This window comes from Lynx rufus, unplaced genomic scaffold (genome assembly GCF_022079265.1).
Source record: "Lynx rufus isolate CCGP_SWC_20201006 ecotype Redwood Valley unplaced genomic scaffold, mLynRuf1.p SCAF_3, whole genome shotgun sequence".
In the NCBI taxonomy this organism is placed as follows: Eukaryota; Metazoa; Chordata; class Mammalia; order Carnivora; family Felidae; genus Lynx; species Lynx rufus.
The window spans coordinates 119790241-119862329 of NW_025814845.1; the positions used below are offsets into that span (position 1 = coordinate 119790241).

At 38.0% G+C, this 72089-nt stretch overlaps 1 pseudogene; it reads right to left on the reverse strand.

The window, feature by feature from the left end:
- Positions 1-6327: 6327 nt before the first annotated feature.
- LOC124521147 (ethanolamine kinase 1-like) lies at positions 6328-31629 on the reverse strand (annotated as a pseudogene).
- Between the last annotated feature and the right edge of the window lie 40460 nt (positions 31630-72089).

Sequence of the window (72089 nt, forward strand, 5' to 3'; positions counted from 1 at the left end):
CCGGGGAATAGAATCTTTTAAAGAAGATATATACCTTCCTTAAATCATTGGTGAAAGGCCTTATTAAACAGAAGTAAAGCAAAACATCACAGGACAAATTTTACTTAAGTTAATAGCAGTACATAGAATAGAAATTAAATTTTGAACACATAAATATACAACAAAAATAGGAAGTATATTGTCAAACAGAGTAACAAATTCTTAGACTTTCTGAGGCATATCAAAATGCCTACATCAAAAGTTGCATTCACTTGAGAGCATTAGTGTATTTTCAGTGCTGAGACTATTCATAGCATCTACGGTATACACAATGCAGCATTATACTACCATAGTTCACATTTGATACACACGGTTTAAGCTTTATGCCACAATTTCCCAGTCCAAGATATAGTTAATACAATGACAATTATTTAGTTTATCTTTTTCTCTTAAACCTACATAAAGAAATTATCATTTAGGCACATGGTATAATGTTATGTCTTCTTCCTTATACTAATGATATATTTTAAATTAAAAGATATTTTTTAAATGTTTATTTATTTACTTTCCAGAGAGAGAGCACAAGCAGGAGAGGGACAGAGGGGGAGAGAGAGAGAGAGGAAGACACAAATCTGAAGAAGTCTCCAGGCTCTGAGCTGTCAGCACAGATCGTAATGCGGGGCTTGGACTCATGAACCATGAGTTCATGACCTAAGCCAAAGTCAGAAGCTTAACTGAGCCACCCAGGGCCCCCAAACTTCAAATACTTCATTTCATGGAAACTGACCTAGATGTACAAAGGCTCCTAAATCCAGCAGAGTAAAAACGTTTCCCCCTTTGCAGATTCCAACCATTTATGGTTATTTCAGTCCAGATGAGTGCAGGGAATGATTTCAGATTATTGAACAACAACAAAAAATTCACTATGTCACTATCTACATGTAAATAGCAGCACACTACAAGCACAACAATGGCAGTAAGCACGGTTGTCTCTTCCCCCTTTTATGGGATCTTTTCCAGGTCGCAAAACGTAGCTTATTTAGATACAATAGGTTTCAACTTGTCTTTGAAAGTTCCTTTTGAAATGTAACTAACAGGACCACCCACAACTCTAATCAGTCACCTTTTTCTTACTCCTCACTAATCAGTTCCTATATAAGATGTCATATTTTTAATTTTAAAAAAGACTTTATTTTTTAGATTAGTTTTATGTTCATAGCAAAATTGAGAGGAAAGGACAGGGATTTCTCTGTATCCCCTGCTCTCCCACCCACATAGCCCCTTCATGATCAACATTCTCTACCAGAGTGGCATATTTATTACAACTGATGAGCCTACACTGACACACCACTACCACCCAAAAACCATAGTTTAGTGGGAGAGAGCCAAAGCATAAGAGACTCTTAAAAAATGAGAACAAACTGAGGGCTGATGGGGGGTGGGAGGGAGGGGAGGGTGGGTGATGGGTATTGAAGAGGGCATCTTTTGGGATGAGCACTGGGTGTTGTATAGAAACCAATTTGACAATAAATTTCATATATTTAAACAAACAAACAAACAAACAAAAACCCATAGTTTATATTAGTTATTAACTTAAAACTTCTTATCAGTGTTTTATTAAAGTGATTGATGATATTCATCACACCAGTAATGGGTAAGATGTAAACAAAACATGCCTACATTTAGGAACTACTATTTTAGATAAATATTTTAGAGAGCAATTTCTTCATAACTAGAAAACCATAGGATTTATACTGAACACAGACATGAATGTCCCTAACACAAAATAATATTTTCCATGTCCATTATCTCCTTTTCCTATCCACATGGTACACAGCTTTTATCCCTTTCATATTATGACCCAGAAAAGAATTTTTTTAGTGTAAAAATACCTGTTCAGAAAAATCTAATTTATTTTATAATATATGCTATCATTTTCAGTTTTCAAGTATTTAAGTAATGCTAATCGAAGTAATTATTTTTTAGTAACACATTTATAGACTGAGCTTCAAAGAAAGGGAAAAAATAATTTAAAATAATGGATATACTTTTCTGTCCAAAGGTTTAAAACCCAAGGCATAACACTGTAATGACAGAGGTGGAATGCAATCGGAAATAAAAAGAGAAAAAAATGGTTCAATATAACTAATGTCTTCTTTAAAAAAAAAAAAAAACTTACAAAACAGACAAAACATATTGACTTAATGTGTCCCCAAAGGACATGCTAAAATCTAATGGGTTAAAGAAGAAAAATCAGAGCAAATCCATTGTGAAATAAAGATAAAGCTGCTTTACTACATACTTGTAAATCTTTTTTCCTCTGTGCATCATAATTACCAGCACTTGCCTTCTTTTCTCTAAAGTAACACAAATTGCTGCCAATAACAAAACTCTCCTCCTAGTGTAAAAAGATTGTTAACTTTCTCTGTCAACTGAATGACTGATTAATATTAAAAACTTAAGCCTCTATCACTTTGAACTGCAGTAAAAATGCTCATTAAAAGAAATTTAAGGCAGGAAATCAAACTATTAGATAATATTTTTATTTGTATTACGAAGTAAGGAATTCTCAAAATCATACTGAAGTCTGTGGCTAGTCTAAAATAAATATCTGTATAATTTTAAAAGTTGAGGTTTCTAACCTTTCAGACAATGTTCTTTTCTTTAAATCTGGAAGGTTTATTAACATATATTTACGAAGTTAAAATGAAGTTAAGATAAATATCTCTCTGAGTAACTAAGAGATCACTCACGTCTTTTCTATCTTTTACAATTCCCTGATGAACAATTTTATTTAGAGAAGCCAATGAGATATGCTTAAGTTGAACTGAGAGTTATTATTATCATATCTTTTATGTACGTGGGCGTTAGATTCACACTGAGATATGTACAATTCAAGACTTTTCCTTTTTTTTTTCTTTTGGTAGAAAAAGGAAATTAGAAAGAGTAATACTTCAGTTTGCAATCATTAGATATTTTAAATTTATTTTAGCTTAGACTCAACTCACTGAATGGAGCTCTATTAATATAACAGTGTGTTAATTGATTGCTTCCAGAATCTAACTTCACAAAAATGAATGGCCAACTCAAGAATAAATATCATATTGGGCACTGAAAGACTATATAAATAAGTACTGACATTAATATAAAAACTGATAAACCTTATTTCCACTTCCTCTGTTATCCCACTATGTAGCCAGAACTGTTGGCTGTTTCTAGTTCACAACCAAAGAGCTGGATCATTTTCTGACAGATAAATTTCTAATAGGAAAGGGAATGCAAAGCAATACACACTCATATATATATATGTATGTATATACATATATATATACACATATATATGAGATAAATTTTACAGTAATTTGTGAATTTTTATTTATACTCCTTTATATACATCCGAGGAAGATCTGGTTGATGAGTTTTGTGTTCATATTTCAGATGATCATTTACAACCATATCTCTTTGATTTCCAGAAAAGTATGGGATTGTAAGGGGAAAAAAATCAAATAGCACAGTCAGATAAAATTGTATAAGGATATAAGGAAAAAAGGGAACAAGATTGAATTTGGCTTGCTAAATATGTATTCGTGTACCACTTCTAACACACTTTTCATATTACAAATTGGGCCTACACCAGTTACTAGGTAAAGCATTCAAGCTCTCTAGCTTAACATAAAAAGACAACAGACATCTCAGGAAGCCACGGTACAAATTAGAGGAATATTTTAACAACACCGTTGAGATTTAGGTTTTTTAAGAAATGCTAAAATGATCAATATAAAGAGAAACAATATGAACATAATGCTGACCTGTACAGAAAGTATGAGCATCTTAGCACTAAAAAGACACAAAATCTCATCAAAGAGTGGGGGCAATATCTTAAACATCTCACTTTGTTCTTAACATCCATGCATATTCCCTGGGCTAACATGAGAGCTATTATTCCCTGTTAGATTCACCTTTACATAAATCCCTCTGAAAAAGCCTACAACAGCACCACAGCTGGCAATTGTGCCCAGGCTACCAGAAATGGCTCAGTGAATCTCTACTCAAAATGATTTGAAATAACATTATGGAGAAAGGTAGAAAAATGATCACCCCCTCCCCCAGTTCTCCAAGGTATACACTGTCATACTTTAAGAGATTGGTAAGCAAAAAATCAAGAGTGTTACAAATTCTTTATGGCTCTATAAAAATGTTCTACCAATAGATGAAGATTCCACCAAAAACACATTTTCAGGTTCATTCTACCACTATAAAAATTGTTTAATTGTTTCTACTCATTTAATTAACTAGATAAATTTCTATTGACTCTGTAGTAATATGGTTTATAAAAATAAAAGGGAATGTTTATAACATTGGGGAGGTGGAAAAAAATCTTGTTCTAATACAGTTATAGATACAGATTTTAAGATTCTATTTACATAATTAGAATTTGCCATTTAAAATGGCACTTAGCTGTTTCTACTTACATTATTAGCTTTAAATGCCTTGAAATAATCCAAGTATTTTGAAACACTTGTCTGAGAATGTCTATCATCTGGAATCACATACCAAACTTCTATATAATTTCTCAGAGAATTTGTAGCTGCATATTTTGAATATCTGGATCCATTAAGCCAACTTTGCGTAGAGGCACTCATATGACTAAAACACAAAGCGTGTCAGACTCATTTTCAAAGTAAAGTAGGACTATGAAACTCTACACAGCAATTTCTGAAACTTGATGTCTACTTATCTATCCTAGAGATTTAATTCCTTCCATATACTAATGGCCTTCCCCTCATCCCCAAACAAAATAAAAAATACAAGACCAAAGAAACAAAACAGAAGCCTTGTACCATAAGTATTTAATTCACACTTTGTTAGATCATATTTACGTGTACAACATCAGTGTCCTAATTGTTCCTTATTAAATATTTTTAGACACTTCAACATATTTCTCTTAACTTAATGTAGCAAGTAGTCATTGAATATGGAACCAAAATAAAACATGAAACCAAAATGTAAGGAATGAAGTGAGGGAGGTAAAAATGAATCATCTAAATGGTATGGATTTGTCCCCAAGTATGGTAAACTTGCTACATTTGTTTAGAAAATTAGCAATAAGTATTACTACTTAATAACAAACAAAACCTAGAATATCTTGGTTATAAAACATTTTTTATTAGAAACAATTTGACAATAAAATTTCAAAAACTGAAACTGACAGGGGCATCTGGGTAGCTCGTCTGTTTTTGACTCTGGATGTGTTTGACTCTGGATTTCAGCTCAGGTTGTGAGCCAGAGCCCCAAGACGGGCTCTGTGGTGGGTGTGGAGCCTGCTTAAGGTTCTCTCTCTCTCTCTCTCTCTCTCTCTCTCTCTCCCCCCCACTCTCCCTCTCCTTCTCCTTCTCTCTCTCTCTTTTCCTCTGCCCCTTGTGTGCTCTCTCTCTCTCAAGTAAATAAATTAATTAATTTAAAAAATAAAAAAAAACCCTGAAACTGACCATATATAGCCTATGGAAACATCAATGTAATTTTGATAACATTAAATAATCATTTCTATTCCAGAATCATATGGCAAATATTAATATTTCTACTGCCAGACTCTGCAGGGAAAGGGAAACTTAATTCTAAAATAGATTTCCCCAAAAGAATTGCTTTTCAATATTCAATTCAAAAAGATGTACCACTAACATAGAAGGTAAATGTATTTCACCCTTCTAAACATACATTTTTAATGTCAGCATTCCAAATTATCTATGCAAGAGACTGACATTTAAAGACTAAATGATTCATGGTGTGCCTGGGTGGTTCAATAGGTAGAACATGTGACTCTTGATCTCAGGGTCATGATTTCAAGCCCCACGTTGGGTGTAGAGCTTACTTAAAATAAATAAATAAATAAATAATCCATTTTACTTACAGTGCATTAAGATTACAATGTTTACACTGAATACCTAGAATGTTTACTAAAATTAATCTAATTAAAGTAAAACTTAACTTTATTCTAGAACATTCTCATTACTTACATTCAACAAACAGATAAAACAGATGAAAGTCACAGAATCCTGTTAAATTTATAACAATTCACATATAACATAGATTACATTATCAAAGAAAGGATTAAACGGACATCTTCATAGCTTTTTGCAAATTCAACATATTTCTAGGCCTCCACATAGTGAAAGCAACAGGCAGATTTCTTGACATCATTCAATCTATTTAAACAAAAAGATTGATTGTATAGGGGCACAATTTGTCAAGCAAGATTAAATAACAGAATTCTAATTAATATTGGCTTTTCAGAATTTCTTAAGAAGAGACATACAAGGATTGCTCAGTGCCTACAAATAATTAAATCTCTTAAGCACTTAATACAGTAACTGCAGGCTTCATTTTGAAGTCTTTGTTAAAACGAACAATTGCATACTCAGGGAAATCAAACTCAACAGTGGAGTATTTGGCTTTAATCAGAGCCCACAATCCCCAAAGATAAGAGAAGCCAGTGCAAACTGACTTGACTATTTTTACCTCCTTTTCCATAACTTCTGTCTCTAAAGTCCTTATATTCTTTGTAGGCTTCAAGGTAAGAATGTAGTCACTGGCCCTGGAGTTTCCCATCTGGATAGAGAATATAGTCTACACCACTCGGACATACACATTCACTGAAATGATTTCTAATATCATGTAGCAGGTAGTTATGCCAAGAATTTTAGAATCAATGAACTGTATGACAGCTTGTTTCTCACCATAAATTCTATTCTTCCACAAGAGGACATTACGGCAAAGCACGACTAACTGGTAATCCCAGGTTGGAAAGAATCTTCTTGAATGCCTCCTGAAGAACCTGAGGGTTTCGTATATTACTTCGGAACATTTTCTTAATGTCTCTATCTGCAAATGCTGTGGGAATGGGAGAGAAATATCTTCCCATCTGTAGCCACTGATTACATTTGGGAATTCAACCATTGTGTGCATGAATAGTATAGATTTTAGCAAGCTGATGAGCTATTAGCCTGAAAAAAAGCTGAGTTGCAGACACCACAGTGTTTTTCTCAGTATAAACTTATAGCATGGTTCATTACTGAAGGTCCAACTGAGCTGTGGTGTGCAACTATGAGCTTACAATACTCAAAAACTCTTTATTTCCATATCTCACCAACTAACCTCTCAGTCTTTTTGGCGTAGCTTGTCACTAGGATTGTATCTTCCATTATATTATTCACATAGCAGCCAGTAAGTTTGTGATTTCATCTATAATGATCTGCAGGTCTCCTCCTGGTTGGGGGAGGTTGTGGGGGGGGTGGCTCCCACAGTGGCCACAGGTGTTGAAAGTGGTTCAGAGACCTTCCTGACAGCTCTGCTCCTCCTGACCCTAAATCATGACGTTCAACTTAAGCACCTCCAGGGAGCCCACTGATATAATTAGCCATGGTCCAGGCCACAGTAGAGACCACTGTAAAGAAAGTGCCAAAGCCGAAAACCATGGTGGGTGCTGACTAGCTGGCCTGTGACTTCCTGAGGGACTCCATGCATCTGATGCCTTCTGTTTAGTTGTTTAGTTTATTACTTTTGACTCCAAACCACGGCTTCAAAGCCGATTCATGTTCACCTTCTTCCCTCTCTATAGGATGAGTAAAGATTTTGCCTTCAAATTTTAGGCTTCGAGGTTATGGCCTTTCCCTGGTTTTACTGATGATAGGATATTTTTTTATTTTCCACTGCTCAGTTTGTTCCTTATTGGTTCTATGAATAAGAGAGAATTTTAAAAATCTTTACTACTCCCTCACCCAGATTAAAACTCAGGTAGTGTTTTCTTACTACAAAGCGGTGGTTCTCAATTCTGGCTGCACATTAGAATTACTTGGAGGAGCTTTTACAATTCCAGTGACTTGACTATATGCCAGGCCTTTAAACCAGAACTTCCAGAGCTACATCCAGGCATCCCCATTTGAAAAAATCTCCCAAGTGATTCTGAAGCTCAACCACCAATGTAGGGTCTAATACTTCTTTCTCTATGTGTTTTTGTTTTGTTTGTTTTGTTTTTCTTTCAGAATATGTGTACATTTGCATAGCTATCCACATAAATTTATCTCTGTGGAACAAATTCAATTATTTTTAGCATCAACAAATTTCAATTAAAATTTATTTTTTCAATGTTTTCAATTGAGCTACTATCAGATTACGACAAATTATTTTCACAGTGATACTGTTTTTAGGAATGAACAGTTATTACCAGAAACTAATTATTAAATTGTACAATATAGAGAATAAGATTTAAAAAGATGCAGAGAGAATTGAGACTCATACCGAATAGTGATTCACTGTGCTAGTTGAGACTGCCATAAAAAATTACCACAGACTGGTGGCTCAAACAATGGAAATTCATTTTCTCATAGTTCTGGAGGCCAGGAGTCCAAACTCAGGATATGGGCAGAGGTGGTTTTTTCTAGGCCTCTCTCTTTGTCTTATAGGTGTCTGCCTTTCTCTGGTTCTGCACAAAGTCTTCCCTCTGTACCTGTCTGTGTCTTTACAATTTCTTTTTAAATGTTTATTTTTGAGAAAGAGAGAGAGAACATGGATTGGGCAGGGGCAGAGAGAGAGAGCGAGACACAGAATCTGAAGCAGGCTTCAGGCTCTGAGCTGTCAGCACAGAGCCTGGCATGGGCCTCGAACTCATGAACGGCGAGATCATGACCTGAGCTGAAGTCGGACACCTAACCAACTGAGCCACCCAGGCACCCCATGTCTGTCTGTATCTTAATCTTCTCTTATGAGGACACCAGTCAAATTGGACCAGGTTCCAATTTGATCTTATGATCTCATTTTATCTTAATTAGCTCTTTAATAATCTATCACCAAATACAATAACATTTGGAGGTACCAGAGGTTAGTACATCAACATATGAATTTTAGAGGAACACAATTCAGACCATAACATACACCAAATAACAAAATTTTGAGTTTATAACTATGCCAGAATTTTGAAATTATAAAACTAAAACAACAGGACATCAAGTATAATTAAGAATAAAACTTTATCAAAAGTTTTCAAGTGTAAGTTATTATCCTTTTCCATGGCAAAGATAGTACGTACTCAGAAATTTTGGAAGACACAAAAAAGTAGAAAGGAGAGTAGGAGAAAAATTGTTTTCTACCACTCGTAAGTACTCTTCACATATCGATGCCTGTCCTCCTATTTTTTTTCCTATTCACGTTAAAAAATAAACATAGCTGGTAAACATGATACCTATGAAATGATGCATTCTGCTTTTCAAATATTTACTCAATATAATTTAAACATTTTCTCTTTTATACTTTTCATTGAAATATTTTTAACAGGTGTATGATGCTACAGCTAGTCAAGAGAAACTGTTTTCTTAACCATTCTGCTTCTGGTTTGAATTCATTTGGATTATTAGTCAGCGTCCTACCAAGAAAACTACACAGTTAAACTGGATAATTGAGAATATTTGTGAAAAATAGACTTTAGTCTTGAGAACAGTTTTGGATTTACATGAAAACTGAGATAACGATACAGACAGTTCTTTTACATACTTTCTTGCCCAGTGTCTCTTATTAACATTTCATCTCAGTATGGTGCATGTTACAATTAATGAACCAATATTGATTATTTGCTATTAACTAAAGCCCATAGTTTATTCAGATTTCCTTAGTTTTACGTAATGTCTTTTTCTGTTTCAGGGTCCCAACCGCGATACAACATTACACTGAGCAGTCAAATCCCTTTAGGCACCTCTTGGCTGTGATAGTTTCTCAGACATTCCTTGTTTTTCATGACCTTGACAGTTTGCAGAATACTCGTCAGGTATGTTGTAGAATGCTACACTAATGGAATTTTTCTTATTTTCTATTTTATGATTAGACTGGAGCTATGAGTTTTGAGAAGACCATGCTATTTTTCATTATGTCATATTAAGGGTACATATGTTAGTTAGCATGATTTATCACTGTTGGTGTTGACCTCAATCAGCTGGTTGAAGTCATATTTGCCAGGTTCTTCTACTGTAAAGTTACTGTCCCCACTTCCTTTTCCTTAATGTATTCAATGGGGAAAAAAATCACTATGTACAGCACACACTTAAAAAGTGAAGATTCATGCTCCCCCTCCTTGAGGGATTTGTCTGTATGTATTATTCAGACTTCTTCTGCAAGGGGTCTTGTCTTTTATCCCTACTTGTTTATTTATTCATTTTTTACTAGTATGGGCTCATGGATATATATTTTATTCTTTGGGTTTTAATACAATGCTACTTTATTTTGTTACTCAAATCGTTCCAGATTTGGTCACTGGGGGCTCTTTCAGTTGCTTCCTATGTTCCTCTGACATATTCCCATCAATGTAGGATTTTTTAGAGTACTTCCTTACTTTCTGACACTATAAAATGCTGTAGGCTTATCTTGTTTATTTCTTGCCCTAGTATTCGGATCAGCCATTTTTTCAAGGAGCCCTAGGTCCTTTTATTGGAGAATAATTATTAGAAAACTAAGATCTGGACATTTGGTGTGGTCATTGTTACTGAGATTTGTTACTTTTTGACTTGCTCAGCTGACAGAGCAGAGAAATATATCTGTGTATACTAACTCATGCATATATTCATATTTATAATTATCTCTACATGTAAACATCTCTATATTAAGCTAAAGATGAGTTCATACTGATGTCTTCAACTCTGATCCATTACCACACGGATTATTTTAGATTTCTCCCTTGCCTGTCTGTAAATTTCCACTCCAACAATGAGAAACCTGGCTCTGACCATCCACTAGCCATTTACTTAATTGTTCAATTATGATATATACATAGGAGTATTAGAATTGTTAACTTTTACTCCGGTAGAAAACAACTTTATCAAATAGGGTATAATGCTCATGTGCAGTTTCTTTTGCCTTTAGTCTTCCAGATTCAACTCATTTCCAAAGTTACTTAGGTCAGTACCTTTCTCTCATATCCTTTTACTCTGAGGTTGTTTCATATATTTGTAATATAGTTAGATTCTCTGCTCAGAGTCTGCATTCCATCCTGGGATCCTCTGACCTCCTAAATAATGTTTTAAAATTTACATGCATTACGGTTTACTCTTTGTGCTGTAAGTTCTACGGGGGTTAACAAATGCATGATGTAATGTACTCACCATTATAGTAACATACAGAACAGTTTCACTGCCCTAAAATCCTCTGTAATTCACCTATGCAATCCTCTTCCACAACAAACCCATGGCTACCACTGATAGTTTTACTCTCTTCACGGTTTTGTCTTTCCCAGAATATTACATAATCATGTAATCGAGATCAGACAGGATGTACCCTTTTCAGACTGGCTTCTCTCACTTAGCAATGTGTATTTAAAGTTTCTCCATGTTTTCTGTGGTGGCTTGATAGTTCCTTTCTTTCTGCTGCAGAGTAACATTCCATTGTGAGAATGAACCACAGTGCATTTATCCATTTGCCTATTAAAGGACATCTTGATTGCTTATAGTTTTTGGTGAATACAAATAAAGCTGCTATAAACATTCATGTGCAGTTTCTGGTCGAGACATAAATTTTCACATCAGTGAGTAAATACCTAGAAATGTGATTGCTGGATTGTATGGTAAGATTAGATTTAGTTTGGCATGAAACTGCCAGACCGTCTTTCAAAGTGGCTGTGCCACGTTGCATTCCACCGGCAACGAATGAGGGTTCCTCTTGCTCTGTATTCTCACTGGAAGATTTTTATAGAGGCATTAATTTATAATGATATGGGCAGAGTTTGGGGAAACAAGCAAGGGATAGTGCTACACACTGGAGCTACCAATAGTGCACGTGGAGGAAAAGGATCCTGGAGCAGCTGAAGGGAATGTGCTGCCTCTCTGGAGTTAAGGCCTTGGGGAAAGGAGCACAGAAAACCAGCCAACACTTGGAGATTTAAAAAGGAGATTCATGGCTGTAAATACCCCAGCTTTACTCTTCTCCCTTCTGATTGCTCTCCTGCTTGTGCCTCTCATTGGCTAAACACAACTAGAAGCCAGGGAAGAAGGCATCTGTTGATGCAATCTAAACAGGTCAGCCTCTCACACCACAGAGCAGGCCGCAGGAAAAGTGGGCAACATCTTGCAGGTCACATGAAAATATCCGGCATATTTATGCCTCTGCAAATTTTTACTGTTTTTTTTTTTTTTTTTTTTGCATTTCAGATTATTTCCCCTTGGAATTAGTATTTCCAATTGTGTATTACTAGACAAAAGAAAATGAAACTTTTGAAGGTTGCTGAAGGACTTCTACATGTCACATAAATAATATCTAAAGTTAGCCTATCATAGTTCTAAGATCTTATGATTTCAGCATCATTGTTGATATACATAGGTATATATATGTTGATATACAATTGATACATATATATAAATTGATATACATACACATATGTATATATTGATATATATATGACATAATTTTATACACTTCCACAGGCATTACTTCTTTTTTCATTTGTGGTTACTATTTTTGGCACATGCAAATTTTAATTTAATTTGGGAACAAGACTGTATATGACGCAAGAGTTGGGTACATATTAGAAACAAGGTTTCATATATTTTTTTCTTTTAAAAATGAATAAACACCACTACCCAAATATTGATATAAATATAGATATTTACCAAAGATAGTGGCTAAAATCTGTCTTCAGAAACATATGGTAAAGAGTCTCACCTTAAAGACATGATAATCATGACTTCAAATATGTGTTCAAATTGTTCACTTGTGTCATTAATGCTAGTTTCTCACTATCGGGGCATTTTCATGAAAACTGAAAGTTTGTAGACTGTTTTGTCTCTGTTCCTTTCAGGTTTTGTTGTTTTTTTTTTCTCGATAACAGTGACTTCTCTAGTGTCACTGTGGGCTTCTTGCTCCTTTTTTCCTTTCTTCATTATCCTTCACTCTGATCAGGGAATGCTGACAATTCCTAAGATTGCTGAAAAGAAGTCACTGAAGAGACAACAATTTTTAAATCTTTCATTGTTTCTCACTTAACAGAGGTGTACACCTTTTTATTCCACTGAAAATGCTCTTACCAAGGTCACCAATGACTCACTTTTTGCTAAATCCGGTGAGCACTTATGAGTTCTTATTCAATTATTTGACCTTTCAGCAGCAGCTGGCACTATCGATGATTACCCTTTTCTGCAAGCACTGTCATTCCTTGTCATAGAGGACACTGCAGTCTCCCTATTTTTCAGGTCTCTGGAGTCAGACTGTCTGGGCTCAACTCTTGGCTCTGATTCTTAGCTGCATGACCTTGGTTAGGTCACTCAGTATATTTAGGATCCAGTTTCCTTACAGTTAAAATGGGGATGATAATAATACCTATCTCTTCGGGTAGGTGTAAGTAGTCATTAAGTGAATGCATGAAAAATGATTCAGACAATGCTGGGTACTTCAGCACCTCTTCAGTCATAGCCAGTGTTATGATGGTAAATTAGCTTTCTTTTTACAAAAAAAAATAAATAAATAGAAATAAATAGTTCTAAAATATTTCTTTTTAGAAATAAATAAATAAATAAATAAATAAATAAATAAATAAAGGCCTTTGTAGTGTTGCCAATTTCTTTGGTGTAAATACTTCCACCAGGGCCTGAAATACTCCTACCCTTCTTGAATAATTAAAAAATTGGCTTTCTCAGGAGCTGGCTTCAGCACACTGCCAGTAGCTACTTTCCCCCTTGGCTTCTTTTTTTTTTTTTTTTTTTTTTTTTTCCAACGTTTGTTTATTTTTGGGACAGAGAAAGACAGAGCATGAACGGGGGAGGGGCAGAGAGAGGGAGACACAGAATCGGAAACAGGCTCCGGGCTCTGAGCCATCAGCCTAGAGCCCGATGCGGGGCTCAAACTCACGGACCGCGAGATCGTGACCTGGCTGAAGTCGGACGCTTAACCGACTGCGCCACCCAGGCGCCCCGCTGCTTGGCTTCTTAATCTATGCTTAACCTCCGTTGTGGGCTCTTCTTCCTTCCATTTGTTAAACATCATTCCTCTTCAGTGGTATGCCCTAAGCTTCTCTATTGTTTTATTTTGTATATTTTCTGTGAACAATCTCATTCATTTAAAAAAAAAAAAAAAAAGGATATACAGACTTCTGGGGAAGATGACAGAGTAAGGGGATTCTAAGCTCACCTTGTCCCATGAATACAACTGGATAATACCCACATCAGTGTAAATACCCCAGAAAACAACACAAAGACTGCCAGGACAGAATCTCTACAGCTAAATGTAGAGAAGAGGCCACATCAGAGAGGGCAGAAAGGGCAGAGACATGTTTGGGAGCCTAAAGGACCCACAGCAGTGTCTGAGGGAAGGAGGGATGACACAAGTACAAAGAGGAGAGAGGACCAAACCCCACACTAGGCACCCCAGGCACAGGGGACCCTCATGGGGAAGACAAAATCCCCGTAACATTTAACTTTGAAAATCAGAGGGGCCTAAAAATCAGTGTGGCTAAACACTTGGAACTTTAAAATCAGCAGGCTCAACTCTGGGAGAAACAGCACAACAAACAGCTCTGTAGAGATACGGCATAAAAGCAGCAGTTTGAAAAATGCCTAGGGTATACAGGAAGGAGATTTATTTATTACTTTCAGAGCATGTGCTGGAGGGAGAGGGATCTTTGGGAGTCTTCTCCAACAACAAAACAGCTGGCGGGTACCATTTCCTTCTTGCACCCCCCAGCTTAGATACAAGGACACCTGCAGTGCAACACTCTCCACCTAGCTTGCTAACAGCATGCCCCCCCTTTGCACCTCTGCACCTCTGCCCCCTCTAACCCAGCAGGACTTAGGCAGGAGTTTTCCTAGATGGCTGTAGTCCCCTCCTGCAGTGGATGGGCATGTACCTTGTTGGCCCAGCGCCCTGCCCCAGTGTCTCCTGTGGACTCTCCCCTTCCAACCTGGCAGGCTTAGGCAGGAGTTCTCCCAGGCCACTGCAGGTTCCATCCTGCTGTGGACTAGCACACCACTCCCTCCCATGTTTTCTTGTCAGCCTGCCGTCTCCAATATGCCCTTGGCCAGATGCCATCCAAAGTGGTGCCACAAGCCTGGCAGGGTCCAAGCAGTCCCAACAGGTGCCAGCACTACTCTAATATGGCTCCTGCCCTGAGAAGAGGGGAAAATAACCACACACACTAGTCCAACTGTGGGCCTAGCAGTGGGCCAGGGGCAGATGTCTGGTCTGACTGCAGGCTCCACCCATCAATGAAAACTTCTCAAGGGACAACAAAGGAAAAGTGCCCTGCAGTTCAGTGCTCTGCATCTCTGGCAAACACCTGGTCTGACTCAACTTAACCTTAAGATAGCACCAGACTGGCCCACTAACAACAAAGGGACCAAACCTTGCCCACAACAGCCAAAGAGAGCCTTGCAGATGACTGTACTGAAGGCAAGTGTGGCTTAGTCACAACAGTAGGGCACACACAACACACATAGGAGACACCCATGAAGTGCCAGATTCTGGTGAACAGGAGCCATTGCACTGCAGGACCCTATAAGACCTCTTCTTCATAAGGCCACTACTTTCAAGGGCAGGAGATGTAGCTGCTTTTCCTAACACATAGAAACAGACACAGAGAGTTCGACAAAATGAGAAGACAAGGAATATATCTCAAATAAAGAACAGGACAAAATAACAGCAAGAGCTAAGTGAAACAACAATAAGTAATATGACTGATAGAGAATTTAGACTAATGGTCATAAAGATACTCACTGGACTTGAGAAAAGAGTGGAGGACTTCACTGAGACCCTCAACAAAGAGATAGAAAACATGAAAAAGAACCAACCAGAGATGAAGAACTCAGTAACAAATTAAAAATACACTAGATGGAATCAAATGTAGACTAGAGAAAGCAGAAGAACGAATCAGCAACCTGGAGGACAGAGTAATGGAAAGCAATCAAGCTGAGCAGGAGAGAGAAAAATAATGATAAAACATGAAAATAGGTTAAGGGAACTCAGAGATGCCATCAAGCACAACAACATTTGCATTATAGGGATTCCAGAAGGAGAAGAGTGAGAAAAGAGGGCAGAAAATTTATTTGAAGAAATAATAGCTGAAAGTATCCTAAATCAGGGAAAGGAAATAAAAACAGGAGGCACAGAGAACCCCCAATAAAATTAACATCAAGACACATAGTAATTAAATGGCAAAAGTAGTGATAAAGAGAGAATTTTAAAACCAGCAAGAGAAAAGGAAACAGTTACATACAAAGGAAACTTCATAAGGCTATGAGCTGATTTTTCAGCAGGCATTTTGCAGGCCACAAGGGAGTGACATGATATATTCAAAATACTGAAAGAAAAAAACAAAACAAAACGAAACAAAAAACCCTGTAATGAAGAATACTCTATCCAGCAAGGCTACATTCAGAATAGAATAGAAGGAGAGATAAAGAGCTTCCCAGAAAAATAAAAGTTAAAGGAATTCATCATCACTAAACCAGCCCTACAAGAAATGTTAAAAGGGACTCTATGAGTGGGAAACAAAGAACATAAGTAGGAATAAGTAGGAAGCACAAAAGCAATAAAATTAAGTATAATTATTAAAATCAGTCAAAAGACTCACAAAATAAAAGGAAATAAAGTATGATACCATGTGCCCAAAATTTGAGAAGGGAGATGAGTGAAGAATGTAGTCAAACTTAAGCTACCATCAACTTAATATAAATTGCTATGTGCATAATATGTTACATTTAAAGAGAGTGGTAATCACAAATCAAAAACTGGTAATAGATATGCAAAATATAAAGAGAAAGGAATCTGAGCAAATCACTAAAGAAATCCAGCAAACTATGAGAGAAGGGAGCAAGAGAAAAAAAGAAACAGAACTATATAAACAGCCATTAAAACAAGTAACAACATGGCAATAAATACAGACCTATCAATATTATAAAAAAACATTATTAAAAAGTATATGCCAACAAATTGGACAACCTAAAAGAAATGGATAAATTCCTAGAAACATATAGCCTACCAAAGCCGAAGCAGGAAGAAATAGAAAATTTGTACAGACCGATTACCAGCAACGAGATGGAATCAGTAATCAAAAGAAAAAACTCAACAAACAAAAGTCCAGGACCAGGTGGCTTCACCGGTGAATTCTACCAAACATTTAAAGAAGAGTTAATACTTATTTTCTCAAACTTTTCCAGAAAATAGAAGAGGAAGGAAATATTCCAAATTCATTCTATGAAGTCAGCATTGCCCTGATACCAAACCACATAAAGACACTACAAAAACAGAGAACTATGGATCAATATCTATCTCTGATGAACATAGATACAAAAATCCTCAACAAATATTAGCAAACAAAATCCAATAATATATTTAAAAAATCATTCACCACGATCAAGTGGGATTTATTCCTGGGATGCAAGTGTGGTTCAGTATTCACAAATTGATCAACATGACACATCACATCAATATGAAAAAGGATAAACACCATTTGATCATTTCATTAGATGCAAAAAAGCATTTGACAAAGTAAAACATCCATTTATGATAAAAATCTTCAACAAAGTAGGTTAAGAGGGAACATGCCTCATCATAATAAAGTCACATATATGAAAAACCCACAGCTAACATCATAATCAATGGTGAAAAACTGAGAGCTTTACCCCTAAGATTAGGAACAAGACAAGGATGTCCATTCTCACCACTTTTATTCAACATAGTATTGGATGTCCTAGCCACAGCAATCGGACAAGAAAAATAATTTTAAAAGTCCAAATTGGTAAAGAAGAAGTACATTTTCACTATTTGCAGATGATATGTTACTATATAGAGAAAACCATAAGGACACCAAAAAACTACTAGAACTGATAAATGAATTCAGGAAGATTGCAGGATACAAAGTCAGTATACAGAAATCCATTGCATTCTATATACTAATAACAGAGTAGTAGAAAGAAAAATTAAGAAAACTATCCCATTTATAATTGCACCAAATGATAATAAAATTCCTAGGAATAAATTTAACCAAGGAGGTGAAAGACCTGTACTCTGAAAGTTATAAAACACTGATGAAAGAAATTAAAGGCTAGTCAAAGAAATGGAAAGACATTCTATGCTCGTGGATTAGAAGAAAAAATATTGTTAGCGTCCATACTACCCAAAGCAACATACAGAATATCAACAGCATTTTTCACAGAATAATCTTAAAATAATCTTAAGATTAATAGAATCACAGAATAATCAAATAATAATAAAATTTGTAAAGAACCACAAAAGGCCCTGAATAACCAAAGCAATCTCGGAAGAGAACAAAACTGGAGGTATCACAATCCCAGATATCAAGGTATACTACAAATCTATAGTCATCAAAACAGTATGTTATTGGCACAAAAATAGGCACATAGGTCAATGGAACAGAATAGACAGCACAGAAATAAATCCACAATTCTATGGTTAATTAATCTATGACAAAGGAGGCAAGAATATGCAATGGAAAAAAGACTGTCAGCAAATGGTGCTGGGAAAACGGAACGGCTACATGCAAAAAATAAAACTGGGCCACTTTCTCACACTATACAAAAAATAAACTCAAAATGAATTAAGGATCTAAATGTGAGAAGAGTAAAACTGGACCACTTTCTTATACCATACATGAAAATAAACTCAAAATGGATTGAAGACCTGAATGTGAGATGTAGAACCATAAAACTCCTAGAAGAGAGCATAAGCAGTAATTTCTCAGACATCGGCTGTAGCAACATTTTTCTAGATGTGTTCCCTGAGGCAAGGGAAGCAGAAGCAAAAATAAAGTATTGGGATTATATCAGAATAAAAAGCATCTGCACAACAAAGGAAGCTATCAACAAAACTAAAAGACAACCTACTAAATGGGAGATTTTTGCAAGTGACATACCCAATAAAGGATTAGTATCCAAAATATATAAAGAACTTATACAACTCAATATGAAAAAAAAATCCAATTAAAATGGACAGAAGACATGAACAGATGCATGAAAGACAGAAGACAACAGATCTGTGGGCTAACAGATGCATGAAAAGATGCTCAACATCACTCATCATCAGGGAAATGCAAATGAAAACTACAATGAGCGATTACCTCACACTTGTCAGAATGACTATAATAAAAAACACAAGAATCAAGAAGTGTTGGTGAGGATGTGGGTAAAAAGGAACCTCATGCAGTGTTGGTGGGAGTGCAAACTGGTGCAAACACTGTGGAAGACAGTATAGCGTTTCCTCAAAAAATTAAAAATTAAATTACCATATAATCTACTAATTCTACTGCTGGGTATTTATCCAAAAAATATGAAAAGAGTAATTCAAAAAGATATATGCATCCATATGTTTATAACAGTATTATTTATAATAGCCAAGATATGGAAGCAGATCAAGTGTCCATCAATAAATGAATGGATAAAGAAGTGGTCTATACAATGGAATATTACTCAGCCATAAAAATGAAATCTTCCTATTTGCAATAACATGAATGGATCTAGAGAATATAATGCTAAGTGAAATAGCTCATTCAGAGAAAGACAAATACTATATGATTTAACTCATCTGTGGGATTTAAGAAACAAACAGACAAAAACAAAGAAAAAAAAAGAGACAAATTTAAAAAACCAGACTCTTAACTATAGAGAACAAACTGATGGCTACCAGGGAGGAGGTGGGTGAGGGGATGGGTGAAATAGGTGAAAGGGCTTAAAAGTACACTTACCATGATAAGCACTGAATAATAATTAGCATTGTTGAATCACTGTATTGTACACCTGAACCTAATATAACACTGTATGTTAACTATACTAGAATTAAATAAAAAATAAAAAAATAAAAAAATTGTTATATAATAAACATATTATACAATGCATCCACTTTAGGTGTACATTTCAGTGGTTTTAGTAAGTATATTCACAGCATGGTGCAACCATCGCCCAATCAATTTCAAAACCTTTTTCATCACACCTAAAAGAAACTCTTACCCACTTGCAGTCACTCATATTACCCACTTCTCATCACCACATGCAGGTATTAACTTACTTTCTGTTCAGAAACAGAAATGTGTTTTTATTGCTAAATAATATTCTGCTGTATTGATGTATCACATTTTATTTATCCATTTATCAGTTGATGGACATTAGGTTGTTTCTACTTTTTGACTATTACGAATCACGCTGCTGTAAAGATTTGTGCACAAGTTTTCATGTGGACATATTTTTGTATTTCTCTTGAGTATGTATGTAGGAGTGGAACTTTAATGTTTAACTTTTTGAGGAACTTCCAAACCATTTTCCAAAAAGTCTACACCATTTGCCAGCAGTGTAAAAGGGTTCCAGTTTATCCACATTCTTGCTAACATTTGTTATTATCTATCTTTTCTTATTATAACCACCTTGGTAAGTGTGAAATGCTATCTTTTTGTTATTTTAATTTGCATTTCCTTAATACCACTGATATTGAATATCTTTTCATGTGCCTATTGGTCATTTGTTTTTCATCTTTGGAGAAATGGCTATTCGTATTCTTTACTCATTCTTAAATTGGGTTATTTGTCTTTCTTGAATTGCAATTTCATCCACTTTTATCACTTCAATTACATTTTTACCCTTAAGATTCTGAAAATATATGTTTAAGTTCAAATTTCTTGTCTGAACTTCATAGATGCCCTGTAGTTACCATGAATGAAGCAAGACCCTTGAAATTTGCTCACCTTTCTGACTTCTTACTTCATTGAAAGGTCTTACTCTCCACACTGAAATCTGGGTGTTATTTGTTTTGTTTCTTTCCCTATAATCTATCCAACCTCTAAATATTGTATTTTCTACCTCCTAAAAAACTTCTAAAATTCCTATTTCTATGCCAACCTTCTATGCCTTTAAGGCCACCGTCAAATTCTTTTCCTGAGCATTGACTGACTTTTTAAAGTTCTATTTCATTCTCTGCACTTCAGAGTACATATCTTAAAATATAAATCTTTTTAATGGTCTCATTTTACTTTTAGCATAAAATTCAAATTCTTAATGTGGATTCTATAAAGGAGGTAACTTAATAATTAAAACTATCAACAATGTGTTAGATCAGCTTAAAATGTAGAGAGTTCCCTGTCACTAGAAACATCCAGATGGAGGATGAAAATTTCATCTCTCCAGAGTGGTGCAAACAGTATTCATGCTTTGGATAGAATGTAGAGACCAATGTCTACTAAGACTCCTTACCACTGTAAGCTGCTATGATTCTTTTTTTTATTTTTAATATTTTTTAATTTATTTATTTTTGAGAGAGACAGAGTGTGAGTGGGGGAGGGTCAGGGAGAGAGGGAGACACAGAATCGGAAGCAGGCTCCCAGCTCTGAGCTGTCAGCAAGAGCCCGACGTGGGGCTCGAACTCATGAACCATGAGATCATGACTTGAGCCAGAGTCAGACACTTAACTGACTGAACCACCCAGGCACCCCTAAGCTGCTATGATTCTAATACATATGTGCTGAACATAGTAATAACCAAAAACACTGATTAGAAAGTTTCATGTAAATACATTTGAGCAAACAATTTTACAGATACAAAAGAGTCATAAGAAGATTGTCATTTTATCTAAAAGACTATCATATATTATAGAAAATTACTGCATATGCTATTTGTCTTTGTATAAGAATAAAATAATACAGCAAAATTATAGAAATGGACAAAATTATAGTTCTGGGAGCCAGAAAAAGTCAGTACAGAATAAATAAAAATGAAGTTAATTCCTTTTGCCAAAAAATTGTCATCACAATTTAAGGTCAGTGATATTTTTAGAACTGATGAAAATTAGAGACTTTTTTTGTTGAAAAATATGCTTACTCCTTCAAATTTTCAGAGTGTTTATGAGCTTCTGAGGTTTACCCATGAATCCACACTACAAGACCCCAGATCTACAGAGTGGGGAGATGATATTTGAGGAGAAATGTTATAAAATATGCGTACAAGAGTTTTTCTAATGGTTAGCCTTACTATCAAGAGGGTTTTTTTTAATTAAAAATTGATCAAAAATACGTTCAAAAAGAACTTTATTAAAATACACTTTAGGCTTGTGTAAATATGTGTTTATTTCAGAAACATGCATTATAAAAAATTAATATGTGGTTCTGTATTAGAAGTTACCATATAGCTCAATATCTAAATGGTTATCATTTGAGTTATGGAGAGAATCTGAAATAAGCTAAAAAACAAAAAAAAATTGTTTTCACTGAGGATTGTCTTATGGCAGACTTTTAAAGATATCAAAAAATTAATCCAGGGAGATATACATCCATGCCTTGAAACTTGATCTCCACTTTATAGAGAAATATCACATAGGGGATTCTTTTAATTTGTTTCTTGAATACTGTTTTTAAAATACAGTTGATCACTACTGCAATGGCAAGATGTAATTTTATGGAACTTCTCATAGATTTTCTAAATTGAACCATAGGCTCATTTACTTTCAAAGGGCAAAATTATTTAGGTAACGGTATGCCCTGGCAGACTAAACATCGTGAATAACAGACGTCATCGAACACCAGTAAGGTATCACTCATTAACCTTGCCAGAGTTGGTCCAAATTATATTCTCAAGGACTGCCAACTACTTTAAGTTCGATGTCACTAAGGACACATCATTAATTTGTTAAACTGCTTTGTCTGAAGGGAAAGAAAGATGGTTATGTTATTTTCCTGAGCTGAAAGGGAAACAGTAGGAATCAGAATAACTAATGTCTCATTTACTCACATTATTCAGGTATCTGAATGAGGATGAATTCTGGAGGAATGTCAGGTAACATACACTGGACTACAGAGGCAAAGCTTATTTAACTTAGGATATATTTGGTGCATTTTGCTATAATCCTTCTCAATTGATTGTATCCTTCAAAATACATAAGGTTAGCCTCATTTTTTTCATGAGGAATTTACGTTTCGGTGGTTGGAAAACATGGGGAGATTTTCTAAAATAACAATTTTCAGTCTATGGGTAGAATTCAATATTGATGTTTGTAACAGTTGTTTTGCCTCAGGAAACTGATAAAACACCTATTTCAGGTAAATATTTCTTTAACATTTTTATCTTAAAACTTATGCTTGAGAAAACAGAACAATTTAAATTCTAAATGTATACCTAGAGATGTTCTTAACTTTTGTGCTTCAGGTAAACATTTGATATTTATAATTTTAAAATATTTTAAATTATAAATGAAACCTCTATTACAAATATTTAGAATATAGGTAAGCAAAAGTTTTAAAAAATCATCAGTAGCCTTACCTGCAGGGAAAACTTAAAAATGGCAATTTTCATTTGACATCAACTAAAATAATAAGAATTATGCATATTTCTTTTCTTTTTATTTCCATTGTACACTGGTTAGAATTTATAGAACAATGTTAAATATTAATGATGATAGTGGATATGGTATCTGGCTTTGGTAGTACTGCTTCTAACATTTTACCATTAAACACAATGTCAGTGGTGGAGGCAATATAGTTCCCTTAACAAGTTAGTGTGTTTTCTTTTCTAATTTACTAAAATTATCTTGAAGAGGAAGATATTGGTACCTATTGAGATTAAGTGTATTTTCCTACTTTATTAAGTCATATTAATATATTTTATTTTTTATTTTTATTTGTCTTTCTTTAAAACTTTTTTTAATGTTTATTATTTTTGACACAGAGAAAGAGAGAGACAGAGCATGAGCGGGGAAGGGGCAGAGAGAGAGGGAGACACAGAATCTGAAGCAGGCTCCAGGCTCTGAGCTGTCAGCACAGAGCCCAATGCAGGGCTTGGACTCACAAACCGTGAGATCATGACCTGAGCCAAAGTCGGTTGCTCAACTGACTGAGCCACCCAGGCGCCCCTATTTATCTTTCTGGAGAGAGAGAGAGAGAGAGAGAGAATGAGTGGGGGAGGGGCAGAAAGAGAGGGAGAAAGTGAATGAAAGAGAATCTCAAACAGGCTCCATGGCCAGGGCAGAGCTTGATGAGGGGGTTGATCTCATGATGTTGAGATCATTACCTGAGCCAAAATCAAGAGTCAAATTCTTACCTAACTGAGCCATTCAGGCACCCCAATAGATTTTGTTTTGGATATTATTTAATTTAACTTTTAACTTTATCAAAATAATATATATAAAGTGACACGTATATTATTTATATATTTTTATACAGACTTAGATAGAAAAACAGCTCTTTCCTACCATAGGCCCTTTTCTTCCTTGCATCCTCCTTAGTGGGATCCACTTTGAACTAGTTTAGTTATTCCAAATTGTACTTGATATTTCTGTGGTTTGCCTTTTAATTTTCTTAGAGGTCTCTTTCTTTTCATTAGTGTTTATTTATTTTTGAGAGAGAGCATGTGCACGAATTAGGGGAGGGCAGAGAGAGAGGGAGAGAGAGAATCCCAAGTAGGCTTTGCTTTGTCAGTGCAGAACCCAGTGTGGGGCTCAAACTCACAAACCATGAGATCATGACCTGAGCTAAAATCAAGAGTAGTAGCTTTACTGACTGAGCCACCAGGTGTCCCCTTAGGGGTCTCTTTTAATGACATTAATCTTTTATATTTTATTAAGATTTATTTTATGGTTCAGTATATGCTCCATTTTGGCAAATGTTCCATACACCTTGTAAAAAATGTCCTGTGCAATTGCTGTCCAATGTTTTCTAAATACCCACAAGGTTAAACTGGTTAATCATTTTATTAAAATATTCTACTTCTTTGCTAGTTTTTGTCTGATTTTTCTATTAGTTGCTGAGAGAAGTATGTTATATTTTCCTTTTATGATTATGCTTTTTAAAAATTGTCCTTTATAGTTTGATGAATTTTTGCTTCCTAAATTATAAAGTAATATTCCTAGGTTTATGTATTTAGGATTGTTATTTCTTTCAGATATTTTCTTTCCTTCTTTATGTTTGGATAATACTTAATTTCCTTCCTATATTAATATAACTACGGGAATGCAAACTGGTGTAGCCACTGTGGAAAACAGTATGGAAGTTCCTCAAAAAATTAAAAGTAGAAATACTATATGATCCAATAATTCAAAGACAACTAAACACTAAGTTGAAAAGATATATGCCTCCCTATATTTATTGCAGCATTATTTACAACAATAAAGATATGGAAGCAACCTAAAAGTGTCCATCAATAGATGACTGGGTAAGGACGATGTGGTACACACATGTACATATATATATAGTGGAGTATTATGCATCCATAAAAAAGATGAGACCATGCCATTTGTGACAACATTGATGGACCTGGAAGATATTATGCTAAGTGAAATAAGTCATAGAAAGAGAAATATCATATGATTTCATTCGTATGTGGAATCTAAGAAAAACAAATGAATGAACAGAAAGCAGAATGAGACCTATAAACACAGAACAAACTGATGATTGCCAGAGAGGAGGAGTATGGGGATTCAGGGAAAACTAGGTGAAGGGTGTGAGAGATACAGGCTTCCAGCTATGGAATGAGTAAGTCACAGGAATAAAAGGTATAGTTAAGGAATACAGTGAATGAAATCATGATGTATTGCATAGTGATAGATGGCAGATTCATTTGTGATCAGCACAGCATAATGTATAATCTTATTGAACCACTATGTTGTACATCTGAAATGAATATAATACTGAGTGTCCTCTATGCTCATTTAATAAAGTTTAAACTCCGTGATGACACTGCCAGGAAATCCACTCTCTGGCTGGTCAAACCTCAGGGCTCCACTAGTCCTTCCCTTCTCCAGGTTCCAGGGCTTGGTCTCCCACTGTCACATGGAAAGCCAAGACCTGCATGCCCCCTCTGCTGGGTTCCTCAACCAAGACCAGCACCAGAAGAAGAAATGATCTGGCCTGACCCTCCGTACCCCTCATTTTTCTGTCTCCTACTCTTATTGACTCCAATATAATTAACCAAAGCCTCTTGTTGTGGCATTTTTTGTCTTGCTGAGTGTTTGGAGGGAAGTGAGACCTATCTAAAATAACCTATGTGGGGCGCCTGGGTGGCTCGGTCGGTTAAGCATCCGACTTTGGCTCAGGTCATGATCTCACGGTCCGTGAGTTCGAGCCCCGCGTCGGGTTCTGTGCTGACAGCTCAGAGCCTGGAGACTGTTTCGGATTCTGTGTCTCCCTCTCTCTCTGCCCCTCCCCTGTTCATGCTCTGTCTCTCTCTGTCTCAAAAATAATAAAATAAAACGTTAAAAAAATTAAAAAAAAAATAAAATAAAATAAAATAAAATAAAATAAAATAAAATAACCTATGTCAGTGTGACACCTCAATCAGGAAACCTCTGGAAGGTCACCTAACAAAATTGATTGGTCATGCTTTTCTCACACACACACACACACACACACACACACAAATATATATATATATAACTATACTAGCTTTCTTGTGATTAGTGTTTACATGATATGTCTTTTATATCTTTTTATTTTCAAGTTATCTGTATCCTTATTTTTAAAGTATATCTTTTTTTAATAGTATGCACTTGGGTCTGTTTTTGTTTGTTCGCGTGTTGTTAAATCAGCCTGACACACTCCAAGCTTTAATATAAATCTTGACATTTAAATAATCCTGACGTTTAAATATAAATATTGACATTTAATATAAATCTTGACATTTAAAATAATCATGGGGGTGCCTGGGTGGCTCAGTCAGTTAAGCCACTAACTCTTGATTTCGGCTCAGGTCATGACCTTGGCTCGGGTCATGATCTCAGCTTAGGTCATCAACTCATGGTTCGTGAGTTTGAGCCCCATGTCAGGCTCTGCACTGACAGCACAGAGCCTGCTTCAGATCCTCTGTCTCCCTCTCTCTCTTCCCCTCCTCTGCTCGTGCTCTCTCTCTCTGAAAAGTAAACATTAAAAAAAAATTAAATAATCATTAATATGGCTGAATTATTTTTGTTATTCTTTCTCTATTTTTAAGAATCTGGCCACATCTGAATTCCTTATTTTGGTTTACCCCTGTTCTTAAGAAGCCACATGAGATAGCCTGTTAGCATATTGATAAATTCCTCCCTTTGTGTAATCATCCAAGAGTTATGACAAATATATTCACTACTCCTAAAACCATTATTAACATGATGGTGGAAAGATATTTATTTTTATGTTGTTTTTCTTTTTTTCCCCTTTTTTTAAATGTTTGCTTAGAGAAAAAGAGAGAGAGCAAGAGAGGAGCAGATAGAGAGGGACAGAGAGAATCCCAAGCACCATTTTTCTAATATGGAAAAAGTTATGCGGGTCAATATAACATTCATTATCCTTAAGGCATTTACATTATAATTGGGAAATAATTATGCATACAATACTTAAAAATGATATCTAAGAGAATATGTTTAAGTTTAAACATGTGATAGCAAAGGAAACCAGAAAATGATACTGAAACCAGAAAACAATGCTAAAAAAGGACTGAATTAGGCTTTCACATGTGTTTTAGAAGCAACATACAAATCTTTAAAATATATCAATATGAGCCAACCATATGACATGGCTGCTACCAAAATGCACGTTGGTACCTTAGACAAAAGTACAGAAACGGGGCTTAGTACAATTTGGACAGCATATATTTTGAGCAAGGTATTTGCGGATAAGTACCCACTCAGATGTGAAGAATCTGGAACCAAGCTATACAAGGAATGATGAAGAAATCTGGTTTTGGAAAGACAGAGACCTAATCTGGAAGAAGAGTAGTGGTAAGGAACCAGCTCCCTTCCATAGTTTCAATTGACAGCTATTCATAGCGGGCCTGGATACTTTGTTAACAACTTTGTAGTATCCTTTGCTTGTTTTACAATCTAAGATCTGTCTTGAAAAAAAATGTCACTTTGTCCTTTCACCCTTGGCATTTAACCTGAGGCTTCACAATAGTTCATGAAATAATGAGTTAACTAGGTAGAGTCATCCTGTTTTTATTTATTGACATCTTTATAGAAGTAAGCTCAGAGAAGATGCAATAAAATGATTTATTATACACTGTATTTTGATATTCATATGCCTGTGTCATTTCTTACCATGAAATGTAATGTGCCTTGGGATGAAGAGTTGGAAACCACATCCCTGGAGTTTGGTGAGACATATAATTAAGTGAATCTGGAAATACTAAGAGCCAGACTATGCACAATTTGATGCTTATGCTGCAGTGACAACCAAGAAAACGGGAAATAATACATTGAATAAGAGAATTTTATGTTCAAATTCATGAAGTTGAATTGAATGATTTTGAGATGTAGCAACAGCTTTGGGGGAAAAACATTTAAAAATGAATAAATGAATACCAATGTGGTCTAAAGATAATTGAACTGAAGAGAGAAGGTTCTATATGTGTAGAACATCTCCTAGGATATTCTCCTTATTTAACAAATTCCTTTGCACTGTGGATAAATGAGTGAAAATGCAGCGGCCCAAATTTTTCTGGACTTTAGGTGGAATCAACTTCTGTGGATGTGACGAGGGGAAAAGACAAGGTAACGTGTGAGATACATGTGAAGGAGGGAAGGTGGAATACAGAATGGCCAGTAGAAATTCTGGGCTCAAGATTTAGATTTTTATATCTGTAAGACATTATTGGATCGTGCCTAGATATGGGTTTATTTACATGTAATTATTTTTATTTATTTTTTTTAACGTTTATTTAATTTTTGAGACAGAGAGAGACAGAGCATGAACGGGGGAGGGTCAGAGAGAGGGAGACACAGAATCTGAAACAGGCTCCATGCTCTGAGCTGTCAGCACAGAGCCTGACGCGGGGCCCGAACCCACGGACCGCGAGATCATGACCTGAGCCCAAGTCGGCCGCTTAACCGACTGAGCCACCCAGGCGCCCCTTAATTTTTAACTATAAGTAGCCAGCATTATTTTCCTTATGTCCTTACTCCTTTCTACATAACTGACAGATTATTATTTTTTCTCAGTCTTGAAGTACATGTAATTGATGGATTCCTTTGGTGTGTTTGTATAGAACTTCATATCCCAGAGTCTAAGCTTTGTACACAATCTGGACAAATTTCTCTTTTGGATAGAGAGGTCAGGAAATTGGCATCCACTACCAAACTTGGAAGCTTGCCAACAGCTGGCTGTATTTCAAATGGACACTCATTTAAAAGAACAGAGAAATCAACAAATACTATATATTATGTAATAGCCCAAACATAGTAACCTAAATCTTATATTCACAAATATCAGAACATTCTGTACTGTGACTCACCAGTACTCTATGAGTTTTCCATAATTTCATTTTTGTCTCCTCATATCTCTCACTCTGGGATGATAAACCATTATGCTATTCTTGGGTGGCCCAGTGTCTTCCAGTCCCTTGCTCTACAAATTGTATCCTGTGGACCAGCAAACTCAGCATCAAAAAAGTGCAGGATCTCAGGCCTCACTATAAACCAACTGAATCAGAATCTTCATTTTAGAAAGAAGCCTATGTGATTCATGCAAGCATTTAGTTTGAGAAGCACTGTTACAGCAAGTGTCAGTGCTTAGGTAATCTCTTTGGCAGTCACAGTAGGTAAACCATGGCCACCCCATTAATTTCCTTTCTGGTCTGGCTCTCTGAGACAAAATGGAAGGAAGGAATCAAGCATTTATAAAAACAACCAATAATTATTAATCATTTATTTGGTCATAAGCACTATGTCAGGGACTGGAAATATAGAGATAGGGATACAGTTCCTCTGCGTCCAGTAGCCCACATCCCAGTGGGTAGACAGTGAATTCGAGGTTGTTCCACAAATCCGACATCTTCCTGGAGTCATTGTTTCCTTTAATATTCCAAGTAAATCATATGGGTTCCACCCTATATTACTATCCATACACCAGTGCCTTCCTTAGTATTTCAGAGGCTTGCTAGGTGTGCCACATTGTTGTCTTTCAAAAGATCCTCAAGACCTCTCCTCAATCATCTTTTATTAGAGCCCTTGCCTGCTTTAGTCCAGTGCCCACTCACTTTCCCCTGCATGGAAGTCATGGACAGAACCTTTACTCATTCTTCCCCAGGGACCACTAACAAATGGTCATTGTGTATGAATTGTTTTTACTAAAGGGATACGAGAGAGAAATTACATTGCAGACTAGAAAATAATATTTTACCTAAAGCCTCTAGGACGGCTTCACTACAGGGGACACTCTTCTGACCATTGCTTGTCTTGGCCCTGGCCTGCTGCTGTACTGCAATGGCTTATTTTTCAGAATTGAGTTACTTTTGCCTTTTTTTCTCAATTCCCCAGGCCCAGGACTCTAAACTTCTGGCTTTTCCCATATTCTTCCCAAGTTGCTGAGAAAAAATAGAAAATTCTTTATCATGACAAAAACCAGAAAACAAAAACAAAATTTCTGCCCCACAAAGGTACACTTTTACTTTATTAAGCAGAGTAATACATCTCCTTATTGACTAACTTTCATAAAAATATTTATTTTTTGCAAATGAAAAGGTCTCCTCTGAGCCTCCGATGAACTTTCCAGCTCCACCAGATAGTTTTTTCCCCCATCTACAGAGAGAGTAACCTGTCGGTATAACAATATGATGGCAGAGGTAAGAAAGCACAAAGTGGAAGGTGTTGAAGGTTGGACTCCTAGACCAGGTTGTGCAGAGTTGGACAAAGACATCCATGGAAGGCTTCCTGGATGATGTAAAATGAGTTTTTGAAGGATCTTCTAAGAGTTAACAAGTGTAAGGAGACGAGAATAAAGGCTAATAAATATGATGTTTAAACTTTAAGAATGCTGGGTTCAAGGGACTGTGGGATATTCAAGTGGAGTGAATATTCAAATACTAATGGTAGTTAAAGCCATGGGAAAGAATTAGTTGATCCAGAGTCAGAGGGAAATAAGGCTGAGGTTCACCCTGGAAAGCTAGACAAAATGTAGGAAGAAGAGGGGCCATGAAGGATACAGAGAAGAAGAGGGGCCATGAAGGATACAGAGAAGGAACGTCGCTGGAGATAGGAAGGATACTAGAGAAGCGTGGTGTCCCTAAAAACCAAGAAGGCCAGAGAAGGAGAATTTCACAAATAGAGAGGTCAATAGTCTGAAATATTCCAAACAGACCAAGTAAGAAAGATCAGGTATTGTCTGTGGGATTTAGCAGCAAAGAAGTCATCTGGGTTCTTATACGATGAAGCTCTTCCAAGATAAGCCAGAGCTCTGACAGTCAGGTGCTCAAACTAAGAATTTTCTTCTCTTGAGACTCCTATTTCCTGCTTACAACATTGTATACTCAGATTCTCATTCTGCAGTTGGGTGAGTGTACCTCTTCATAGAAGACTTATGTATTTGTCTTTGGAGTTTCTTTCTTGAGCTATAGGGCATCTATAGCACAGACTCCATGAAAAGTGCCTCCTACTGTCTTTATAATCCCGTCCAAGAGCATCTCTTCAACTAAGAACTCCCCACTACCGGTCAGGGTGCACCTTGCTGTTTTCCCCATCATTCTCACTTGGCGCTTAATGTGAATAGGCAAGTCATAAATGAAAATAGATGTCTGTGCCAGATCTGTTAAAATATAAGCCAAGCAATAACAGTTCTTCACTTGGAACCGTCTAATAGTTAATCATCTTACTAAGAAAACCATCCAACAAGGGCCTGCAAGTTCAGTCCCTCGCACCTCTTTGACCTGGGGTCCCTTCACTCTGCTCTTCACTCATTCTAGCTTTCCTGTTGCCCCTTCAACAAGCCAGATCTCAGGATCTTTGCACCTTTCTACCTGGAATGCTCTTTCCCTACACAACTTCTTGGCTCATGCCTCTTTTAGGATCTTTCATCAAATGCCACCCTTTCTGTGATGTTTAAATTGTGCCCACCCACAACAATCTTTTTCTCCCTTCTCTGCTTTATTTTTCCTGTTGCACTCATGACCATCTAACATAGTACTTACAATCTATCTCACTAGATGCAAGCTTCATGACAGAAGGATTTTTGACTAACCTTTTCACATCTGAATTTCCAGAATCTAAAATAGTGCCTGCACAGAAAAGACCCTCCACAAATATTTGTTGAATGAATGAATGAATGAATGAGCACTCATCACTCTTTTCCACCTAAGCAGGGGCCTTTGTAGCTCTAGAAGTCTGTTATTAATTTTCTTAAGACCACTTCACCAGCGGGGGGGGGGGGGAGTGGCAGGTGGGGTGTGACAGGCAGGGGTGTAAGGAGTGACAGAGGGGAAAAGTTGGAAATGGAGGAGTGTGGGGAGAAGCCATGCTCTATAAAGCCAAAGTTCACAGGATTGATATGGCAGTTTCTATGGGCTGTGAAATTGTAGCTTAAACCAACTGAACAAATATTTAATCATGCTGTAAGTGTTTGTTTCAGAAGGGGCTGGAATTTTCAGTGGACTGAGGGCTCAGGACCAATACAGTTAATATTGCAACTTTTCCTCCAATTCCTCTGACTTGTTCTTATCTTTCACTTCTCCTGTTTTCCCCCTCCAAACGACAGACTTCCTTTAAAAACGTTCCTTGGGTGCTGTTGCTGCTTTTTTGTTGTCAACCTGATTGTTGAAGTAGGGCGTGCAGAGAAAGCACACGTTTAAGTGCAAGTCAGAATCTAAGAGGAGTGTCTTTATCTCCAGGTTTGCACATGACAGATCAGCAGGATATGGTTCCTTTCTGGGAACGACCACAGTGGTTTGAGCAGTTTGGTGGAGTTGTGTTGCTCCGAAAAAGGGGATCTGGCCATTAAAATGAAAGTGACAATTCTTCAGACCAGGTATTTCGAGGCCGAGTGTTTTCCACAAGGTGGAGTGTTTGATTTAGAACAACAAAACAAGCTGGAAGTTGCAGACAGGACTTGACACATTCTCAATACAAATGATGAAGTGCAGTGCACTGGGGTTCACCTCCCCTTAGGCATCGGAGAAGCAGGGAGGTGGCCAGGTCACGTGAACCGAGTGGCAGCCTGCGCAAGCGCCAGCATTTCCCGTCTTTCCATCAGCAGCCGTCACGGAGGAAGATTAAGGGAGTCCCGCACTACCTCTTAAAATGTTTCTTCATCAATACCAACTGCTCAATACACGAGCTTCTCTTTGCATTAGGCAAAAAAGCAACACCTAACTCCTTCTCAGAGCCAGGAGATTAAATCTGGATTTATGCTCTCACCACAAGTTGGAAGACACGTTTATTTCAGAATTCAAAAGGAGAGAGAGGAAGACTAATGAGAAAAATGCACACACACACGAAAAACTAGTGTCCTACAGCAGAGGGAGCGATTTGTGTCTTTTTGCATCATGCATTAGATTGTTTCATAAACATTTGTGAAAGGTGAGAAACTACTGAGCATATTAAGACACTTTCTGTATTTATAAGACATTATAAAATTATGATTTACAACTCTGGATTCTAATCAGATAAGTGATATTGACAGTAAATGGAAAAATTTCACATTGGATAAGAAGGTCCTATTGTATCTGTAGGAGTGTGTGTGTATGTGCATGTGTGTGTGTGTGTGTGTGTGTGTGTGTGTGTGTGTGTAAACCAGCCAAATAATTATAACATTTACTACACAGATTTTTTTTTCAACTAAAATTAAGCAAAGCACTCTGCTTTCACATACATGACCTAATTAAGTCTCACAAGAAGCCTATGAGGTGGGTATAGTTATTTCTCCTTTGGACACAAGGGAGCTGAGTTCCTGGGAAGCTGAGGGTCACACAACTGGCAGCGAGGACCAGGACACCTGAATGCAGTGACCTCTCGCTGCTCCATTAGCTGCCATGCACTCATCGACCTACTGTTTATACAGTACTTCCTCCGTGTCATAGGTTTTTATATATTGTATTTCATGTGTCTGAAATACATTCAACAACCCTGCAAGGTATGTGTTTTTATCAGCACCCCCACTTTACAGCGGAAGAAATTGAGACCGAAGTCATTGGAGAAACCTGTCTTAGGTTTCTCAGCTAGTAGGTGGTGGTGCCATATTGTCACAAGATTTCTGATGTCAAAACAGCCACCCTTTCTACTGCAGCTTGCTGCCTGAGCACATTTTTTAAAAAGGTTTCTGCCCTTTAAAAACAAGCCCAAGAGGAACAGAAAAAAAGAAAAACAGAGAAACAAAAACTTGAAGTTTCAGACAAACATAATCATAAAGGTATTTTTAATCAGGTTTATAGACCATAAAAATAAAGCTTATGGAAGAATATGCCAGTGTTATGTGATGAGTAGAAGGTGCTTTGCACCTTTCTCATGTGCTATATTTTGTGTTTCATAAGATCCTGCTTTGGTGAGCTTCCTGTTAAGTCTTTACTCTGCCATTTCCACAAACATTTTCCTTGGCTGAGTGGCAGGGCATTGCTTATTCTCTGGAGGACCTACGAGCAGTCACAGGGGTATATATTTATATTCCCAGGAGGCAAAGTGGAGGGAAAGCAGAAGTAAGTCTGTAGAACATACTTTATCTGAGCCTTCAAGGTAAAAATCAAATGCTATTGAATGGCACAAAATCAATTTTCTATTGATTTGAGATGCTAAACAACAAAAGACCAAGTCTAATTACATGCCTAGAACCCCGTATTTTGAAACTTCGTTTACTTTTGTAAAGACAAGTGTTTCCATGGAGCAAATTCCCCTGCAGAAAATGCCAGTTTCCGGAGAGAGGAACACGACTCCTGAAAGCATGAAGAGGAGATGAGAAGACACTAGTCTCAAACTTAAATGATATCTGTTAGAGATGCTTCACATTTCCTCTCCAGCCCCACCACCCTTTCTTAGAGACCCCACTCTCAAAACCACCCCTATAGTTTTTTCTGAGACCCAGAGGGACCCTACCTCCCTGGCTCTAGAGTAGATGCTCAATAAATAGTTGTTGGCTACACTAGTTTTCTGTTATTGCTGCAACCAATTACCACAAACATAGTGGTTTGAAACTGAGAATTTATCATCTTCCATTTCAGGAGGCCAGAAGTCCAAAATGTGTTTCACTATGCTAAAATCAAGGTGTCAGGAGGGCTGGGTTTCTTCTGGAGGGTCTAGAGGAGATTAGTTTCTTGCCTTTTCCAACCTCTAGAGGCTGCTTGCATTAGTTGGTTTGTGGCCAGTCTCACAGCTAGTGATGTCGTCCGAAGTCCTTTCCAGGCTGCCATCTCTCTGGTACTCCTTCCTCCGCCTCTGTCTTCCAGTTTTAAGGACCACTGTGATTATATGGAGCCCACACAGGTAATCCAGATAATCTCCCCATCTCAGAGTCAGCTCATTAGCAACATTAATTCCACCTGCAACCTTATTTCCTCTTTACTATGTCACATAGCATAGTCACACATCTAGGGATTAGAACATGGGCATCTTTGAGGGAAAAGATGAATGGAGGAGCAGTTTATAGACACTGATGGACTGAATGAACCAAACAGAAAAACAATAAACTTTGCCTAGTCATATATATTTTTTAATTCAAAGCACAGTTTTGAATTGATAGTGTATAAAGACCTAAAGTTTAGAAATAACCCAAAGGACCGGAAGCTTGCATTCATCACTTGGAAAAGTCCATTGACTATCTCATGACTTTAAAAAGAATAGTCTCCAATGATCATGGGAGACCAAATAATTGATTTTGATCATGGGAGATCAAATAATTGATATTGTAGAGTATTTAAATCTCTGTGTTGTAAAAATAAAAATCAAGCACTTTCATCAGGAAAAATGAACTATGAAAAGGCTCAAAACCATTGTGTTCATTTTATATCTGGCCTCCTGATCATGCTAAAATAATCAGTGTATGGACTGAGGAAATGCTAAAAATCCCACGCATATCATTTCCTATAATCCTTGGATATAGATCCTCATTAGAGCAAAGTCAGAGGAACTGAACTATTTTATCACTATCAGGCTGGGAGCAGGGCTTATATGTGTTAACACTAGATTCTTAAAAATTTTTGTGACATAAGACAGTGAACTTTGTTCCTTCTACGAATAGCCTCATTGCCTGACACTTTAATAGCAGAAAACTCATGTAAGGACTTCATTGACTGTCCCCACCCCCCACCCCCCACCCACCTGGGATGAGTAACCCAGTTTCATCCTTTTTTCTTTTCCATTAGACAAATAAAACCCTACAGAAATACAACCCTCTCTATCCAACTTGAAGGGCGTGTAAAACTAGATGTTAAGATTCCAAAAGACATTTAAGGTTACTATTAGCATCTAATATTTGGCATCCTTTTATACAAAATAACATTTTGGATGCAATTTTCTCAAACCACATTAACATTCTGATGCATCCCGATGCCTCTTACATCTACATGGCACTAAATTGGCCACATCTGGAGGAGTAATCATCTCATTTGGGATTTAGAATCGCATATGTTCTTTTTAATATATTCTTGGTTTTAAGAGTTCTTTCTTTATCGAGTTTTCTTTTGGAATCTCACTGTTCTAGATGATGATCATCTTAAGGCACAATTGAAAACAGCCTACCAAAAGTGGAAAGCCATTAGTTTTAGCCTGCAATTTTCCATTTCCCATATTACTCTTTTTTCTTACTATAGTCCAAATTACTCTACTAAGAGCATCTCATGGATTACCTTATTTACTTCAATACTAAGAAAACTATCCCCACTTTACAGATATGAAAATGAAGCTAAAAAAAAGTAATATACTTAGTATCTTACGTCTAGAAATTGTGGACTGGGGACCCTAACCCACCTGTGGTCAGTATCATGACTTTGAATGAGGAAGCTTAGCTTGACTATTCCTAGGAACTGGAATAATTTTGGTTTATTCTTTTTTTTTTTTTTTGGTTTATTCTTTTATGAACAAATCTAATTAAAAATAATTACTGAATGTTTAATATGCTCCTTGGAATAGTCAAATCTTTTCAAATGCTATTGAAAAACTATCATGCATCATTAACATCATAGTATTACTTTGTTAGTAATCTAAATATATGGTAGCATAGAATCTGAAATAAGCAATTCAAAGAAATGCAAAAAAAAATTTGAATTTCAAGATCTTGTAAAAGGACAGAATTTCTACTTAGTCCTTACTGCATTTTATGAATTTTAGTCTCTCATTTCAAAAATCACAAAATGAGGGCACCTGGGTGGCTCAGTTGGTTAAGCATCGACTTCAGCTCAGGTCATGATCTCATGGTTCGTGGGTTTGAGCCCTGCGTCAGGCCCTGTGCTGACAGCTCAGGGCCTAGAACCTACTTCAGACCCTGTGTCTTCCTCTCTCTCTGACCCTCCCTGGCTCACACTCTGTTTCTCTCTCTCGAAAAATAAACACTAATTTTTTTTTTTAAATCACAAAATGATACATTATGGTAATAAGTATTGTTTTGATCTTTTAAAAGTCACTTTGAGCAGCTATATTATACAATTGTTTGTATTTTTATATATCATATATAAACACATATATTTAATTTTAATTGTAGTAAAAAACACAATGTAAAATTTACCATCTTAACCATTTTTTTTATTATGAAATTTATTGTCAAATTGGTTTCCATACAACACCCAGGGCTCATCCCAACAGGTGCCCTCAATACCCATCACCCACCCACCCCTCCCTCCCACCCCTCATAAACCCTCAGTTTGTTCTCAGTTTTTAGGAGTCTCTTCTGTTTTGGCTCCCTCCCTCTCTAAACATTGTGTTCTAACTATTGTTTGATAACTCAGGTTGTGAATTCTCATTCACTGGGTAAAAGAAAGCCCAGGACTAATGACAGAAGCTCACCATGGTTCCACAAGCATATTCATGGACTTAGCACACTTGTCTTAATTTCTTTTCTGGTCTTTGGGTTGGAGCCACAAAGTGACCTCATCCCTGGACTCTATTTCTTTGAAAGAGTTAAGGCATATATTGTTTTCCATTTGGGATTGGCATCTTTTTCTTTTAATTTTTTTAATGTTTATTTATTTTTGAGAGACAGACAGACAGAGTGCCAGCAGGGAGGGGAAGAGAGAGAGGGAGACACAGAGAGAATCCGAAGCAGGCTTCGTGCACTGAGCTGTCAACACAGAGGCTGATGCGGAGCTTGAACCCACAAACCATGAGATCATGACCTGAGCCAAAGTTGATGCTTAACTGACTGAGTCACCCAAGCATCCTGGGATTGGTATCTTACTTTATGGAATGTGTTAAGATTGTGGGATTTGGTGCCTAGCTCACAATAAACAAGGTCCAGCTAACTCTCATGTCATTATTTTGTGTAAATTAGAAAAAGGTCACCTGGTTGTATAGACCGGGCCTCATAACGCATGTCTGACCAACTGGAATGTGGGGCTGGGCTCAGCACACCCACACCTATTCACTCAGGTGTCCTTGTGCAGGGGTCCAGGAGAATAATTTTACATATTAATTCCTCTTAGAGGATTTTGACAATACAATATGGTATCTAATAAGATAGCATATTTAACTCTCAAAACAAGACTTTTTTGTGACTCGATTTTCATGGGGTCTTTAATCTCTCATTTCTTCCAAGGCCAGACTCCTTGGAGGAGGTGGTCTGAGCTACTCATGAGTTCATGAGTGCTGTGAGGCCAGGAAGTGGGTTTCCCCAGAGAAGCTGTGCTTCTGCTTCAAACAGCAACGTGAGTAGAATTCCCCCAAAGCCAATTATGCAGTATGATACTCCAGTCAATAGCGACCACCGTCCATTTGCAATGGCAGGACTATGATCATTGACAATCCTCTACCGGTCCAGAAAGCTTTGCTTGTATTCGACTTGTAAGTTCACCTGAAGTCTTCCTATTTTTCTTTTTTATTTGTTTGTTGGTATACATCTTTTCTTGCTGTGTCCTGGGAGGACACAATGTATATCCTTCTCTGCTCAACAAATCAAATATTTGAAAGAGCAAGTTACTGAACACATTCTTACATTGTGCTCAAGATGGTACATGTAATACAGGCCAAATAGATCTTGTGCAGGGACTGACTTAATTTTACAAATGAGAGATGCTGTAGCTCTTGATATGAATGGATGGAATTGAATCTTTTACGCTTTGGTTATTTTTAATCAAGGTTTTACTTTAAAAAGACCATTTTGGGCCATAAATGAGCAGGAAAACTGAAAGGTCAAGACCCTGACTTCTTCAGAATAAAGTGTCAAATGTATTATAGTATACCAAGCATTGAATGTATCTGAAATTACTTTGAGGATTCTAGAGGGTTACTTATCAAAGAAAATTAAAATTGCAATTTAAAATAAAAAATTTTAAAGCAGCAATATTTACCCTATGTTTCTATTTATAATATTTTAATGCTCATAAAGATTTTACTTACCTCTGAAGCCTTCTCTTTCTATAGTAATAATGTCACATTAAGGAGGACATACAGAATAATAAAGCCCATTCTTTAAATAACTATATTGGTTGCTCTCCCACACAATTTCAGTTCTTACAGTGTTTTTTCATGCTATCAAATCAGTTAATGGCTCAAGAGAGTGAGATAAAGAAGTACGGAGGTTTCCCCTAAAGTACTTCAAGGTTGAGTCTATATGAATCAAGCAATTGTATTTTCTTGGAAAATACAAGGAAACAAACCTGTTTGCGACAAGGAACAAATTTGTTTGTTTCCTTGTAGCAGGAGATGTTTCCTTAAAGTTAAGACAGTCTAGGAAACAGACTCCAGTTTGAAATGCAAATATGAATTCTTTTTTTTAAGTATATTTATTTATTTTGAGAGAGAGAGAGAGAGAGAGAGAGACAGAGTGTGCAAGCCAGGAGGGAGCAGAGACAGGAGAGAGAGAATCCCAAGCAGGCTCTGCAGTACCAGTGTGGAGCTGTTACAGGTCTCCAACTCTTATAAACCGTGTCATCACAACCTGAGCTGAGATCAAGAGTCAGACAATGAACCGATTGAGCCACCCAGGGGCCCCGCAAATATGAATTCTCAATCTCATCCAGGAACCATAAGGTCTCACCACTCCAGACAAAAAATAAGCACATTTTGATGCACATTTTCCTTTCTGTATGTTAATTATCTTCTCACACAACCAAGGACTTTATTTCATCTGAGTGTCAGATACAGTTTTCCAGTACTACCGATTACAGACTTGAAGTCAGATTTTATTGTAAGACTTTTGATTTTACACCTTTGATAGAAGATACAATTTAACTCAGGTTTTGCTTGCTGGCAGGTGCTTTAAAACCTATACCTTGAAGAACATTTAGAAGAATGGGCTGGTTGATTATTGACCACATTTAGCAGACCACTGGCTTGGGATACACCTAAATCAATCTTCATACTTTCCTGCTTTAATTGACTACCAATTCCACAACAAACAGACTAATTTGCAAAGGAAATGGGCTGTTTTGCTTTAAGGTTTTAGATTAACCTTGGAATAACTGTGCTTTACGATGTGAGAGCAGAGTTATTTTAAAAGATTATGAAATGACTGTAGTATATGCTCTGAGAAACAAGCCTTCAGACCAGGTATTGTGTGCTCTCATTTGTATAGGAGAAATATGTTTCTAAAAAGACCCAGTGAAATTATACATTCAGCGTAGGCATTACTTTTCCATAATTGATAGAGGCAGAGATGGGAGTAATAAAAGAATAATACCTCCTAGAAATTTTACAGGACTTGAATAATATTTAAATAAAACATTAAAATCATTTTGATTCATAGCTGATCCATAAATTCTTACTTGGGGCATACTATTTTATTTTTTTAAGTTTATTTATTTTTGAGAGAGAGACAGAGAGACAGAGCCCAAGCGGGGAAGGGACATAGAGAGAGGGAGACATAGAATCTGAAACAGGCTCCAGGCTCTGAGTTGTCAGCACAGAGCCCCATGCGGGGCTGAAACTCACTCAGGAGCATTGAGAACGTGACCTGAGCCAAAATCAGAGGCTTAACCCACTGAGCCACCCATATGCCCCAGGGCATGCTATTTTAAAGCTGAAAGAGACCACAAATTCTAGTTTCCTTACTTCACAGACAAGGCAACTAAAGATCAAAAAAATAAAATAAGAAATGGCCCAATCAGGATTGGAACTAGGAACTCTGGCAGCAGAGATATTTTTATTTCAACTATCACATTCCAAAACAGCAATTCAGTACTGATACTGTTATAAGGTCTTTTCTGAAAATTCTCTGCAAAACAGACTGATCCTCATTCTCAAATGTCGCATGCATTAGTCAGTCTACAAGAATTTGGATTATGGCTACTCCAACCTCTGAGTTCTGTTGTGCAGAACTCTGTGAAACTTTAAGAAGGAGTCAGGGAATACTGGTTCTTTGGGGCCTTTTGAAGAAGGTTTGAATGCAAGGGAAATGAGGGCTTTTCCATGGAGGGTGGGCAGTAGATGAGAAAATGGGAGAGGGATTAGGAAAGTAGGAGATGGAGAAATTATATCAAGAAAACCAAAGGAAGCTGGGTTGAATAGTAGATTGCAGTTAACTAGAAGTCCTGAATGAATGATGGGATTCAGTGGTGAGTTACCTTTCTAATTAGACAAGCTTGGGGCCAATCAAGTGACATTGGAGTTAAGAGTGAAATGAGCTTGTCTGAATCTCTTTCTAAAGCCACTACAGTCAGTTGGGGCAGTGTTGACACTGAGCTGAGTCAGTTTTGCCTAGCTTGACTACTGGTATGGCTTTGCTCTAAAATCACAAGTTCAGAAACATACACATAACATATTCCCTATTAAAATTGGATAATTATTGTAAAGTATTATAATTACTGTGTGCGTTGAATTAAAGAATATTTTGTTACATGAATGATGGTAAAAGACTTGACTATAATAATTGCCAATTAATATGTAAATTACTCCGAGCAGCAAAATACTTTGTCATTTTTTTCTAAAATTTATTTATTTTTTATCGAGTGAGGAAAACTCTTTGATTATCTGAAAGTTCATTTTCTCAACAGAAAGGAAATTTTAAGAGAACGTCTAGAAGTTTGAAATTTATGTTAGGAGAAAAAGGAAAGAAAAAATCTGGTATTTAACTTGAACTTTTTATTAGTAATTTGGTAACTGTTTTTTCATAATCATGCTGTCTCAACACTATTCTCTTGAAGCTTCTGAAACGCAGTATTTTGTTGCAATATTTTGTGTGAACCACCTCTGGAGAATTAAAAACAAAATGATAATGTGACAAAGGGCATACTCATTGTCAGGGTCCGAGGAGTCTTTGAAAATGGATTCCATAGTGTGAGAACTGAGGTGTTTGAAGGAAGTAGTCTTCAATTCTTTGAACATTTATTTTATTGAACCATCGAAAACTAATAGGGAGCAAGAGTCAATTTGGCTTTAGCCTTAAAATGTAAAATAGTGTGAGTACCGCACACATGACAGAAAAAAAACACCTTCCCACTCTGAGCCTCATTAATTATAAGAGCTAATATATAAATTGAGTATTTACTATATATTCAGTGCTTTTCAGGCATTATCTCCTTTAATTTTGCAGCTTTATGAAATATGTAATATTACCCCCATTTTATGGAGAAGGAAACTGAACTTAGTGGCGTTAAGCAGTTCTTCCCAGGCTGCATGAGCTTGGTTTCATGTGTAAATATAGTAATAAGCTCTTTGTTACCAGGATGGTGTCTGTGGTTATCACAAACTGCAACAGACAAAGTACGTGGAAAATCTGAAGTAATTGGAGCATCCTTAGTCTCAGGGACCAATTCTGACACACAGCCTTCAAGGGTAAAGAAACGGGTGGGACCCACAGCTGAAATTCAACCATCTTTTGCAGTGCAATTTTTCTGAACTCTTTCTAAAGAAAAAATGACCCCTCGCAGGGATTACAGTCTCTAGAATATGGATTCTTGCAGCTTTCTGCAAAACATAAAGTGTCCTATTTTGTAAGGACACTCAAGGAAGAGCTCAAAGAGGGTTTTCTTCTATTTGTGTTCCATGTTTATGCTCTTTTTAAAAATGTTTATTTATTTATTTATTTAGAGTGATCTTAGTTCTGACCACACATACAATTCTTTTCCAAAGATTTCCTTTCACAAACCTTGTACAACTTTCTTTTTCTTTTCTTTTCTTTTTTTTTTAACATTTATTTATTTTTGAGACAGAAAGAGACAGAGCATGAACAGGGGAGGGGCAGAGAGAGAGGGAGACACAGAATCCGAAACAGGCTCCAGGCTCTGAGCTGTCAGCACAGAGCCCGACGCAGGGCTCGAAACCACGGACCGTGAGATCATGACCTGAGCCGAAGTCGGATGCTCAACCGACCAAGCCACCCAGGCACCCCTACAACTTTCTTTTTCATTCAGATTTTGTCCTAAGCCTTTTCTCTAAATAACCAGTCTCATTTTATGACAAAATTACTTTATTTTTTTAAGTAATCTCTACACCCATTGTGGGGTTTGAACTTTCAACCCCAAGATCAAGAGTCACATCGTCTACCGACTGAGCCAGCAGGCATCCTAGGACAAACTGACTCTTTTCCCCTCGACAAAAATGTATTCCTATTCCTCATGCCTCCCCCCCCTTTTAAAATCGAAACCACATTTTACTTTGCATACAGAGTTGTTTTCCTTATTATTTTCTAGCAATCTTAATACATTTATCAGAATTTTACTTTTAGAAACCTTAGTCTCCAGTGAAAACCAAGTAGTACTCAATTGTGAACTGTTACACTATAATTCTTTAGGTTGAAAACTTATGAATACATTTCATAATTTCTGGAAATCTGCTTTTTTTTTTAAGTACAATTTACAGTAAAGCACAAAACAGTTTACCAACAGACCCAAGTATCCTGTTTCTCCACAATAAGCCAAAAGCAAACCTATGTCCAGTAATCAATACTTGAGTAGTCTATCTGATTTGGAAAAGACTTAGATATCCAATGACTTCAACCCAGTTTATCATTTAACTTAGCAAAACTTCAAAGTTTCAGGTTACCAAAGATTTTGAAAGCTATAAACCTTATTATTTACTCAACCTACCTGTTCTTAACAAATGCCCCTGGAAACTTTAGGAGACAAACAAAATTAGCCATCCTTTTAAGTCATCTTTTCACTGACAAATTGCAACAGAGATAACATGAGCTTATTTGACCTTTAGTAAACCTTGGTAGGTTTACTAGAAGTTACAATACAAAAGCTTTATATTTAATGCTGATAACTCTAAAGACAATTCTATTTTAATTAAAACAACAACCTCGAATTAGCTTTAGTACCAATATGTTGCACCTGTGTCCACTAAAAAGTCAATCCGTTTTTTTTTTTCCCCACTGTCAATTCTACCTGGGGCTCCTATGAGGAAATCTGGGGTTCCTGTGGGGAAATCTGAAGTGGGCGGTTTAAGTTCGGGGCGGGGGGGGGGGGGGCCCTTGGGCCGCATCATGCTGGTTTGGAAGGTGCTTCAGTTTAAATCTCATCAACAGGTGGCGCAACAGCGTAGGGTGCTTTTTGCTCCTTGATAGGTGGGGGAGGGGGGAGCAGAAGCTGCGGTGGCGCTGAGGATGGTACAGGGGGTGGGCAGTGAGGGCAACCCGGGTGTTGGTGCAGGAGCAGTAGGGGGGGCGGTGAGGAGCAAAGTGCCGCCAGCAAGCCTGGAGGCGGATTGAAAGTTTGGATTAGCATTTCTTTCTCTCCAGCTCCTGTCTCTCCCTCCTGCAAAACAAACTCCACCCCCCCCCCCCCCCCCGTTGCTTTTCAGCCCTCTATGCCATTTACTCAGAATGCGTCCTAACAGACTTTCTTTGGAAACAAGCGTGTTCCCCATCTTCCAAGGCAGAAGTTCCGAAAGAACACAGAAGACACAAAAGTATGACCAAGTGAAAGCCCAGGGTACCTCTGTTAGCGTTCATTCTTCCCCGAAAGTCACCGAATGGCTTCCTGGTTTCTGGTTCCTTCCCAGAAGTCAGAGCTCCACCAGCTGAACCAAATGGCTTCCTGGATGAGCTGAGAGAGCCAAACCAAAAGCCACTATTTGGAGGCAACCAAATGGGAGGAGGGAAAGCCATTCAGTGACCACCTTTCCTCTGAGCTTGACTTACACATAGGCCAGCTGGTGTTACACTAAAGTCATTTTCTTCTTAGTCGTAGGTTTATAACTACAAGTAGTCTGGTCGGCCAATATTCTTCCTAGGGGGCTTTGGGAGGGGATAGGGTGGGCATTCTCCATTGTGTACACATACACACACACATGCACACACAGACACACACACACACACACACACAAATTCCAACAGGGATCTCCCCAAATGTGTCCCTGGCTTCCCGGTTGCCTCACAACTGTTTCTCTTTCCCTCGGTACCATCACAAATGACCACAGTCCCTGCTACAACTCAAGCTATGCCAGCCTGAACAAATGGGTTATGAAACCAGACGAATGGTTCAAAAGAACCCAACAGCAGGGAACCATGCAGGGCTGACAGGGGTGTGGTGTGCACTTATGGCGAAAACTCATCAGCAACAAATTTCTAGGGCTTCTTCGAATTCACTAAATTACTTCTAGGTTTATACAAGGAAAATCTGAGATAAATGTGGGTGGGTGGGTACAAGTAGGCAGGTAGTAAAGGTGAGGTTGATCACAGTTTTGGGGTCAATCACGTGGGGTCTTACTGCCTCAGGGCAGCCCTTATTCCTTGAGGACTAGTTTCCGTTCCCAAAGCGTCCCGCTTTGCCTTTAGGGTCTTTTGCCTGGGTTAGGAGATTAGTCGGAAAGAAGGACTTAATCAATTAGAACATTTTGTTGGCTGATAAGTCCAGCTTCTTCTACTATACCTCCACACTATTTTCTTGGAGAGAACAAGGAAGCAATGAAACAATGCCCTGGTGAAATGTGAAATCACAACTCAGTCAATCCATATTTCGGGTTCACATCAGGAAACTCTTAAAAAGTGGATAAAGAGTATAGCTCTGTAACTTGATTTTTTAAAAGATTTTTAAAAAAATGTTTATTTATTATTCCTGAGAAAGAGAGAGAGAGAGCGCGCAAGTGAGGGAAGGGCAGAGAGAGGGAGAGAGAGAGAATCCCAAGCAGGCTCCACGCTGCCAGTGCAGAGCCTGACTTGGGGCTCGAACTCAGGAGTTGTGATGCGAAACCAAGAGCCGGATGCTTAATTGACTGAGCCACCCAGGTGCCCCTGTAACTTGATTTTTAACAAGATTTTATTCCTTCTGTTCACGTTATTTCTTTTTATTTTTTACCAATATTTTCTATTGACAAATAACATATAATGTACATGCAGAAAAGCACAAAAACCCAAGTGTACAGATTGTTGCATGAATACAAAATGAACACACTTGTACACCACTCAGGATAAAAACAGGCAGGTTCCAACTGACACCCTGAGATATTTTATCCGCTTTTTATTGTGCCTGACTTCAATGTTATCCCTTAGCCGCATAAAACTGCTAGAACATTTGCTCAGTTTCTTCATTATTAGGCTGCTGTTTAAGAGTTGGTGTGTGACTTCAGGAAAAGTGGCAGTAGATGCTGGCTCACCTCTCTGCACCGTCCTTCTTTCCAGAACGTTAGCCTCGCTGCTGGCTCTCTGATACCTTCCAACAAATATTTCAAAAGGATTATCCTGTTTTGTAGTTGTTCTCCATGGGAGGATTGGTCTGTACAAAGCTATTCCAGAGAAACGGATAAATGTCAGCTATTTCCTTCACCTGCTTTATTGAACTTCTCACTTAACTCTTCAGGTTGAAAATGGCATCCTTAATTTTTCATAGTATTGTTGCAGGATTTTTTTACCTCAATACCCAGGGTTCATTGTCTTGTCACTTCAAAGAATGAAGAGGTGAACCCAGAATAAAATGAGCAGCAGGCAAAAGTTTATTAGAGTATAAGGTGAGAAGGTAAGAATAGTGTGAAAGTTGTCTTTACAGCGAGGGGGTATTTGAAAGTGAATGCCAATGACTATGGCCAAGGGGCTGTTTAATAGGGTTTGGGTGGGCCTTTCCCTCCCTGCCTGTTTTATCCTACCTTTCCGTATCATAGTATCAAAAACATCTGGGGAAGAAAAGTAGAAATAAAGGAAAGCAGGAATATTTATTGAATCTGTATCATGTGATGAATGGTGTGCTAAAAATATTTTACATTTCAAATAAATAAATATTTATTTCACATTTTTTTATCTGCTTCGTGAAATTATAAATAACTGAATTGTACTTCCGTGTATTCATGAGATTTTTACCTGCAGGAGGGACCCAAGAATCCTTGGCTTATTTCCATGACAAGTAAAAGAGGATGTTTAAATGTTAGGAAACATAAAGATCCTTGGTTCATATCAGAATCCATCACTTTAAGCAAGAAAGTCTAGTTTTGGGCTGATAAATTTTAGCAGATACAATTTTTCCAAAAGTCACAATAACAATTTTGTGAGCCATCAGGGATGGCTGCTTTGCTCTATTTCTCTACAATGATATTAAATCTGAATACCAAAGAAAAGTAATGATTTACTTCACCTCCAGCATATTACACAGAATTCCCTTAACGTTATAAAATAAGTCATGTAGTAGTCACCTAGGCTTTTATATGTATGATACCTTCTCTATACTTTTCTTACCTAAAATTTAAAGTTTCCAGTGTAAAGAATATTTTTTTTCTATATTTCAATTAGGGGCTATTTCTTCATGCTAGAATAATTTTATACAAGTGAAGAGTTTGGTGTTTAAAGTATAGAATTTGCATGTTTGGTTTAACGTCATGAGGTTTCTTGTGGGTTCATTTTACAATCTCTTACTTTCAAAACCAGCAAGCCAAGATTGCCTGCTGCAAAGGGAGACAATTTTCATTTCTTTCACCAGGTTGTTGAAATGTGGCCTGGTTCCAGGTACTGAGGACACATATTCCCAAGACAACCTCATAGACTACGTTCTTCACTGGGTAAAAATCACCCCATCAAGAAAAAATAATTTCCTTGATATTTCCTTGAAAGTATTGACTAAGTCCTTCCAGCTTTTCGGCAAGGTTAATCTCACATCAAACACTTATTGGTAACAAAGTAGACAAAAGAGACATTGAGCTTTCATTCTGGGAGAGTATGCTTTCAGAGGTTTGTTACAAAACCACCAATGGGGGGGGGCGGGGACTGTAGTGCCAGTACTCTGTGCTAAACTTGCAGCCACAGGAAGGCTGTCCCGGTTGGCAGTCAGGCAAAGGAGGTGATGTGGGCCATATGGGAAGTGACTGCCTCAAGTAAACTCACTCCACTGTGCATATCTCATCTGTCTACATCTTGGGTGAGTGACACATGACATTGGGGCCCGGCTCCTCTGCTTCTTGGTTATCCACAGACTAGCTTAGGAAATGGAAGCTAAGGAGAGGCTGGAATTAACTGAATGGTTCTCCAGACTTCTCTAGACGCCCTATCCATCAGGACTAGGCAAAGCTAAACCAAAATCATGGAAGCGCTTATACTATGAGTCTTTGAGGTAAAGGGACAAATGCAGGGGGCTGAAACTGTAGTGATTCATCTGAGAGACGTAGGGAAAAGTTTTTCTAGAGATAGTTACCGTTGGGGAGGAGGAGGAGGAATGTCGGTGTGGTAGAGGGGTGGAAGAAATCGAGGGAGACTCTAGCAAGCTCAGAACAGTCTTCTCTGTGAAAAGTAAGACACAGGAGTTCTGTAATTTTTCTCATCTCCTGCTGGGTCATAAACACAGATGGTTGGAGCCATCAACCCCTTGCCAGGACGTAGAAAGGAATTGCTGAATTGTTTGGTCTCCATTCCTGGGAGTGCTTGAGAATGAACTTTGTAACAGAAAGAGTCTAGAAAAATGTGGAACAGTAATTATAGGGAAATATTGATTAAATTTCATTCTTGTGACCTCAGATTGGCCTAAAGCTTGTCTCAAGATGCTGGCACATCGGGGGGATAGGGCCTACTATCTTCAAGAGGAATTGACTTGTGTATGTTGAACCATCCTTGCATCCCAGGGATAAATCCCGCTTGATCTTGGTGAATGATCCTTTTAATATGCTGCTGAGTTTGATTTGCTTGCATTTTATTGAGAATTTTTGCATCTATGTTCATTGGGGATATTGGCCTGTAGTTTTCTTTTCTCAGGAAGGATTGAGAAATCTCCTGAAAAAAAGAGTTTATTTTAGAGGAAGCTATAGGCACATATTCTTTGCCGTAAAACAAGGCCTCAGTTGGTAGGAGGGTATACAGTGTCCCCTTGCGAATCCTCCAGCAAAAACTCATCTGCCAGCCACAGTATCTGTAAGTTGTTTGCCCCAGACTTTATTTCCACCCTTGTTGCTGACTCTCTGTCTAGAAAACTTCATGATACCTCATCACTGCCACTGCTTCCTATGCTTGCCTGAGAATAATAGTGTCAAAATTATGGGCATTATTATCTGATGTTCCCAGAGTTATCAGCCCTCAAGGTGCATGTGGCTCTTGTTTCATTTTCTCATTGTGGGTTTTGCACTTTATCCCTTAAGAATGTAACAAAGCCTATACCCTGAATGTCATATAGTCATTCCATACAGCCCCAACAGCATCTCCTATTTCCCCTTCTTGCACTGTGTCTTTTTCTACAACCTTCATATTCTGCTTTTATCCAAAAGCAATATCCTTATGCAAAAAGCTTATGCAAATTTTCTTGTTTCAAATAGCTGACCACCTCTCCAGTTTGCTTTATGTAACTAAGGACAATCCTGAAGGTCAATAGTGCTGTATCACTCGCAGGTATCACTGTCCAATTTCAAACCGAGGTACTGGTAACACTAGCCTTTGTTAGCAGAGTAATCTCTAATTTTCTCAACTAGATTCCTATTGAATTCATTATAATAGCACATTATAAATGCATCTATTGCCCCTAAACCTATAGGATTTGCCTTAACATACATGGCTATTACTAATTCTGCTTCCTTTTGAAAAAGTTCAAGGTACCCATTCAGGATAAAGGTTAATATTTTGCCATGGCTAAATTCTGCCCAAATTACATAAAGCTAGAATATTTTTTGATACTTGGTTTAGCTTAGTGGTGACAGAATGAGAATACATTGTTTTTTTTTTATTTTATGATGAAACAGTATTAAATTATCTTACCTAAAATAATGGTTTCTGAGATTATAATGAAGAAGGAGAAGGAGAAGGAGGAGAAGAAGGAGAGGAAGAGGAGGAGGAGGAGGAGGAGGAGGAGGAGGAGGAGGAGGAGGAGAAGAAGAAGAAGAAGAAGAAGAAGAAGAAGAAGGAGGAGGAGGAGGAGGAGGAAGGGGAGGAAGAGGAGCAGGAGCAGGAGAAGGATTTTCATCAGAAATAGATGGGTTAAAGGCTAAAATAGTTGTCTAACGAATAATAGCATAGTACAGTAGCAAACAAACCCCCCCTGAGCCTAGAAAGGAGAGGGTCTGCACATACATCTCAGGTGCTCTAGTAAGTAGCTTAAGGACCTTAATTAACACTCTGAGTCTTAGGTTCCTCAAATGTTAAGTAACGATAAACATCTAAAGGCACTTTGAGAGTATCACATTGAGGTGATATCTCTGACTCTTAGTAGGGCAAATGAGCAATTAACAAGTTTCCCAAATCTTGGAAGTTACGAATTGGAATTGTACAAGTGTTTAAAAAGCATCTGATACTACTATAGTCCTCTTTGCTGATCTTGCAAAGTTTACATTTTAGCAAACTTCTAAAGGCATGCATTTTTATAGAATCATTTTTTAAAAGCTGCTTTATCATTTTGTTTTGTTTTTTGTTTTTTGTTTTTTTTTGTATCATAAGATACAAAAGGCTTGGTCCAAGTGAAAAGCCAATGAGCTTCTATTACTTCAGTCTGGGCAGGTGACAGAAGGAGAGAGAAATGTTTAAGATACTATAAAATAGCAGATAAATGATCATTTTTCTATTATTATTATTTGCATAGAAATATTCTTGAAATATGTTCATCATACAGATAGTCTAGGAGCCACTTTGTCCTTAGGAGAAAAGGTAATGGGTCAATATTAAAGGTAGAGAAAGAGAGGTTGGAGTTCCTGTCTGGTGGTCTCTCTTTACTGTGAGAAGCATGAGACAAGATCATCAGTGGAAAATTAAAAATGGGAATGGAATAGAGAATTTGAGAAGGGTAAGGGTTGGAGCTGTTACCCCAAAGAACACAAACATCAGCTGGATGGAGACAGTTTTGAGTGCAATGAGACCAACAGTCCAATTGAAGTCATCATTTTGTAGCTGAGGCCAATAAAAATAGAGAGAAACTTCTTTTCTCTTCTCTTCTCTTCTCTTTTCTTCTCTTCTCTTCTCCTCTCCTCTCCTCTCCTCTCCTCTCCTCTCCTCTCCTCTCCTCTCCTCTCCTCTCCTCTTCTCTTCTCTTCTCTCTCCTCTTGTCCTATCTTGTGTATTTTACTTTATCTTATCACATTTAATTGATAGAGACAAAGCTGGAGGTCTTGTGGGCACAAAATAAGAAGTGTGGGATTATATTCATCCAGGACCGACTTCACTGGTTGGGAGCAGGGAGAGAAGAGGGTGAGGAAGCAGTGTGGTTGGAGCTACTCGGTAGCCAGGCAGGAGGGAAGAAGTTGAAACTATGATGGGCCAAAAAGGAAAACAAATATCTCCATGGTGGAAGAACAGATACAGTGGCAGGAAGGGGTTGAGAGAAATGGAAGGGCAGGATGTGTTGTTAAGAAAGTGGGATTTTGGGGCATGCCTGGGTGACTCAGTCAGTTAAGCATCTGACTCTTGATTTCAGGTCAGGTCAGGATCTCAAATTTTGTGAGTTCCAGCCCTGGGTCAGTCTCTGGGCTGACAGTGCCGAGCCTACTTGGGATTCTCTCTCTCTTCTTTCACTGCCCCTCCTGTGCTCTCTCCTTCTCTCTCTCTCAAAATAAATAAGTAAACTTGAAGAAAAAAAATAATGTTAAAAAAAAAAGAAAGTGGGATTTTTCAATCTGAGAAGCTGGAGCTGGAGCTGGAGTTGATCCAGGGTCTGGGGCACAGAAAATGAAGTGCTTCCAGACAGCCAGTGGGTGGGGTGAGCAAAAGCATGATGTCTGCACTTGAGAGTTGCCTTAAGAGGCGATGAAGGTGTTCACAAAGGCCAACTCTATTTTCCAGTCTTATAGTCCCTGGCTGTGCTCCTGTGATAGCTATGATTTCAAAGTAGGTGGCTTTCCTTAGCTTTCTCTCCTCACCATCCCTGTTCTGGCATCTTGTATCTTTTCCAAGGTCATGTAACAAATCACTTTCCCAATCAGGAGCAGCACAGGGACATAAATCAATGTAATTCATGCATGTTTCTTTCTTTCTCAAAGACTTGTCTAAATGAAACATTACAATATATTTTAGTTACCCAAATTACATGCTGGCTTTTAAAAACTTAGTATGTGTACTTTTTAACCTTCAAAGAACTTTATTGATATTAAGGTCATTAATCTTTTTAACACTCTTAGAGGTAGCATAATTCAGTCTTTGAGTTGAACTTGTTCAAAAGATTAACACAGAGGGTGATGAAGTATTTGGCTACCTGATGCGATTTTCCACTACAATATCAGGTCTCGGTGATAGTATTACTTTGGTCACTTCTGACAGTTTGAAAACAATTATCCTTGTTCCTCTCTTCATCAAGTGGGAAGCTATTACCTCTTCAGTGAGGACTCACTTTGGACCCCACCAAAATAAAAATTACAAATAAAAGTTAATAATCAGGTTAGAATTTCAAAGGGTGAAAGTAATAATGTGATAATTTCCTCTGAAACCCATAAGCCAACAAAAGCAATTCTGAACTTACTGAGCCCCCTTCTCTCCTGCTTTTTGTTTATTTTCATTGCTTGCCTCTCTCCTTTTTTGGATTTCTCTCTTTCCACATATTTCTCTGAATGCAGGGGATCTTTCTTCACCTCCGGATCTCTTCCTGGGTGCTACTTTCTTTTTTTAAAAAAAAAATTTTTTTTTAACGTTTATTTATTTTTGCGACAGAGAGAGACAGAGCATGAACGGGGAAGGGGCAGAGAGAGAGGGAGACACAGAATCGGAAACAGGCTCCAGGCTCTGAGCCATCAGCCCAGAGCCCGACGTGGGGCTCGAACTCACGGACCGCGAGATCGTGACCCGAGCTGAAGTCGGACGCTTAAACGACTGAGCCACCCAGGCGCCCCCCTGGGTGCTACTTTCTTAATGAATCTGGCTTCTTCTTAGTCTTCTGGCTCTTTTCCCTTTCTCTCTCCAGCTCTTCCTTTTCACTCTGCCAATTATTCTACAGCCTGTATGTCTCCTTAGCTTGTCTTTTGGCCCCACAGAAGCAATCTATTTCCTGGCCCAGACCCTGGGATCCACTCTTCTATCCTTGTTTTCACTTTTCATTACTATAACAACAACAAAGGCTGCAATTATTAATTAACGTTTATCGAAGCAAGCGAGGTGCCAGGTGAGTAGATTGCTTCCCATTGTGAAGATGACATCAAAAAGGCAACAACACAGGCAAGAGACAATGACCTGTACTTGTTCTGAGTCTCCAAGTAGGGAAAAAACTAAAACAGATTGCCAGTTGTGGTTTGGAATAAAATGCCTTGTCATCAGGCTTTGCTCAGTTACTGATAAAGTGAAACATCAGGTCCCATTGTAAGAAGCAGAGAACAAAAATGGAGACATTGATTGAACTGATAGCAGTGAAACTATGTAGTAGGTATCGACCCAGCATTGCTCTCAAACAACAGGAAAGACTGAGATGAATTTTCTTTGCACAGTAGTCAATCCGTCAGGTGGCTGCGGCACACACAGAATTTAATCTCTGATTGCTGCACAAAAATGTCTAGGATGAAACTATCTGTGGAAGACATTTTTCTCACCTATTCAAGGTTGCAGAGGGAGTTCTGTGGCTTGTGAAGCATGCAGGAGTGTGAAAGGGTATACATTAGAGGATAACGTAAGGGACTTTGCTGTGTACTTTGCTAAAGCCCACGTCCTAAGGAAGAATCAAGACCTTAGAGCTGAGAGGGGAATTAGTGTCTGAAAATTCTCACTGAAACAGGTTAAGTGTTTGCAAATCCCACGTGGATTAGGTGCCTAATGACTACATAACTGGAAAATGTAGAATTGCCTCCATCCTTTGCTGAGGTGGGAGAAATATTAGCTGCTGGAATGGAATTGCAGGTGGTAAACAAAGGAACTATGGAGCATTGTTACATGGCTATGTGCTGATTACAGTGAAATCATGAATCCCCACCTACTCTGGCTGGGGAAACACTGCAGGTGGGGAGGAAGTACGTCTTTAGTTTTCTGTAGTTCACCATAAGTCTTATTTGGGGCTTCTATGCCTCCAGAAAGGCAGAAAACGTTAACCCTAGTCTTTTGAAGGATTCTTCTATCTCTGTGGAATTTGTGTCATAGCTCTAAAAACTTGCCTAGTGCTAAGATTTCAGAGCATGGCCTCTGGTCATTGAGTCACTTACCCACACGGGTGAACAGTAAGACACCCATCCTGTCTTTCAGCGCAGTCCTCGATGTCCTCTGGCTCCTTGGCACGCCCCTTGCCTTGCCTCAATTTTTAAGGTGCACGCTGAGCCATTTCTCCTCTGTGATTTTGCCACTTCTTTGTCTGCACTGCACAGCAAGCAAGAAGCAGTTCCCCCTTCTCACTTCCTGCAGCCCTGAGAACCTTTCTGCTGGGACTATTTGTTCTCCCCCTCTTGCTTCTTAAAAATATTTTGTTAATATCACGTAGACTTCCTTCTCTGGAACTTGTGTGCTTGGCATCCAAAGGCTGGAGAAACTTAGGATAAATTTTGCTTTTTGTTGTTAGGTTTCTCCTCCCAGGCAAGAAATGCATGACTGTATATCTGCTTGAATGGAAGGGAGAGAAAGGAATATAGATTGAATTTCAAAAATATTATCTGGTCACAGTTTTATATAAATATAAATATAAATATAAATATAAATATAAATATAAATATAAATATAAATATAAATATAAATATAAATGATATAAACATAAACATAAATATAAATATAAATATAAATATAAATGATATAAACATAAATATAAATATAAATATAAATATAAATATTTTCAGAATTGAAAAAGTCCTGTCTGGAACTGTGGCCATCTATCTAGAACAGATATGTACCATGCCAATGACAGAGGACACAATGTAGTTCTTCAGAATTTCAGTGAATGAGACCAGCATGGCCAGCTACTGCCCACTATTTCACTCATTAGCCCAATTCTTGGTTTTGCTCTCCCTCTGACTTCTAGCTAGTGAGGCAGGCATTTAGATATACACACCATTTTTAGAATTCTTGGCTCATAGAGGTGCTTAAGAAGTCTTACCTGATGTTTATTGTCACTTCTTTTCTTCTTTCTATTTTTATGAGTTTTAATTTTTTTAATTTATTAAATTAAGATTTAATTAATTAATTAGCTAATTAATTAACTTGTGGGGGGAGCACTGGATTCCCACTTGGAACCAAAGCAAATAGAAAAAAGAATTGAAGTTGAAAAGGATGTGAAAGGGAAATTTCAGTGTGGGAAATGTTTGCGTCTACAAGGAAGTAAGAACTGAGACCACCATGAATGCCACAGAGGCAGTCCGTGGCTCCTGAGGCCAGTTTCTGAGGGAAAACCTTTACTGGTGCCTTGAGCACAGAATTCCAGCTTATGGGCATTGAAAAGATGCCAAGCCTGGTACAGTTTCTTTTGTGTGTTGCTTTTTCCTACAGGGGCCAGAAACTATGGAATCGAGTCACGTGCAGAAAGTAAGAGCAAGAATTATGGAGTCAGGCAGCTCGTCCTAGTGGAGGATGAAAGCCAGAAGCTTTTTACCTGGAAAGAGTTGGGTTCAAGAAAACCATGGATTCTATTTCTGCTTTCCCTCTCTTCCTTCTCCTGCCTCTCTTCAGGATGAATACTGTGGTCAAGAGGAACAAGGCAGGAATGGAATTCTTCTAATCCCGTGTATGTGTAAATCCTATGCAAAATATATTACAATTGAAACTAACTTTAAATAATCACAAGAGTCCATTTACAATGGAAAAATAGATGGCGTGGCAGCAACAAGCTGTGAACCATAGGGAGAAGAGTTGTTTAAAATGATTCATTAGCAAGAAGAAAGCCCTGTGGGGCATTAGATATAATCTACCACAGGGGAAATGTGGCTTGGAGACTGATGTTTTTGAACTCCTTCAGCTCATCAGTATTTAGAAACAAATGATACCATCAGAAGGTATTTTTTCAGTTGCCATGTATAACTTCTTTCAGAGGTCCTGAGAGAGATATACAAACCTATCCTCCACTCTGATAGGGAGAGCTCCCCGTGTGGGTGGCCAGGGAAGGTTATTCGGTGGTATTATATTCCCAGAGTGCCTGCCATGGTAATTCACTTACAACTGGCTGGCATAATTATGATAGAGTTTCAGTGAACATTATGCTGTGTTAACCACAGAATATTGTAATTGCTGTTAGAATGACCACGAAATGAGCCATACAATTTCAAAACATATTTAGCCATTTCCAGAAGGGGTGCAAATGAGAGTCATTATGCATCAAAGATTCAGGGAAACCTGATTAACAGAACTAAGAGAGGAGAATGAATTGATGACTATATTTTTATGTTTCATGATCATCTGAACTTTCCTTTCTGATTTTATTGGGTATTAATATTCCATTAGAGTCCATACATTATGGGATATTTTGGAAAAGACATCAAGGGTAATTTATTGACATTTTGCAGTTATGTGTAATGAGAAGTGACTTCCCTGTCTCTGAATTTCTAAATTAAAGGCTTCAGAAAGCTCATCAACCCCCTCCCTCAACCCGTCCTCTGTCAATGTCCAGACTGAGAACCGGCACAGATTCTCCCACTTAAGACATGTGGCCAGTGAAGGGCAAGCTATGAAAGAATCTGAATTATGTTTCCCATTTCTCTTTCACTACACACTCCCTAGATCTGTCTATCTTCCTGAATTTCTTTTTTGTTTGTTTGTTTGTTTTTATTTATTTTTGAGAGATAGAGAGACAGAGCACAAGCAGGGGAGGGGCAGAGGGAGAGGGAGACAGAATCCAAATCAGGCTCCAGGCTCTGAGCTGTCAGCACAGAGCCCTATGCAGATCTCAAACTCATGAACCATGGAATCATGACCTAAGCTGTGAAGTCGGAAGCTTCGCCGACTGAGCCACCCAGGTGCCCCAATCCTCCTGTATTTCTGTGTCTGGATTTTCCTCTGACATTGTTACCACATCACAACAGGAGCCAGCATGCTATAGCATGTGTACTGGAGAAAGCACCAGAGCCATTTATCTTTGTCCTGAAGGCTGACCACCATCTTGTGAACATCCCCCTGGGCTACGGAAACCTCAGCTTGACCCAGACCTGCTTCCTTTAGATGCTTGGAGGGTCATCAAGGGAGGAGCCTGACTCCCAGCTTCATAGGAGTTTCTAGATGGCTCTTGGTAACATCTTTCCTGTGCAGTGGCCAGAATGTTGAAAAGTTTGCTAAATCTTTATATACACTCAATTCCTCTAAACTTGGCAAGAAGACTTGAATAGCAGTAGAAAAATAATATGATACCATCCCCCTTGCCATAATTATGTCATATTTATGTAGCCTTTCCCAATGTTCCCTGAAAGAAGGCACATGGGAAATTTATGATCTAATTTCTTCCTAGAAGAGAGTTCTAGTCCTAGAAACTTGTTTTGTACCATAAAAATAACAAAATTGATCACACCAAATAATGAAAATTTGACCACATAAGTTACTTTGCAGTACTGCTTTAGGTTTTGGGGGTTTTTTTGTCGTTTTTTTTTTTTTGTTTTCCTACATGGCCTTTTCCCACTTCTCCTGGCTCTGAGTGTCATAGAGAGTTTGGATGGCAGAGGTAAGAATCTTCATAAGAGTCTTTATTTCATCAGGAATGTTAGACTTGAGTTTAAAATTAGAATCTTTGAAAAATGTTATTATGTAGTTAGCGTGCAAGGATATCTCCGAAGGACATGGAGTGGCAAATGCTTTGAGATTGGCACTCCCAGAGTGACAGACTTGCTCACTGAGTCCTGGAAGGAATTGTGGGTAGTAGTTGTGCATATCATTGAGTTTTTTCTAAACCAAGGTCTTATTTACTTCAGTTAAGATTGTTAAAACTGATGAGGTGGGTAATTGGGAAGTGGGTGTGGTGGCCAAAAGGGACGAGAGAGAAATTGTTATTATAAGTAAGCCATTGGTTGGCAGTATTTCGATACATTAAATCTTATAATAGAAGGGTTAGTAGTATTGAGTGTCTTTAATTTTGGAAAATCAATCATAGCATATTGGAATTTGAAGAACTTTAAAAGTTCACATAACTAAATTATTAGAGACTTGAGTCGTTTCTATAATAATCTGAGCAGGCATATAAATTATCGGGTCTGTGTTTGAATACTTTCTGTGATGGGAAATGCATCACTTTCCTTGAAGAATCTTGTTTAGTTCTGAGCATTAAAAGCTGTTGCTTGTAATCACCAAAAATTGGTTCTTTAATATATATATGAATTCTAGTTACATTTCTTGGGCCTTTGCAGAACAAATCTAACAAGTGTCCTACAATCATTCCAAATTGTTCTATATATCCACAGATTTTTCACTTGCATACAAAATAACCATATGAAAGGGTTGTGTGGTTCTTGGTGATTCTGGTTTCTTTCTGGTTTGCCCACCTGGGTGTGGTCTACCCATGAAGAACAAAGCAGCATTTCCACTGCCGGCATCCTAGGTCTTGAATTTCATTATTGCAACCTCAGATCATTGAGGGCTTTGGAAGGGGAATTACTGATGGGTGTTATGTATAGTAGTGCCACGGAGGTACTTTTATTTAAAAAAAAAAAAAAGTCAATCCGGTGGCTTGTGGGGATAGATTGCAGGGCATGAACAGTCAGAAAGTTCTAGTAGTAGGAAGGCTTGTATCAGAGAGACTGAGAAGGAGACTGGATTCTAGATGTGGTAGAGTGTCGAACAGGAGTAAAGGAGAAAAAGGAATCAGGGTGATACTGAAATTTTGAGCTTGGGGGCGCCTGGGTGGCGCAGTCGGTTAAGCGTCCAACTTCAGCCAGGTCACGATCTCGCAGTCCGTGAGTTCGAGCCCCGCGTCGGGCTCTGGGCTGATGGCTCAGAGCCTGGAGCCTGTTTCCGATTCTGTGTCTCCCTCTCTCTCTGCCCCTCCCCCGTTCATGCTCTGTCTCTCTCTGTCCCAAAAATAAATAAACGTTGAAATTTTGAGCTTGGATATTTCGTGGTGAATGACAATACTATGAACTAAGAAAACCCTGGGGGAAAAGCCAGTTTTAAGCAAAAGATAACATCCTAATTGTGATTTCATTTTGTCCACATTCCTCCACATGTCCACAATAATATAATAGAAAAAGCTTACGTAAACATTTGTCATTTGTAGATATACTATGTAGCCACATTCCCCTGATCTACCAACCTAGTAATCCTATTGGAAAAAGGAAGTGAGTTTTATTTGACATGACTAGATATTGACTAGGCTTTGCATCCCTCTTCTGTACCTTCTTTGATCAATAGTAATCAACTGTTATTAAGCGTTTGCAGTTGGAAGTGTTTTATACTCTTATTGTCTAGTAAACCAGGTTGTGTTATAGTATGAGGATATTACAAATGCGTGTTTCAGAGTCACAAGAAGAGTCAAAGCATACTAATTGCTTTGTGTCTAACGCTTCAGCCAACCACAGCTAGACAAGGTCTTTATTAGCAAGATAAAATAAGTCTGAATTTTTAATTGAAATTTTAGGAGACATGAAATAGTTCATCTGACACCCAATTCCAATTGCAATTTAGGGCACTGGGTTGGAATAATTACTCCTTATAAAGAGGCATTGTGACAAATTGTAAGGAAATGACACAGGAAACACTAACTTTTTTTGTTTTTGTTTTTGTTTTGTAAAATCATCAAATAATCTGTAGCCTGCTTTTTGTAACGGCCTGTTCATACCATTTACATTCATTTCCAAGTCACTTATTTATCTTTGAGGCTGTTTCTACTTATGCAACGGTTGGATTGGGTTGTGGAAGGACATGTGGTGTAGAGGAACTCTAATTAGATGACCTAAACGCATAGGAAGCTTGAGGCTGTTCTCAGTAGTTTGACTAACTGGACTCTATGCGAGTTCCAAGCTCAAGTGTCTATAAGCATGATGCATGTTCCCTAAAAGTGTGGATAGAACATGGCTGGTGGCAACTGCGTCCACACAGGGAGCATGTCCTCTCTGAAGGGAGCAACTGCTGGTCCCTGTTGTCATGAGGGGTTGTGAGATCATTATTCATAGATCTTTTGATATTTCAAGAGAAGCTAAAACATTTTATGTGAAGTTTATTTATTATAAGATATTGTCAGTTAATTCACATTAAACATATGCTGTGCAGGTCAAGCAAAACTAGCCCTTATATCAGAAGTGCCTCAGTGATTTGTAGCATTAGTATTAGAACATCTCTCAATATGGCAGCTAAAGAACATGGATTCCCACCTTTTCAAGCATTTACATTAAAGGCTTAGGGCATAAACAATAGAATATGGCCCCTTATTGCTTATCTCATTTTATTAATTTTACCTAAAAATGGGGCTGATATTTAGCTGTCCTGCACTGTTGCATTATGTCAGTCAGCATTCATTCTCCTTGGGTGGCACATGTAATAGAAGTGGTTACATGTTTTGAATATAATCTCTGCCCCAAATTAATAAGCCAACATTTACCACTGGCTTGGTTGAGGTATGATTTTGCCTGAACACTGAAGTCTTTTCAAAACCTTTTTATTCCAAGCATTCTAGGATTTCTTAGTTCCTTATAGGGCTACTTTAGAGATAAAGGTTACATGAACTTAAATAATAACTTATCAGCCCATAATCCCACTCATTCCATTTCAAAATGTTATTTGGTGATTCTCACCTAGTGGCCCCTTTTATTTATTTATTTATTTATTTATTTATTTATTTATTTATTTAAAGTTTTATGTATTTATTTTGAGAGAGACAGAGAAAGCACGAGTGGGGGAGGGACAGAGAGAGGGGGAGAGAGAGAAAATTCCAAGCAGGCTCCAAGCTAAGCCTGACTCGGGGCTGGAACTCACAAAACTGTGAGATCATGAACTGAGCCAAACCCAAGAGTCAGATGCTTAACCAACTGAGCCACCTAGGTGCCCCGCCCACCATGGCCCCTTTTAATCACAAGCCCCTCATGGGTTGATTGAAAACATTTGGTGAAAAGCAATTGTTTTCCTTCATCTATATCCTTCAAAGATAATCATGAAATATTGGCTTTCCTTCTGTTTAGATTTAATCTTGTTTTCATTCAATTAATTGGGAAGTGTCTTCAACTTAATAGGAATTTAATTGGTTCAATTGTCAATTATATTAGAAGTCTAAAACATGTGTTCCAAATATGACATCATAATACATACTGTTTGTAATGTGCCTTTTTTCCCCCCAAAAAAGTTTTTATTCTTAGTAACAATTTACAGAATCTCAATATTAAAGAAAATGACATTGGAATTATTTAGGATACAAATAATCTTAATAGTATGTAAAACATCTAGTCAAATGAGGTAGCAATTAAAGAGCATTGGAGTGAGAATCAGAAGACATGGGATGGGGCACTGGGTGGCTCATTTGGTTAGCTCAGGTCATGATTGCACAGTTTGTGAGTTTGAGCCCCTCATTTGGCTCCATGCTGACAAGTGTAGAGCCTGCTTGGGATTCTCTCTCTCTCCCTCTCTCTCCGCTCTCCCCTAGCAATTGTGCACACATGCTCTCTCTCTCTGTCAATATAAATAAATAAATTTAAGGAAAAAAGAAGACACGGGCCTGGTCCTTTTGTGAACCAATGTAGTTTTTTGCTTTTTATTTTTGAGTATTATTAAGAACTTCTTAATATACTGGGCTAGAAATTTAAATACTTCCATGGTAAGGTTTTTATGCTTATTTTTATTTATACTTGCTTTTCCAAATAAGAAAAACTAGTCTCTGGAGGTTGTAGTGTTTGAAACTTATTAACTCTGTTGCCTCTGGCTATAGAGATCAAAAGGAGTTTTTCAAGTCAATTTCAAAAGAGGAGTGTCTGTTTCCCTGACCCGCAGTGTTGTTCGTAATTGTAAACCAGGTATTACTCCTGGGAAATAAAGGTATTTGATTATTAAAAAAACTGTATGATGTGGAGGGCCAACAGCAAGGCTTATAGCTGTTTAATGCATGCAGAATAACTTCTCAAGTCAAATTAAACTTTTCAGATTCTATCCTCAGCTTCTGAAGATACATTTCTGACCAGCACATTGTCCCAGGATTCTCTTTCAGCAATTCCACACCCCTGAATTTGGAACATCATGACTATTTCAATCTCCTTAGACTGTATTCCCTGGACAGCTTGCCCTTGCTGTTGTTGGTTTGTTAACTGTTACACATTGATTTATATTAACTTGGAAGGACAAAAGAATCAGCAATGAAGGCTCTGACTACCGATATGATAAGTAATCTGCCAACACACCTTTGGTTTGGTTCCAAAAAGTTGCAAATGCATGTATAACAGGTATGAAATTGCTGATTCCTACCTAAGTCTGACTCTAGGTGGTGTTAACCTTAAAAATAAAACTGCCAGTTATTTTACCAGCATAATGAGTTCATTTGGAAATAGCAGAGAATTGCAATCTGGGATGAGCAAGCTATGACAAAACCATAGACAATTCCTCAGAACAAAGGAGACGAACACTCTTTTAGAGGAAAGCAGAATTTGGGAGGAGCTGTTATAAACACAAGGTCCATTGGAGTAAATTGGGAGTAGAGTGGCTTCTCATTGGCTGAGTTGTGACTGTCTCTCATTGGCCTGTTGCCAGGATAGGAGGGTAATAGGTCAATTTATAAGATATCAGAAAGCTTATTGTATATAAGTTCGGCTTAAACTCACCTTTCATGAATAATTGAGATAAAAGCTTATGTAGTTCCCTATTAGGGTTATCAGAAATTACTAACCGCCCTATCTCGCTTCTGTAACTTCGCCTGCTTGCTAAATAGATAATTTAGGTTGCAAAACGCTCCCCACCCCTTCCACCAAGATCTAGCCTAGGCAAGACCAACGTGTAAAAAGTCAGAACTCACTGCCCCATGGTATCTTAGGTGTCTAACTATGCTTGGTCATTTTAAATCCTCTTAGGACAAAGAACTTTAAATTGATAGGTTCCCGCCAAGACTAACATCTGTGTGTCACAATATGATTGGCTACCATGAAATGCTGTAAATTATAATTGGTTAACTAAATAATGATGTACTCTGACTTGCTAAAATCCATATAAGCTCACTGCTACCTTTGTTCAGGGCTATTCCCTGCACTTTTCTCCTTAAGATCAGGAGATCAGGTTTGGCCTGGCCGTGAATAAAATCTTGCCTCGCTTCTATTCAGCATCTGGTGTTTTTTTTTTTTTCCGACAGCACCCTGTTTCAGGAGGAAAAACATTCCTTTTCCTGTTTCGATATTAAAGTAGTATTCACATACAAGGTCCATCTCTTCTTGTTGGGTCTGCCATTGATAAGTGGTAAGGCATGAGAACTCCCTCTTCTAACCTCCTTACTCCATTTTTTTATTTTTTTAAAGTTTATTTTATTTACTTAGAGAGAGAGAGTGTATGCACATGTGAGCAGGAGAGGAGCTGAAAGAGAGAACCCCAAGCAGGCTCTTTACTGTCAGTGCAGAGCCTGAGGTATGGGGCTCGAAGTCATGAACCATGAGATCAAGACCTGAGCCGAAATCAAGAATCAGCTGCTCAACTGACTGAGCCACCCAGATTCTCCCCAAGTCCATTTTATTTATTTGAGGTTTTTTTTTTAAGTTTATTTATTTATTTTTGAGAGAGAAGGAAGGGTAAAGATAAAAGGAGAGAGAATTCCAAGCAGGCTCTGCACCCCCAGCACAGAGCCTGACTTGGGGTTCAAACTCATGAACTGTGAGATCATGACCTGAGCCAAAATCAAGAGTCGGTAGCTTAGCTGACTGAGCCATCCCGGTGCACTCCACCAGCCCATTTTAAATGAGGCTTCTTTTTATTAATTTTCAGTCATGACTTGGGGGTATTTGCAAATTTTAGATGGAAAACTTAGGCTGAGAGAGAAAGAGGGAGAGAGAAAAGAGAGAGGGGGGAGAGAAAGCACAATACTTATTCAGGGTTAGCATTCTCCTACAGTCAGATTGCAGCTTTGCCTCTCTACACTTAATCACTGCTACTCTGCATAGACAACACCCTAAATTTCCTGGAAGTTCTTTTGTTTGCTAAGAGCTATTACTGGAACCTGGCTTAATTCTTTAAAAGGTGTTAATAAAAGGTATGCTGCCCACACCCTTGATTTTATCTTTACCTTGGGGCCATGTCTTCATCTGGGAATCTTTTTTTGGTTTGTGAGAGTAGGGATAAGTTCTGGTTTCCATCTTAGCAAGTTTTGGTCTCTCAGGATTCCCACAAAATTCTCCCTGTAAACTGTGTGTGTTCTTTCCTAAGTTCATCTTTTGCTTGTATAACTTATATGCAACTAATCAAGTGTATAAGAGTCAGTTGATATTTTCAACATTCTGCCTGGAAGTCAAGTCCAAAAATTCATAAGGTACATTTTGTACCTTCACGTTACCTCACACGACAGTTCCACCAAATGTTTCATGACTATATAACACGAGCTACCATGTTTTTAGTCTGTTCTAGCAATTTCCTTGCCAGTTTTCCAGCCTCTTTCGGCCACCTTATCTAAAACCAATTCCGCATATTTGATTTCTGCTATGGTGGCACACTCCTTCTAGGTACTAATTATCTATTGCTATAATAATATGGTGCATTATTATAACTGTTGGAGAAATGAATAAAGTACTGTGCCAAAGATGGCCTATGGGACTAAAACAAGCTCTGGTCTCCGGCTCAGAGACCCCTCTTCTGGGTTCTTCTTGCCCTGTTTGCTGCACACACGAAAACCCGCCACAGATATGGAAGCTGACAACTATAAATTACCCTTCCCACTTGCTTTTAGCGCTCAAATCTTTGGAGAAACAGTCTCTTCTGAGCCCGCCGGTGTTAAATAAATCTCTGATCCACCAAGTTCTCCGAGTGCCCCTTGGTTTTTCCGCCAGCGTTCCAGCATGGTTCCGTAACACAACCACAAACTTTGTTTGCTTAAAACAATAAACATTTATTTAGTAATAAGTCTGTGGATCATTTGGTTCTTCTGGTCTCACATACTTGGAGATTGGCTGCAATTTGGCTGATCTGGTACGACCTTATCTGGGATGAATGGGATGTCCTGGCTTTGCCCTACTATGTCTCATTCTTCAGTAGGCTAGCCAAGGTAGGTCTTATGGCAAAGTCAGAGGAGCAAGAGAGGTAGTGGAAGTCAAAAATGCTTTTTTCAAGCCTCTGCATGCATCTGCTGTCTTCCTGTTGGCCAAAACAGATGATAAGGCCAAACTCAGGATCAACAAGAAGGGAGGTGGGCCTCTCCTGTATCTGAGAGGACATTTAAAGTCGCTTGGCAAAAGGCATACATACAGGAAGAGGTGAACACTTGGGCCTTTAGTGCTGTACAACCTACCACATTACTCACCATGTTCAATCCCTGCCTGAAGCAGATGCTGACAGTGCCTCACCCTTATTTCTTAGGCCTTACCACTTGCAGTCCGCTCCAGTGAGTCAATGACTTCCAACTTGCAGTATTTTCTCCTTCTCCTCCCCCTTCCCCTCCTCCCTCTTCCACTTCCTCCTCCTCCTCCTCTCCTTCCTCCCCCTCCCCCTCCTTCTTCTTCTTCTTCTTCTTCTTCTTCTTCTTCTTCTTCTTCTCCTTCTTCCTCTTCTTCTTCCCCTCCCCTTCCTTTCCTTTTCCTTCTCCTCCTCCTCTTCCCCCTCCCCCTCCCCTTCTCCCTCTTCCTCCCCTCCCCTTCCCCTTCTCCCTCCTCCTTCCCCTCCCCTCCCTCCTCCTCCTCCTTCTTTTTATTCTTTTTCTTCTCCTTCTCCTTCTTCCTCTTCTCCTCACCCTTCCCCTTCCTTTCCTTCTCCTTCTCTCTCTCCTCCTCCTCCTCCTTCTTCCTCATCTCTTTCTCCTTTCCCTTCCCCTCCCTCTCCCTCTCCCTCTCCTCCTTCTTCTTCTTCTTCTTCTTCTTCTTCTTCTTCTTCTTCTTCTTCTTTTTGCTAAGGGCTTTCCCCTAAGGAGCAGAACACTGCTCTGTGCATGCAGACTCCAAGCTGGAAGTTCTGGGAAATTGGCCCTGTCCCCTCATGAGCAACCCTCAAACAATGAGTGATGGGAGTTGGCATGTGAATACCCCAGCTCTCTTGCTCCTCTACTGTGATAACATGCAGGCATATATTTTATACCATTTCTCAGAGTTCATAGATACTAAACACCCACAGTGGTAGCTCGCTTAATGGCAAACTTTTATCCTTGTCCTGTTCCACTTATGTAACTCTCCTATTTATTTCTTTAAGTTTATTTATTTCTTTTGAGAGAGACAGAGAGAGCATGGGTGGGGGAGGGGCCGACAGAGAGGGAGAGAGAGAATTCCAAGCAGGTCTGTGTGTGGTCAGCGTTCAGAACCCATGATGCAGGGCTCGAACTCACGAAACTGTGAGATCATGACCTGAGCCGAAATCAAGAGTCCATTGCTTAACATACTGAGCCACCCAGGTGCCCCTCTCCTACTTATTTTTGTAGAAGTAAATTGCTTATATTTAAAATTTTGTCTGGTGGGGACCTAAATTAATATACTATATAACTTAAAAATCAATGTTTTTTGCACCAAAACCAATGGTCAGTATGTGTACATTTCTTAACTTTGGGCAGTTTTAACTCTGAGGTCTTTACAGTGCTTCTACTCTTTATGTTCATTAGTAAGAGTCCTTTAATTATGTAATTATCATAACCAAATTATTAGCCTTATTCTGATCTCAGTTTCAATTTTACTTTGGTTTTTTGGCTTGTAGAAGTCATCATACAGAAAAATAAATCTAAAAAAGAGAGTGCACATATGTAGTGAAGGTTCTCATCACTAATCTGAACCATGTAAATGGTCCCTGTTCAGAGAACTATTTATTCCTACCTTACTATTTTTCTTTTTTTTTTTTTTTTTGCTACCCCTGGCCCCATTTTTTTGTTTGAGTAAAACTCATTTGGGCTTTGCCTTCTCCCATCAATAAAGAACATTTCTGACAGGGGTGCCTGGGTGGCTCAGTTGGTTAACTGTCCAACTTTAGCTCAGGTCATCATCTCACAGTTTGCGAAATTGAGCCCTGAATGGGGCTCTGTGCTAACAGCTCAGAGCCTAGATCCTGCTTCGGATTTTGTCTCCCTCTCTCTGCCCCTCCCATGCTCATGCTCTGTCTCTCTCTCTCTCAAAAAATAAACATTAAAAAAAATAATAAAGAACATTACTGACTGTAATGTAAAATAAAATTTACAATTAGCTACAATAACAAAACATTATCTACATCGTCTAAATTTGTAGTTTTAAAATTGACTAATCCTTTATCCAGCTATAATCAATCTGTTGTTAAATCTATATATGGATTTCTTAATTTTTGTTACTGTATTCTGCAGTTCTAGAATATTTATATGACTCTTAGTAAGAGATTCCAGTTGTTTGCTGAAATTTCCCACTTTGTCTTTATTTTCTTAGATACTTTAAGCATAGTTGTATTATGTCAGTGATTACTAATTCCAATATCTGGGTCATCTCTGAGACTTTCCCTGTTATCTATTTTTTCTTTTGTTCCTATTTGTTGTTGTGTTGGTGTCATTTTGTTTTGTGTACCTGGTATATTTTTATTGAACACCAGACATTGCAAATGAAAAATTGGAGATGATACAGATTGTGTTATCTCTTTCTGGTGAGTTTTCCCTATCCTCCGCTTGGTAGTTCTAATGGAGGCAAATCACCATAACCAACTGAACCTAGAAGATCAAAAGCTGTATTTCACTCTTTCTCAAGTTTAATTTCCTTCTTGAGTGGTATGGCATCCCAAAGGTTTCAAATGACAGCATGCAATGTTCATTGGAGTGCCTTTTCCTTGGTGAGTCATGGCCTCCAGTTTTATCTTCTTGACACTAAAAGATTTTTTTTTTTTTTAATCTGCTCTGATTTTCAATGGCTTTATGCTTGGCTTCTTAGCTTATTGCCCTCATTGGCTAAATTCACAAAATACACTGATAGAAAAACAAGCTGAGTATTATTCTTACTTTTTTGCACCTCCCTTCTGTGTAGGCTTAAACTCTAAGATTCTGGCTGCCTTGACAGCATAACTCTAATTTTTGTTTACCCAGACTTGGAAAATTACCAAAAATGCACTTAGATTTTCTGATCTCTAGCAGTGGAATAAGGATTCTTAACCTCACAATTGATACCTAGAATTGGCAAAGCCTTGAGGGGTAAACAGCATTCAAAAGTCATGTTTCTGGATTTTCTTTCTCCTTGGGATCTTGACACCTTAAGGGTCTGGCTGCCACTGGAAGTTCTCGAACGCCTTCAAACAAATAAATTTTTTTTTTCTTTTAGAATTTTAGTTGGCTTTTCTTATTGTTTTTGGCATGAGGAATAGTCTACAACAAGCAACTTCATCACAGGTAAACATGGAATGTCTTAGAGTGGATACTCGCATTGCTCAAATTTAAAGCACTGAATAGGGATTGGAGGGGTCCCAGGAAGCTGGAGAGGGGACACTAAGAATAGTTAGCTTGGGAGAAAAAGAAAGCAAATTCAAGGTTCATTTGAATATTAAACTGGTCTACTGGTGTGGGCAGTTGGAGTTCAGTTCCACTGGGGTCTCTCTGAGGAACTATGTAAAGTTTCCCTCAGTACTGCCTGCCCAAAGCATGCAGGAGGGGAATATTTATCTATTGGCTCTTGCCCTCATGGGTCAAAAATTGACTCAAAGTGGATTAAATTCTCACATTTCTAGGTTTTCACATAGGTCTGAATGGCTGAGCACCTTCCTGTGGCCATCCTACACTGAGAAGGTAGAGAAGCACAGCGGAAGAAAGCAAGAGAAAAGGGGTCCAGCTGAGGTGAGGGGTTGTCAGACTATCCATGTTTGTATCTGGTTAGTGTAGCAATCACTGAAGAATAGACCTAGATGTCATAAGATAGGGAATAAAAGATGTCCAACATGGGGAGTAAATAAAGAAGAGCAAATTTTAGAATAATAAGGATGCATTTATTTAAATGCAAACAATATTTTAGAAGAAAATAGACATAAATATGAGGAGAAACAAGCTTGCAAGGGGTGCTTGAGTGGCTCAGTTGGTTAAGCGTCTGACATAGACTTAGGTCATGATCTCACAGTTTGTGAGTTCAAGACCCACATCAGACTCTGTGCTGACAGTGTCGAGTCTGGAGCCTGCTTTGGATTCTGTGTGTCCCTCTGTCTCTGCTCCTTCCCTTCTCTCTCTCTCTCTCTCTTTCTGTCTCAAAGATAAATAAACATTAAAAAAAAAAAAAAAGAGGCAGCAAAACAGTGAAAAAACAGATGGGTCAGTTTAACCCCCATAGTGTCTGTAAATTTTAAAAGCCTGGGTGGCTTAGTTGTTAAACATCCGACTCTTGGTTTTAGCTCAGGTCATGATCTCACGGTTCATAAGTTCCTGCCCAGAGTTGCCAGCACAGAGCCTGCTTGGGATTCTCTCTCTCTGTCTCTCTCTGTCTCAAAATAAACAAATAAACTTAAAAAAAAAAAGGAAAATGATTGTCTGGATTTTTGCATAATTTTTGGTCACAGAAGTGAAATATGATTTGTATTTTGAAATAAAATGAGCTTGCATCGGGTTTTATTCAGCCCTGAGGGAGGAATTGACTGGGAACCCAAGAAGAGTCAGCACAAGCAAACAATGCAAACAGGATTTTGGTTTTGTAGCAACGGAAGCAGCCTTGTTGGATAACTTTTAAGGTAGTACATACATGTGGCTTCCTGTAATTGTTTTAATGTTTAATAATTTTAAGAATATATTTAATATTTTTTAAATTAAAAAATATTTAAAACTTTAAAAATTCATTTAAAATTGATGTTACTGAAGACTAATCTCAGGCCAGTTTTATTAAACCTAGAAGGGGACAGTAGATTATGGGAGCCTAGGTTAGGAGAGTGTAGTGGACATATGTTTTGCTTGACCAGCCTCTATTTCTCTTTCTTTCTCCTTCTTCCACTGATTATTCTCTCATTATTATTATTATTACATGGAAAGCTATTTCCTCTACACCCACAGACTATGTAATTTGGGGTGGGGCAGACCCAGGCCCGGTGCAGGTGAGGGGGCTGCTCTTTGAAGGCAGATGGGTAGGTGTGGTCAGGCATGTGATCCCTGCTGGTCAACGAATTGTGTTCATCTCTCTGGTCAGTGAGCTCAGTTCTGGAAGAGATAGGGGACCCCCGTCAGCACTGGACTTTTTTCACAGCTATTGGGACAGAAGTACTGTTTCCACTGAGGTTGCGTAGCTGGTGGATGTGAGGCCGGAGAAGCTGGTGGCCTTACTGCCTTCATATGTGCAGGGCTTGCCGGTGAAAAACGGCCTTTGACGGAGGCAACAGAGTGAGGACAGTGTCATTTGATCTCCCGAATGCAAACGTGCCTCAAGTTAGATTTACTTCTGAAAAATTTTGATATATATAAAAAAGGCCTGACTACACGGAGAGTACCAGTGGGTATGAGGTGAGGAGATGAAGTGCCATTTCAGGAGTAGCATCGGGAGGACTTGGCCATTTGATGGGCTGGGTTTGGAGGGTGTGAGAGAGAGAGGAGACAAAGGCAGATCTGAAGTAATTTGAGTGGTGTTAACCAAAGGAAAGAAGAAATTTTTCCTTTTACATATCCACTCCATGTAGAAAAACATATTAAAATAATAAACTATAAAAGTGTAAATTAGAAACATGTGGCTGCTTTTTAGTAGTGTTTTTTCCTTGTGTTACTACTGGCTTACATTTTTTGATAGGTTATATCTCTGAGGTTATTAAAAGTAATTTATTGAGTTTGTGCAATGCTTCATAGGTTTCAAATAATTTTGGAATTTTTTAAATCTCATTTAATCCTCATAAGAACTGTATGTGGTAGGTTGGATAGTTACTATCATCCGCCATTTACCAACAAGGGTGTTGAGGCACAGACAAGTTAAGATAATTAGTTAAGGAAACCCACACATAACTTGTAGGATTCCTATACATCATCCAGCTTTACTATTCCTAGTAGTTGTAGTTAGTTATATTCAGTGATAAAATTATAGGCAGTGACCAACATATAAACAGGTGGCATTCCAAATATAGCATCTCATTTTCTCCAAAACATTACAAAATATATTTAATCCAATCAGAACTATTCTAAAAGAATACTAAATTAGAGCAATCTTGGGTGATTAGCCAGAACCCTGATGTGTATCTGAGGGATCACTGTGGGTCAAATTCACCTCTGGAATTCTGAAAATGAGGAGGACCCTGGCTTTGAAGAGAAGGTCCTATAAATTGGGAAGTGCCACTCTAGGGGGTGTAAACATTTCCTTTCTCGAGAAGTAATACTGATACTCTCTTATTTTTCAGTTTCCAGGAAATGGAAATTGTTTTAATCTCATTGAAGGAAGCATACAGAGGCCTCAGGGAAGAACAAAGATAAGAGTCAGTTGCCTGTCAAATCGATGATATGAGTCAGCCATCCCACAGCCATTTGAATAAACAGGAGTTATTATATATATGATCTTTTGGCCAAGAAGGAAGTGTAGTTAGATTAAGTAGAGTGATAAAGAACAATGTACTGGGCCACTGGGCAAAGTTCATCATAATAAAACATCAGCGTCAATGGAATTCATCTTCCTAAATAGCCACACACATACTCAATTTTCAAGTGCTAACAAAATGGGGCTTGATTGCAAGTAATAATACTGAATAATTTTATGTCATTTCTAATTCTCATTTCTCTGTGGAAATGTAGGAGATGTTGAGACTAACACAAAAACTTTTTGGACATAGAAAAAGACCTGGTTTTGTAAAATTATGTGGCTTAATACTCTGTTGCTTTAGTGAAACTGTTGTTTATATTCTGTGGCTTGAGAGCCAAAATACAATACTGAATTTCATCCAAGTCATGTAGTTAAGCCCATGCTTCCAAATGAAACTAATGGTCTGGCTCTATTTAAATGTATTGATTCTAGCTTCATAACGTTGTATCAAAATGTGATTATACATTCTTTAGTTTCTATATAACTCCCCTACTCTTACCCCTGCAAAGAAATCTTTGATGTAAAAATTCTTCATTTCATCTTAAACTAGT